The sequence below is a fragment of the Aegilops tauschii genome, chromosome 3, assembly GCF_002575655.3.
Source record: "Aegilops tauschii subsp. strangulata cultivar AL8/78 chromosome 3, Aet v6.0, whole genome shotgun sequence".
NCBI classification, from domain to species: Eukaryota; Viridiplantae; Streptophyta; class Magnoliopsida; order Poales; family Poaceae; genus Aegilops; species Aegilops tauschii.
Genome location: NC_053037.3, coordinates 501,942,999 through 502,015,087, shown reverse-complemented (window position 1 = coordinate 502,015,087; position 72,089 = coordinate 501,942,999).

Sequence of the window (72,089 nt, the reverse complement as noted above, 5' to 3'; positions counted from 1 at the left end):
GAGGAGCATACCGCGGCCCTTGAAGCTGAAGTCCAGGGTGGCCTCACCAAGCAAAATACTATACTGGCAGCCAAACCCCCGGACACTGTTAAACGAGTCCGGTCTACCCTGGAAAATGACAGTCCGGCTCGCCCAAAGCTAGATTAGCAATTCAGCCTCTCAACGCCCCAGCCTAATAATGGCATACGTATCACGCAAACATAATTACACGTTAAAGATACCATGGGCAAGGTTGGAGGCATGCTAAACATAAGGTCCACGGTACGGTTCGACCCTATCCGGACCTTCACAATTTTTCACCTTTTTCTTCTTGTTTGTCTTTTTCCAGGTTCTTCACAACCCACATCACTTTTTGGTGGTAACGAGGGCCCACCTTCTAGGCCCCTTATGCATACTCAATTGTTGACCCTCTCAAAGGATCATTCACCAAGGCGAAAAGCGGCGCAGACGTGCGGCAGAGTGTCCAAAGGATCTTCAAGATCATCTTTTCCATTTTAGGACCTGTATAGAGCTTCCCCTTGCCCTCGGCATGTCAAATAGCCATGATGCTCATCGCATCTTTTGTGAAAATACGTTTTGACGTACAAATCAGACTATAATGGAAACAGTTTGTGCCCAACCCGCTCTGGTATTGGCTTATTTTTTAATCTGTTCTTCCACTTCGCGTCCAAATTGGCATATAGACCTTGGTACGACTTAAATCACAAGGGGCTCCATTCAAGCTATATATATATATCTTCAACAATAGAAAGTCTGAACCCTCTCAGAGTGCACTTCGGCGTCCCAAATATTGCATTATATGCATCAGCTCTGAATCATGTCCTTGGTCAATAGTTGGGTTGCGCGGCTCCTATGCTTGCTACCTTACGTTCCGTTTTCGGCTAAGGTAGTAAAGGGAGAACTACTGCGATTGTGTTTCTGGCGGGCCCGGTCAAGCACCTTAGTAGGGACAGCCGAATACTGACTGTCGTGATGCAGCGAGAGCTATTCAGCAATTCGGTGACTTTATTAAATCTCTAGCGATTTCTTTCGTATCACACGAAGGGCTCGCTTTTTTTCAGTCACGCGTCTAAGAAATCCAAGTTCGATAGATGCATATGCACCAGGGGCTATCTTACAACCCCATTGTGATACTCCTATGGCTGAGTGAGAGTGGTAAAGCCACATAGTCTGATTGCCTCGTTCGCTGCACTGACACCTTTGCGGACCGAGACGTTGGGTTAACGTGTGGTCATGTGCCATTCCGAACATCCCTGTAGTATCTACGTGGGGGCTAAAGCCGACAACTGACAAACTCTCAAGAATACAAATGGCCGCACATGAGGAATAGCACTTTTCAAGACAAACAAACAACATAAACATATTACAAAGCTTTGGTTTATAAAACAACCGGGCAGTTTTGACACATTCACTCGAACAAGATGTCCTTGGAGCACTGGCCCTCTATCAAGCGGGCACCTTCCTGGACGTCTTCAAAATAGCGCTCCGGCGCGGTGGACCTTGTCTCCGGGCGGACCTTCAACGGCCACGCTGGCGGCCTTCATCTTGGACCAGTGCATCTTGACACGGGCAAAGGCCAGTCGCGCACCTTCTATACATGACGACCACTAGACCGCGTCAATACGGGGCAGTGCGTCACCCAGTCGCTGCACTAGGCCCAAATAGCTGCTCGGAACGGGTGTGGTTGGCCACAGTAGGACTATGACGTCCCTCATGGCGGATCCGGACATCCTGTCCAGCTCGGCCCACTGCGCCATCTGGTCATTCAGTAGTGCGGGGCGCTCCCGTCCCACGAACTGGCACCAGAATTGCTTCTCCATCGCAGGCCCCTCCTGGGCCTGGAAGAACTGCGCGGCGTTAGCGGCGCTCTTTGGAAGATCCACAAAGACCTCTGGAGCACCCCACAGTTGCGTGAGTAAAACATACGACTGATTGCCGAGTTTACTTTGTAGAAGAAAGGGCTTACCGGCCGCTATTTGTCCCGCTTGCTTAATCTCCTCGCGCGCCGCTCGGGATTCGGCCCGGGCCTCCTCGGCCTCTTTATGGGCCTCGGCAAGGTCGGTCGCCTGAGCTTTACTCTTCTTCTCTAGGGATTCATACTTGTCGGCGGCGTCCTTGAGTGCCTTCTCTAATTCGGCCACCCGCTCCTCATACCGGCAGCGGACAACCTGTTCGGACTTTAGGTCCTCGGCCGCTTTATCAGCGGCCGCCTTGTTCACCCTTGCCTGCTCCTTGGCCTGGGCAAGTTCACCCCCAAGGGCTTCAACTGCAGCTGCGCTGCCTGCAATCACACACATAGCAGCACACGAGCTTTAACTCCAGAGGTACGGGCATGAACGCAATGTTTTAATAACATACCCAGCGCCTCATCAAAACCCTTGTTGATGTGGACGAGATCCTCATAAGCCAGTCCAAGCTTACACTTAAGTTCGGATACTCCAGTGGCCTGGGCGGTCGCCGCTGACTGTGAAGCCTACATTTCAACACATGAAAGTATATTAGCTCCTACGAAAATTATTGATCCTCTGTCTGCCCCCCTTTTTTAACAAAAGGGACGATCAGAGTCTCAGGGGCTACTGTCTATACACATGCATCTTTCCATATGGAAAGCGGTCAGGAATATTACATTACATACCTCAAAGCCTGTTAACAGGCTAGTGAAAGCCTCGTTCAATCCGTTCTTGGCGGACTGGACCTTTTCAACCACCACACCCGTCAGGGTGCGATGCTCCTCCACGATGGAAGCACATTGTAGTGCCTCCATCAGTGTATTCGGCGCCTTCGGATTAGCGGAGGTCGCCGCGGGAGTTAACACTCGACGTCTACTACACAACCTTCTTCTTGTAGACGTTGTTGGGCGTCCAAGTGCAGAGGTTTGTAGGACAGTAGCAAATTTCCCTCAAGTGGATGACCTAAGGTTTATCAATCTGTGGTAGGCGTAGGATGAAGATGGTCTCTCTCAAGCAACCCCGCAAGCAAATAAAAAAGAGTCTCTTGTGTCCCCAAGACACCCAAGACAATGGTAAATTGTATAGGTGCACTAGTTCGGTGAAGAGATGGTGATACAAGTGCAATATGGATGGTAGATATAGGTTTTTGTAATATGAAAATATAAAAACAGCACGTTAACAAGTAATAAAAGTGAGCACAAACGGTATTGCAATGCGTTGATACAAGGCCTAGGGTTCATACTTTCACTAGTGCAAGTTCTCTCAACAATAATAACATAATTGGATCATATAACTATCCCTCAACATGCAACAAAGAGTCACTAATAGCGGAGAACAAATGAAGAGATTATGGTAGGGTACGAAACCACCTCAAAGTTATCCTTTCTGATCTATCTATTCAAGAGTCCGTAGTAAAATAACACGAAGCTATTCTTTCCGTTCGATCTATCATAGAGTTCGTACTAGAATAACACCTTAAGACACAAATCAACCAAAACCCTAATGTTACCTAGATACTCCAATGTCACCTCAAGTATCCGTGGGTATGATTATACGATATGCATCACACAATCTCAGATTGATCTATTCAAACCAACACAAAGTACTTCAAAGAGTGCCCCAAAGTTTCTACTAGAGAGTCAAGACGAAAACTTGTGCCAACCCCTATGCATAGGTTCATGGACGGAACCCGGAAGTTGATCACCAAAACATACATCGAGTGAATCAATAGAATACCCCATTGTCACCACAGGTATCCCACGCAAGACATACATCAAGTGTTCTCAAATCCTTAAAGACTCGATCCGATAAGATAACTTCAAAGGGAAAACTCAATCCATTACAAGAGAGGAGAGGGGGAGAAACATCATAAGATCCAACTATAATAGCAAAGCTCACGATACATCAAGATCGTATCACCTCAAGAACACGAGAGAGAGAGAGAGATCAAACACATATCTACTGGTACATACCCTCAGGCCCGAGGGTGAACTACTCCCTCCTGGTCATGGAGAGCACCGGGATGATGAACATGGCCACCAGTGAGGGATCCCCCCTCCGGCAGGGTGCCGGAACAGGGTCCCGATTGGTTTTTGGTGGCTACAGAAGCTTGTGGCGGCGGAACTCCCGATCTATTATGTCCCCCAATCGTTTTAGGGTATATGGAGATATATAGGTGAAAGAAGTCGGTAAGGGGAGCCACGAGGGGCCCACAAGGGTGGAGGGCGCGCCCAGGGGGGTGGGCGCGCCCCCCTGCCTCGCGCCTTCCTTGTTGCTTCCCTTACGTAAACTCCAAGTCTTCTGGATTGCTTCCGTTCCAAAAATAACTATCCCGAAGGTTTCATTCCGTTTGGACTCCGTTTGATATTCCTTTTCTGCGAAACACTGAAACAAGGAGAAAACAGAAACTGGCACTGGGCTCTGGGTTAATAGGTTAGTCCCAAAAGTAATATAAAAGTGTTTAATAAAGCCCATAAACATCCAAAACAGATAATATAATAGCATGAAACAACCAAAAATTATAGATACCTTGGAGGACAACAAAAAGAAATCCTTCTTGCTACCTCTTGAGCACTGTGTTGGTTTTCCCTTGAAGAGGAAAGGGTGATGCAGTAAAGCAGCGTAAGTATTTCCCTCAGTTTTTGAGAACCAAGGTATCAATCCAGTAGGAGGCCACGCACGAGTCCCTCGCACCTATACAAACAAATTAAATCCTCGCAACCAATGCAATAAAGGGGTTGTCAATCCCTTCACGGTCACTTACGAAAGTGAGATCTGATAGATATGATAAGATAATATTGATAAAGATACAAAGTAAAGAAAGCAAAATAAAAACGGCGCCAGAAATAGCTTGTTGTCGGGAGATTAAATATGATGGAAAATAGACCCGGGGGCCATAGGTTTCACTAGTGGCTTCTCTCGAGAGCATAAGTATTACAGTGGGTAAACAAATTACTGTTGAGCAATTGACAGAATTGAGCATAGTTATGAGAATATCTAGGTATGATCATGTATATAGGCATCACGTCCGCGAGTAGACCGACTCCTGCCTGCATTTACTACTATTCCTCCACACATCGACCGCTATCCAGCATGCATCTAGAGTATTAAGTTCAAAAGAAAAGAGTAACGCTTTAAGTAAGATGACATGATGTAGAGGGATAAACTCATGCAATATGATATAAACCCCATCTTGTTATCCTCGATGGCAACAATACAATACGTGCCTTGCTGCCCCTACTGTCACTTGGAAAGGACACCGCAAGATTGAACCCAAAGCTAAGCACTTCTCCCATGGCAAAAAACATCAATCTAGTAGGCCAAACCAAACTGATAATTCGAAGAGACTTGCAAAGATAACCAATGATACATAAAAGAATTCAGAGAAGATTCAAATATTGTTCATAGCTAAACTTGATCATAAACCCACAATTCATCGGTCTCACCAAACACACCGCAAAAGAAGATTACATCGAATAGATCTCCACGAGAATCGCGGAGAACTTTGTAATGAGATCCAAAGAGAGCGAAGAAGCCATCTAGCTAATAACTATGGACCCAAAGGTCTGAGGTAAACTAGTCACACATCATCGGTGAGGCTATGGTGTTGATGTAGAAGCCCTCCATGATCAATGCCCCCTCCGGGGGAGCTCCGGAAAAGGCCCCAAGATGGGATCTCACGGGTACAGAGGGTTGCGGCGGTGGAATTAGGATTTTGGCTCCGTTTTTATTTTGCTTTCTTTACTTTGCATCTTTATCATGAAAATACCAAAAATATTAACTTATCATATCTATTAGATCTCACTTTCGTAAGTGACTGTGAAGGGATTGACAACCCCTTTATTGTGTTGGTTGCGAGGATTTTATTTGTTTGTATAGGTGCGAGGGACTCGCCCGTGGCCTCCTACTGGATTGATGCCTTGGTTCTCAAAAACTGAGGGAAATACTTACGCTGCTTTACTGCATCACCCTTTCCACTTCAAGGGAAAACCAACACGGTGCTCAAGAGGTAGCAAGAAGGATTTCTGGCGCCGTTGCCGGGGAGTCTACGCAAAAGTCAACATAACCAAGTACCCATCACAAACGTTTATCTCCCGCATTACATTATTTGCCATTTGCCTCTCGTTTTCCTCTCCCCCACTTCACCCTTGCCATTTTATTCGCCCTCTCTTTTCCGTTCGCTTCCTTTTCGCTTGCTTCTTGTTTGCTCGTGTGTTGGATTGCTTGCTTGTCACGATGGCTCAAGATAATACTAAATTGTGTGACTTTACCAATACCAACAATAATGATTTTCTTAGCACTCCGATTGCTCCTCTTACCGATACTGAATCTTGTGAAATTAATGCCGCTTTGTTGAATCTTGTCATGAAAGATCAATTCGCCGGCCTTCCTATTGAAGATGCCGCTACCCATCTAAACAGCTTCGTTGATTTGTGTGATATGCAAAAGAAGAAAGATCTGGACAATGATATTATTAAATTGAAGCTATTTCCTTTTTTGCTTAGAGATCGTGCTAAAGCTTGGTTTTCGTCTTTGCCTAAAAATAGTATTGATTCTTGAATAAGTGTAAAGATGCATTTATCTCTAAGTATTTTCCTCCCTCTAAGATCATCTCTCTTAGAAATGATATTATGAATTTTAGGCAACTTGATCATGAACATGTTGCACAAGCTTGGGAGAGGATGAAATTAATTATACGTAATTGCCCCACACATGGTTTGAATTTGTGGATGATTATACAAAAAATTTATGCCGGGTTGAATTTTGCTTCAAGAAATCTTTTAGATTCGGTCGCGGGAGGCACTTTTATGGAAATCACTTTAGGAGAAGGTACTAAACTCCTAGATAATATTATGGTTAATTATTTTCAATGGCACACCGAAAGATCTACTAATAAAAAAGTGCATGCGATAGAACAAATTAATGTTTTGAGTGGAAAGATGGATGAACTTATGAAATTATTTGCTACTAAAAGTGTTTCTTCTGATCCTAATGATATGCCTTTGTCTAGTTTGATTGAGAATAATAATGAATCTATGGATGTGAATTTTGTTGGTAGGAATAATTTTGGTAACAACGCGTACAGAGGAAACTTTAATCCTAGGCCGTATTCTATTAATTCCTCTAATAATTATGGTAATTCCTACAACAATTCTTATGGAAATTTTAATAAGATGCCTTCTGAATTTGAGACTAGTGTTAATGAATTTATGAATTCGCAAAAGAATTTCAATGCTTTGCTTGAAGAAAAATTCCTTAAAGTTGATGAATTGGCTAGGAACGTTGATAGAATTTCTCTTGATGTTGATTCCTTGAAACTTAGATCTATTCCACCTAAGCATGATATCAATGAGTCTCTCAAGGCCATGAGAATTTCCATTGATGAGTGCAAAGAAAGAACCGCTAGGATGCGTGCTAAGAAAGATTGTTTTGTGAAAGCGTGTTCTTCTAGTTTCTATGAAAATAAAGATGAAGATCTAAAAGTTATTGATGTGTCCCCTATTAAATCTTTGTTTTGAAATATGAATCTTGACAATGATGGGACTGAATATGATCCACCTTTACCTAGAAGGCGTCCGAAAAATTCGGAGTTTTTAGATCTTGATGCAAAAATTGGTAAAAGTGGGATTGTAGAGATCAAAACTTTAGATATTATTGAACCCACTATTTTGGATTTCAAGGAATTTAATTATGATAATTGCTCTTTGATAGATTGTATTTCCTTGTTGCAATCCGTGCTAAATTCTCCACATGCTTATAGTAAAAATAAAGCCTTTACCAAACATATCGTTGATGCTTTGATGCAATCTTATGAAGAAAAACTTGAGTTGGAAGATTCTATCCCTAGAAAACTTTATGATGAGTGTGAACCTACTATTAAAATTAAAATTAAAGATCATGAATTCTATGCTTTGTGTGATTTGGGTGCTAGTGTTTCCACGATTCCAAAAACTTTATGTGATTTGCTATGTTTCCGTGATTTTGATGATTGTTCTTTAAACTTGCACCTTCTGGATGCCACCATTAAGAAACCTATGGGAAGAATTAATGATGTTCTTATTGTTGCAAATAGTAATTATGTGCCCGTAGATTTTATTGTCCTTGATATAGATTGCAATCCTTCATGTCCTATTATTCTTGGTAGACCTTTCCTTAGAACGATTGGTGCAATTATTGATATGAAGGAAGGGAATATTAGATTCCAATTTCCGTTAAGGAAAGGCATGGAACACTTCCCTAGAAATAAAATAAAATTACCTTATGAATCTATTATTAGAGCCACTTATCGATTGCCTACCAAAGATGGCAATACCTAGATCTATCCTTGCTTTTATGCCGAGCTAGGGCGTTAAACGATAGCGCTTGTTGGGAGGCAACCCAATTTTTTTTTTTTTTGCTTTTTGCTTCTGTTTAAGAATAAATATTTGATCTAGCCTCTGGTTATATGTGTTTTTATGTTTTAATTAGTGATTGTGCCAAGTTTAACCTATAGGATCTTCTTGGATGGTAGTTATTTGATCTTGCTGAAAATTCCAGAAACTTTCTGTTCACGAAAATAATTGTTAAAATTCACCACAAAGTGATAAAATATTGATTCCAATTGCTGCTGATCAATAACAAAATTTTCTAGGTCGTCCTATTTTGGCTGAATTTTTGGCGTTCCACAAGTTTGCGTTAGTTACAGATTACTACAGACTGTTCTGTTTTTGACAGATTCTGTTTTTCGTGTGTTGTTTGCTTACTTTGATGAACCTATGGCCAGTAAAATAGTTTATAAACCATAGAGAAGTTGTAATACAGTAGGTTTAAGACCCATATAAATAAATAAAGAGTTAATTACAGTACCTTGAAGTGGTGTTTTGTTTTCTTTCGCTAACGGAGCTCACGAGACTTTCTGCTGAGTTTTGTGTTGTGAAGTTTTCAAGTTTTGGGTCAAAGATTTGATGGATTATGGAAAAAGGAATGCCAAGAGCCTAAGCTTGGGGATGCCCATGGCACCCCAAGATAATCTAAGGACACCTAAAAGCCAAAGTTTGGGGATGCCTCGGAAGGCATCCCCTCTTTCATCTACTTTCATCGGTAACTTTACTTGGAGCTATATTTTTATTCACCACATGATATGTGTTTTGCTTGGAGCGTCTTGTATTATTTGAGTCTTTATTTGTTAGTTTGCCACAATCATCCTTGCTGTACACACCTTTTGAGAGAGACACACATGATTCGGAAATTGTTAGAATACTCTATGTGCTTCACTTATTTCTTTTGAGTTATATACTTTTTGTTCTAGTGCTTCACTTATATATTTTAGAGCATGGTGGTGGATTTGTTTTATAGAAACTATTTTTCTCTCATGCTTCACTTAGATTATTTTGAGAGTCCTACAAAACAGCGTGGTAATTTGCTTCAATTATGATATGCATTCAAAATTAAAAATTAGATAAAAATAAATTATATTATCCTCTCTAATACGTTTTCCTCCCAGGCAAGATCACGTTTGTTCCAAAAATCACGTTCCCGAAGGTTTCATTCCGTTTGGACTCCGTTTGATATTCTTTTTCTGCGAAACTCTGAAATAGCCAAAAAATAGCAATTCTGGGCTAGGCCTCCGGTTAATAGGTTAGTCCAAAATATAATATAAAGTGGATAATAAAGCCCATTAATGTCCAAAACAGAATATAGTATAGCATGGAACAATCAAAAATTATAGATACGTTGGAGACGTATCAAGCATCCCCAAGCTTAATTCCTGCTCGTCCTTGAGTAGGTAAATGATAAAAATAGAATTTTTGATGTGGAATGCTTCTTAGCATAATTTCAATGTAATTCTCTTAATTGTGATATGAATATTCAGATCCGAAAGATTCAAGACAAAAGTTTAATATTGACATAAAAATAATAATACTTCAAGCATATTAACTAAGCAATTATGTCTTCTCAAAATAACATGGCCAAAGAAAGTTATCCCTACAAAATCATATAGTCTCGCTATGCTCTATCTTCACCACACAAAGTATTTAAATCATGCACAACCCCGATGACAAGCCAAGAAATTGTTTCATACTTTTGATGTTCTCAAACTTTTTTAATCTTCATGCAATACATGAGTGTGAGCCATGGACATAGCACTATATGTGTAATAGAATGATGGTTGTGGAGAAGAAGAAAAAGGAGAAGATAGTCACACATCAACTAGGCGTATCAACGGCTATGGAGATGCCCATTTATAGATATCAATGTGAGTGAGTAGGGATTGCCATGCAACGGATGCACTAGAGCTATAAGTATATGAAAGCTCAACAAAAGAAACTAAGTGGGTGTGCATCCAACTCGCTTGCTCACGAAGACCTGGGGCATTTTGAGGAAGCCCATCATTAGAATATTCAAGCCAAGTTCTATAATGAAAAATTTCCCACTTGTATATGAAAGTGATATCATAGGAGACTCTCTATCATGAAGATCATGGTGCTACTTTGAAGCACAAGTGTGGTAAAAGGATAGTAACATTGTCCCTTCTCTCTTTTTATCTCATCATTTTTTTATTTGGGCCTTTTCTCTTTTTTTATATATGGCCTCTTTTTCTGTCCGGAGTCTCATCCCGACTTGTGGGGGAATCATAGTCTCCATCATCCTTTCCTCACTTGGGACAATGCTCTAAAAATGATGATCATCACACTTTTATTTACCTACAACTCAACAATTACAACTCAATACTTAGAACAAAATATGACTCTATGTGAATGCCTCCGGCGGTATATCGGGATATGCAATGAATCAAGAGTGACATGTATGAAAGAATAATGAACGGTGGCTTTGCCACAAATACAATGTCAACTGCGTGATCATGCAAAGCAATATGACAATGGTGGAGTGCGTCATAATAAATGGAACGGTGGTAAGTTGCATCGCAATATATCTCGGACTGGCTATGGAAATGCCATGGTAGGTAGGTATGGTGGTTGTTTTGAGGAAGGTATATGGTGGGTGTATGATACCGGTGAAAAGTGTGTGGTATTAGAGAGGCTAGCAATGGTGGAAGGAAGAAAGTGCGTATAATCCATGGACTCAACTTTAGTCATAAAGAACTCGTATACTTATTGCAAAAATCTACAAGTTATCGAAGCAAATTATTACGCGCATGCTCCTAGGGGGATAGGTTGGTAGGAAAATACCATCGCTCGTCCCCGACCGCCACTCATAAGGAAGACAATCAATAAATAAATCATGCTCCGACTTCATCACATAACGGTTCACCATACGTGCATGCTACAGGAATCACAAAGTTTAACACAAGCATTTCTCAAATTCAAAACTACTCAACTAGCATGACTCTAATATCACCATCTCCATATCTCAAAACAATTATCAAGTATCAAACTTCTCATAGTATTCAACACACTCATAAGAAATTTTTTCCAATCTTGAATGCCTATCATAGTTAAAGCAAATTACCAAGCTGTTTTGTAGGACTCTCAAAATAATATGAGTGAAGCATGAGAGAACAATAGTTTCTATAAAACAAATCCACCACCATGCTCTAAAAAATATAAGTGAAGCACTAGAGCAAAAACTATATAACTCAAAAGATATAAGTGAAGCACACAGAGTATTCTAACAATTTACGAATCATGTGTGTCTCTCTCAAAAGGTGTGTACAGAAAGGATGATTGTGGCAAACTAACAAATAAAGACTCAAATAATACAAGACGCTCCAAGCAAAACCCATATCATGTGGTGAATAAAAATATAGCTCCAAGTAAAGTTACTGATGGAAATAGACGAAAGAGGGGATGCCTTCCGGGGCATCCCCAAGCTTTGGCTTTTAGGTGTCCTTAGATTATCTTGGATTACCATGGGCATCCCCAAGCTTAGGATCTTGCCACTCCTTGTTCCATAATCCATCAAATCTTTCACCCAAAACTTGAAAACTTCACAACACAAAAAACTCAGCAGAAAATCTCGTGAGCTCCGTTAGCGAAAGAAAACAAAAGACCACTTCAAGGTACTGTAATGAACTCATTCTTTATTTATATTGGTGTTAAACCTAATGTATTCCAACTTCTCTATGGTTTATAAACTCTTTTAGTAGCCATAGATTCATCAAAATAAGCAAACAACACACGAAAAACAGAATCTGTCAAAAACAGAACAGTCTGTAGTAATCTGTAACTAACGCATACTTCTGGAACTCCAAAAATTCAGCCAAAATAGGAAGACCTAGAATTTTTTTTTATTGATCAGCAGCAATTGGAATCAATATTTTATCACGTTCTGGTGAATTTCGAAAATTATTTTCGTGAACAGAAAGTTTCTGCAATTTTCAGCAGGATCAAATAACTATCATCCAAGAAGATCCTATAGGTTAAACTTGGCACAAACACTAATTAAAACATAAAAACACATCTAACCAGAGGCTAGATAAAATATTTATTCCTAAACAGAAGCAAAAATCAAAAAAAACTAAAAATAAAATTGGGTTGCCTCCCAACAAGCGCTATCGTTTAACGCACCTAGCTAGGCATAATAGCAAGGATAGATCTAGGTGTCGCCATAATAATAAGATTGATCATTAAAACTCATTTCATATTCTCTATGTTCGGCAGCAAGTTTTCTTTGAGGCAAGCAAAAGTAATCAAAAGGTCTAAATTTAATGGGACAAAAGTCCCCAGGATCAACTTTAGGAGGTATAGGTTCCTCCTTCGGCCCTTCGTATTGCACAACCAATTCATCATTATAAGCATTCTTTTGACAGAACTTTGTGAGCCTATACTCGAGAGAATATCCTAGCTCACTATTTCGAATAGCCAAATCATTATTAAGTTTACAAATTCTATCAACTAGAACATTGGTAGGAACCCTTTTTCTAAGATTTTCATTGAAAGCAACATAGTCTAGAGATTGAAAACGCATTATTTCTTCTTGATCAAAGAGGATAGCCTCTATGGGAGGACGGCCAGCATCCACCCTATAATGTGCAAAGATTTCTTTGGCCTCTTTTATTATAAATCTAAACTTATGAGCCAAAAAGATAGTAGCGGCACGCTTAACAGAAGAATGCTCAATATTAGAAAATTCTAGGAAAATCCTTTGTATGCAAGGATGCATCTGCATAAATTGTCTTTCAAGTTCAACTACAAGCATGGCGATAGCGTCCGCAAGACTACTAGTTCTATGAAGAATAGAACTACCCATAGAAGCCAAAGCACCGGCACAAGTAAAGAAATCTTGAATAACCCCTTTTCCAATAATGTTACCACTACCAATTCGGAATTTTTTTGTATGTAAGATAGGGGGTTCTTCAGCAGGAGCATCAGAATTTTCCATGTTATTACTATTGTCCATATCGACAATAGTTTCCCCAATTTCAGACATAATGATAGAAAGTGCGAGGAGCAAAAAGAAAGAGGGAGGCAAACGGAAAAGAGAGGGCGAATAAAACGGCAAGGATGAAGTGGGGGAGAGGAAAACGAGAGGCAAATGGCAAATAATGTAATGCGGGAGATAAGGGTTTGTGATGGGTACTTGGTATGTTCACTTTTGCATAGACTCCCAAGCAACGGCGCCAGAAATCCTTCTTGCTACCTCTTGAGCACTGCGTTGGTTTTCCCTTGAAGAGGAAAGGGTGATGCAGTAAAGCAGCGTAAGTATTTCCCTCAGTTTTTGAGAACCAATGTATCAATCCAGTAGGAGGCCACGCATGAGTTCCTTGCACCTACACAAACAAATAAAATCCTCGCAACCAACGCAATAAAGGGGTTGTCAACCCCTTCACGGTCACTTATGAAAGTGAGATCTGATAGATATGATAAGATAATATTTTTGGTATTTTTATGATAAAGATGCAAAGTAAAGAAAGCAAAATAAAAACGGCGCCAGAAATAGCTTGTTGTCGGGAGATTAAATATGATAGAAAATAGTCCCCGGGGCCATAGGTTTCACTAGTGGCTTCTCTCGAGAGCATAAGTATTACGGTGGGTAAACAAATTACTGTTGAGCAATTGACAGAATTGAGCATAGTTATGAGAATATCTAGGTATGATCATGTATATAGGCATCACGTCCGCGACAAGTAGACCAACTCCTGCCTGCATCTACTACTATTACTCCACACATCGACCGCTATCCAGCATGCATCTAGAGTATTAAGTTCAAAAGAATAGAGTAACGCTTTAATTAAGATGACAAGATGTAGAGGGATAAACTCATGCAATATGATATAAACCCCATCTTGTTATCCTCGATGGCAACAATACAATACGTGCCTGGCTGCCCCTACTGTCACTGGGAAAGGACACCGCAAGATTGAACCCAAAGCTAAGCACTTCTCCCATTGCAAGAAAGATCAATCTAGTTGGCCAAACCAAACTGATAATTCGAAGAGACTTGCAAAGATAACCAACAATACATAAAAGAATTCGGAGAAGATTCAAATATTGTTCATAGATAAACTTGATCATAAGCCCACAATTCATCGGTCTCAACAAACACACCGCAAAAGAAGAGTACATCGAATAGATCTCCACGAGAATCATGGAGAACTTTGTATTGAGATCCAAAGAGAGAGAAGAAGCCATCTAGCTAATAACTATGGACCCGAAGGTCTGTGGTAAACTACTCACACATCATCGGAGAGGATATGGTTTTGATGTAGAAGCCCTCCGTGATCAATGCCCCCTCCGGCGGAGCTCCGAAAAAGGCCCCAAGATGGGATCTCACGGGTACAGAAGGTTGCCGCGGTGAAATTAGGTTTTTGGCTCCGTATCTGGTAGTTTGGGGGTACATAGGTATATATAGGAGGAAGAAGTACGTCGGTGGAGCAACGTGGGCCCCAAATGGGTGGAGGGCGCGCCTGGGGGGTGTATGCGTGCCCCCTACCTCGTTCCCTCATGGTTGCTTTCTTGACGTAGGGTCCAAGTCCTCTGGATCACGTTCGTTCCAAACATCACGTTCCCGAAGGTTTCATTCCGTTTGGACTCCGTTTGATACTCTATTTCTGCGAAACTCTGAAATAGGCAAAAAACAGCAATTCTGGGTTGGGCCTCCGGTTAATAGGTTAGTCCCAAAAATAATATAAAAGTGTATAATAAAGCTCACTAATGTCCAAAACAGAATATAATATAGCATGGAACAATCAAAAATTATAGATACGTTGGAGGGTATGTACCAGTAGCTATGTATTTGATCTCTCTCTCTCGTGTTCTTGAGGTGGTACGATCTTGATGTATCGCGAGCTTTGCTATTATAGTTGGATCTTATGATGTTTCTCCCCCTCTACTCTCTTGTAATGGATTGACTTTTCCCTTTGAAGTTATCTTATCGGATTGAGTCTTTAAGGATTTGAGAACACTTGATGTATGTCTTGCGTGGGATACCTGTGGTGACAATGGGGTATTCTATTGATTCACTCGATGTATGTTTTTGTGATCAACTTGCGGGTTCCGCCCATGAACCTATGCATAGGGGTTGGCACACGTTTTCATCTTGACTCTCCGGTAGAAACTTTGGGGCACTCTTTGAAGTTCTATGTGTTGGTTGAATAGATGAATCTGAGATTGTGTGATGCATATCGTATAATCATACCCACAGATACTTGAGGTGACATTGGAGTATCTCGGTGACATTAGGGTTTTGGTTGATTTGTGTCTTAAGGTGTTATTCTAGTACGAACTCTATGATAGATTGAACGGAAAGAATAGCTTCGTGTTATTTTACTACGGACTCTTGAATAGATCGATCAGAAAGGATAACTTTGAGGTGGTTTCGTACCCTACAATAATCTCTTCGTTTGTTCTCCGCTATTAGTGACTTTGGAGTGACTCTTTGTTGCATGTTGAGGGATAGCAATATGATCCAGTTATGTTATTATTGTTGAGAGAACTTGCACTAGTGAAAGTATGAACCCTAGGCCTTGTTTCAACGCATTGCAATATCGTTTGTGCTCACCTAAATTGTTACCTTGCTGTTTTTATATTTTCAGATTACAAAAACCTATATCTACCATCAATATTGCACTTGTATCACCATCTCTTCGCCAAACTAGTGCACCTATACAATTTACCATTGTATTGGGTGTGTTGGGGACACAAGAGACTCTTTGTTATACCGCGCACTTTTCGCCGGTATCATACACCCACCATATACCTTCCTCAAAACATCCACCATACCTACCTACCATGGCATTTCCATAGCCATTCCGAGATATATTGCCATGCAACTTACCACCGTTCCGTTTATTATGACACGCTCCATCATTGTCATATTGCATTGCATGATCATGTAGTTGACATTGTATTTGTGACAAAGCCACCGTTCATAATTCTTTCGGAGATATCACTCTTGATTCATTGCATGTCCCGGTATACCGCCGGAAGCATTCAGATAGAGTCATATTTTGTTCTAAGTATTGAGTTGTAATATTTGAGTTGTAAGTAAAGAAAAGTGTGATGATCATAATTTTTAGATCATTCTCCCAAGTGAGGAAAGGATGATGGAGACTATGATTCCCCCACAAGTCGGGATTAGACTCCGGTCTAAAAAAAGAGGCCATATAAAAAAAGAGAAAAGGCCCAAATAAAAAAATGATGATGAGAGAAAAAGAGAGAAGGAACAATGTTACTATCCTTTTACCACACTTGTGCTTCAAAGTAGCACCATGATCTTCATGATAGAGAGTCTCCTATGATATCACTTTCATATACTAGTGGGAAATTTTTCATTATAGAACTTGGCTTGTATATTCCAATGATGGGCTTCCTCAAAATGCCCTAGGTCTTCGTGAGCAAGCGAGTTAAATGCACACCCACTTAGTTTCTTTTGTTGAGATTTCATATGCTTATAGTTCTAGTGCATCCGTTGCATGGCAATTCCTACTCACTCACATTGATATCTATTAATGGTCATCTCCATAGCCCGTTGATACGCCTAGTTGATGTGAGACTATCTTCTCCTTTTTTGTCTTCTCCACAATCACCACTCTATTCAACATATAGTGCTATGTCCATGGCTCACGCTCATGTATTGCGTGAAGATGGAAAAAGTTTGAGAACATCAAAAGTATGAAACAATTGCTTAGCTTGTCATCGGGGTTGTGCATGATTTAAATACTTTGTGTGGTGAAGATAGAGCATAGCCAGACTATATGATTTTGTAGGGATAACTTTTTTGGCCATGTTATTTTGAGAAGACATAATTGCTTAGTTAGTATGCTTGAAGTATTATTATTTTTATATCAATATTAAACTGTTGTCTTGAATCTTTCGGATCTGAATATCCATACCACAATTAAGAGAATTACATTGAAATTATGCTAAGAAGCATTCCACATAAAATATTCTGTTTTTATCATTTACCTACTCGAGGACGAGCAGGAATTAAGCTTGGCGATGCTTGATACGTCTCCAACGTATCTATAATTTTTGATTGTTCCATGCTATATTATATTTTGTTTTGGACATTAATGGGCTTTATTATACACTTTTATATTATTTTTGGGACTAACCTATTAACCGGAGGCCGAGCCCAGAATTGCTGTTTTTTTGCCTATTTCAGAGTTTCGCAGAAAAAGAATATCAAACGGAGTCCAAACGGAATGAAACCTTCGGGAACGTGATTTTTGGAACGAACGTGATCCAGAGGACTTGGACCCTACGTCAAGAAGGCAACCAGGAGGGCACGAGGTAGGGGGCGCGCCTACCCCCCCCCCCCCCCAGGCGTGCCCTCCACCCTCATGGGGCCCACGTTGCTCCACCGACGTACTTCTTCCTCCTATATATACCTATTTACCCCCAAACTACCAGATACAGAGCCAAAAACCTAATTCCACTGCCGCAACCTTCTGTACCCGTGAGATCCCATCTTGGGGCCTTTTCCGGAGCTCCGCCGGAGGGCGCATTGATCACGGAGGGCTTCTACATCAACACATAAGCCTCTCTGATGATGTGTGAGTAGTTTACCTCAGACCTTTGGGTCCATAGTTATTAGCTAGATGGCTTCTTCTCTCTCTTTGGATCTTAATACAAAGTTCTCCACGATTCTCGTGGAGATCAATTCAATGTAATCTTCTTTTGCGGGGTGTTTGTTGAGACCGATGAATTGTGGGTTTATGATCAAGTTTATCAATGAACAATATTTGAATCTTCTCTGAATTCTGTTAGGTATGATTGGTTATCTTTTGCAAGTCTCTTACAATTATCAGTTTGGTTCGGCCTACTAGATTGATCTTTCATGCAATGGGAGAAGTGCTTAGCTTTGGGTTCAATCTTGCGGTGTCCTTTCCCAGTGACAGTAGGGGCAGCAAGGCACGTATTGTATTGTTGCCATCGAGGATAACAAGATAGCGTTTATATCATATTGCATGAGTTTATCCCTCTACATCATGTCATCTTACGTAAAGCATTACTCTATTCTTTTAACTTAATACTCTAGATGCATGCTGGATAGCGGTCGATGTGTGGAGTAATAGTAGTAGATGCAGGGAGGAGTTGGTCTACTTGTCGCGGACGTGATGCCTATATACATGATCATACCTGTATATTCTCATAACTATGCTCAATTCTGTCAATTGCTCAACAGTAATTTGTTTACCCACCGTAATACTTATGCTCTCGAGAGAAGCCACTAGTGAAACCTATGGCCCCCGGGACTATTTTCTATCATATTTAATCTCCCGACAACAAGCTATTTCTGGCGCCGTTTTTATTTTGCTTTCTTTACTTTGCATCTTTATCATAAAAATACCAAAAATATTATCTTATCATATCTATCAGATCTCACTTTCATAAGTGACCGTGAAGGGATTGACAACCCCTTTATTGCGTTGGTTGCGAGGATTTTATTTGTTTGTGTAGGTGCAAGGAACTCATGTGTGGCCTCCTACTTGATTGATACATTGGTTCTCAAAAACTGAGGGAAATACTTACGCTGCTTTACTGCATCACCCTTTCCTCTTCAAGGGAAAACCAACGCAGTGCTCAAGAGGTAGCAAGAAGGATTTATGGCGCCGTTGCTTGGGAGTCTATGCAAAAGTGAACATACCAAGTACCCATCACAAACCCTTATCTCCCGCATTACATTATTTGCCATTTGCCTCTCGTTTTCCTCTCCCCCACTTCACCCTTGCCGTTTTATTCGCCCTCTCTTTTCCGTTTGCCTCCCTCTTTCTTTTTGCTCCTCGCACTTTCTATCATTATGTCTGAAATTGGGGAAACTATTGTCGATATGAACTATTGTCGATATTCTCATAACTATGCTCAATTCTGTCAATTGCTCAACAGTAATTTGTTTACCCACCGTAACACTTATGCTCTCGAGAGAAGCCACTAGTGAAACCTATGGCCCCCGGGTCTATTTTCCATCATATTTAATCTCCCAACAACAAGCTATTTCTGGTGCCGTTTTTATTTTGCTTTCTTTACTTTGCATCTTTATCATAAAAATACCAAAAATATTATCTTATCATATCTATCAGATCTCACTTTCGTAAGTGACCGTGAAGGGATTGACATGCCCTTTATTACGTTGGTTGCGAGGATTTTATTTGTTTGTGTATGTACGAGAGGCTCGTGCATGGCCTCCTACTCGATTGATACCTTGGTTCTCAAAAACTGAGGGAAATACTTGCGCTGCTTTACTGCATCACCCTTTCATCTTCAAGGGAAAACCAAAGCAAAGTCTGCAACGTATCTATAATTTTTGATTGTTCCATGCTATATTATATTCTGTTTTGGACATTAATGGGCTTTATTATACACTTTTATATTATTTTTGGGACTAACCTATTAACCGGAGGCCGAGCCCAGAATTGCTGTTTTTTGCCTATTTCAGAGTTTCGCAGAAAAAGAATATCAAACGGAGTCCAAACGGAATGAAACCTTCGGGAACGTGATTTTTGGAACGAACGTGATCCAGAGGACTTGGACCGTACGTCAAGAAGGCAACCAGGAGGGCACGAGGTAGGGGGGCGCGCCTACCCCCCCCCCCCAGGCGTGCACTCCACCCTCATGGGGCCCACGTTGCTCCACCGACGTACTTCTTCCTCCTATATATACCTAGGTACCCCCAAACTACCAGATACGGAGCCAAAAACATAATTCCACCGCTGCAACCTTCTGTACCTGTGAGATCCCATCTTGGGGCCTTTTCCAGCGCTCCATCGGAGGGGGCATTGATCACGGAGGGCTTCTACATCAACACCATGGCCTCTCCGATGATGTGTGAGTAGTTTACCTCAGACCTTCGGGTCCATAGTTATTAGCTAGATGGCTTCTTCTCTCTCTTTGGATCTCAATACAAAGTTCTCCACGATTCTCGTGGAGATCTATTCGATGTAATCTTCTTTTGCGGTGTGTTTGCTGAGACCAATGAATTGTGGGTTTATGATCAAGTTTATCTATGAACAATATTTGAATCTTCTCTGAATTCTTTTATGTATGATTGGTTATCTTTTCAAGTCTCTTCGAATTATCATTTTGGTTTGGCCTACTAGATTGATCTTTCTTGCAATGGGAGAAGTGCTTAGCTTTGGGTTCAATCTTGCGGTGTCCTTTACCAGTGACAGTAGGGGCAGCAAGGCACGTATTGTATTGTTGCCATCGAGGATAACAAGATGGGGTTTATATAGTATTGCATGAGTTTATCCCTCTACATCATGCCATCTTACTTAAAGCGTTACTCTGTTCTTTTGAACTTAATACTCTAGATGCATGCTGGATAGTGGTCGATGTGTGGAGTAATAGTAGTAGATGCAGGCAGGAGTCGGTCTACTTGTGGCGGACGTGATGCCTATATACATGATCATACCTAGATATTCTCATAACTATGCTCAATTCTGTCAATTGCTCAACAGTAATTTGTTTACCCACCATAACACTTATGCTCTCGAGAGAAGCCACTAGTGAAACCTATGGCCCCTAGGTCTATTTTCCATCATATTTAATCTCCCAACAACAAGCTATTTCTGGTGCCGTTTTTATTTTGCTTTCTTTACTTTGCATCTTTATCATAAAAATACCAAAAATATTATCTTATCATATCTATCAGATCTCACTTTCGTAAGTGACCGTGAAGCGATTGACAAGCCCTTTATTTGGTTTGTTGCGTGGATTTTATTTGTTTGTGTAGGTGCGAGAGACTCGTGCGTGGCCTCCTACGGGATTGATACCTTGGTTCTCAAAAACTGAGGGAAATACTTACGCTGCTTTACTGCATCACTGTGACACCCAAAATTTTTATTTAGCTTTTTCAAACTTTTATTTGATTTGAGGGAGGTTATTTAAAATATTTCTCCTAAAGAACTCTCCCTCTCAAAAATTTCTTTTATGACAAATATTTTGTTTGGTTTCATCCAAGACTTGGTCTTTGGTCTTGGAGGTTTTTCACCTCATGTTGGCTCAAATGTTTTTCATTTGTAAAGGTTTTTGAAAATCTTTTAAATAGCCTATGGAATTTGGAGTGATCCTTTTCCCTTTCAAAAACTCCTCTTGCCATGACATGAGTGGAAATCCCCTCCCAAAAGCCATCTCCCATCTTTGTGTCAAGATATACTCCAAATCCAGCAAGTTGAACCTCCCCATGATTTTTCTTCCATCTATTTCTTATCAAAAATAATTTCTGCCCTCTACTTTGGCTCTTGGAGATTTACAAAGGAACTACCTTTTCTCCTTTGAGTTTTGCCTCCAACCCTTTTTCCCTGGCTAGTCCTTAGAACCCTCAACCAAGATCCATGATGATCCACTGGTCTCCAATTCAAAATTTTCAAATTGTGCTTGCTGCAAGTTTGGACCATATTTGCCAAATTTGATGAAATTCAATTGTTTTCTCCTCCTAAAAATCTGAGAAAATTCAGGCAGCCTCTGGATACATTGAGAGGTCACCTCACCAAGTCGCAGCTCCAGAATTTTTTTTCCTTCATGCCAAATCATTTCGTCGAACACCTGAAGGGCACTGTCACTGTCAAGTTCAGAGATTCAGAGTTACAGTTTCAGTGAGCACTGTCGTTTTCTTCAGAACCCGTTCTCGATCTCGCCAGTAGCAGCGGTGGCGCCGTGCGCCCTGTTCTTCCTTCTTATCCCCTGCGCCGCACGATCGCCTGGAGGCTTGCGGGCGTCGGCGACGAGCAGGAGCATGTGCGCCACCCCGTGAGCGACGGCAGCAGCGGCCTTTGCGGCTGCCAGAGAGAGGCGCAGCGTTGGACGGCGCCGTCCAGCGCCGCCCAAGCCACCAGAGGCCACCGCATGGCCATCCACTCACCCGTGCTCGCTGCACTCCCTCATCGTGAACTGGTAGGCGCGGAGCGCGCTCTCTGCCGCCGCCGTGCCCGTACGGCCGTCCCGTCGAGGATCGGCGCATTACACCTAGCCCGACCGAGGTTTAGCGGGGGAACGGCACCAGTGATCCTCCCTGATGGTGCCTAGCCGCTTAAAGCCCCTGCCCAACCTCTGCCTCGCCGTAATTGCTCGCCGGAGCTATCCCGTTCACGGCCACCCCCTCGGATCGCCTATAAAAGGAGGTCCCGAGCTTGAACTCGAACCCGCACCACCTCTACACACCACCAATACCACGCTAAGCCACTGGAAGAGCCCCGAGGGAGCCTTCTTCCCCAACTCCGGCCGCCTCGACCCGCCACGGGATCCAGCGCGATTCACTCCCGTGCGTGCACCCCCACCCCTCAACTCTTGCCAGTAGTCTCCTAATGCTTCCACTCTTCTGACCCGCGCATCAATTTGAAGCTTGCAGCACCCACCGGAGTACTCCGCCATCGCCCGAACCACCGTCCGCCGGAGAAAGTGTTGCCGTCGACGTGGTGCTCTCCGACGGCCAAGTCCACCACCCACCGACGCGGAAGATCACCCTGAACCTATTGGTACCCTCTGATATCTCTGCCTCGCCGTGGTTCAACGCCGGCGAACTCCGTTGGGAGTTTCAAACCTGACGGGTGGGACCCCCCCCGTCAGCCTCTGTCCTCCTTTCATCCTCTGTCCTCCTTTCCCAATTGCCGCACCTGAAACGGGGGCACCAGGTTTTCCTCTGGTCATTTGCAAATGCGGCTTGCACAAACCCCTTGGTTTTTGTGAACCACTACATTTGTTCTGACCAGTGTGACCGGTATACATCCACGCACCATCACTCATCTTGACTTTCAGAGCTACTGGACACACAACAAATATATATATAATTCACCATGTATATATTCATCAGTTGATCTACTTTGTCAATTTTATTACGTCCATGCAACCTACACTCTAATAGGTAATGATAGGTCCTAATCCCACCCGAGTATGTGTAGATTGGGTTCATTTTCCCATGCTATGCTCCGGATCTGACACAAAATTTCGGCAGCACCTCCCCACTGTTCTCCTGATACACGTCTCTGCAATAAACAGAGAGGATGTGTACCCGGAGAACAACAGGGGAGGCACTGACAAAATTTATGCGTCGGATCCGGAGCAAAGCATATGGGAAAACGAACCCAATCTAGACATACTCGGGCTGTCCATGGATAGCGTTGGACAATTCGAAAGAATCAAGGTTATAAATATGCAAATGCATGCATATTTATAACTATAATGCTTTCGAACGGGAGACACATATTGGTTACGCATACTGATGATTCAAGACACATATATAGCTAGCTATCAAGTTTCATCGGCACGAACACCGGAACAGAGCAAATAATTAATGGGGGAGGAGGACATGTCATTTGTGCTCACCCACGAACGAAGGGGCAGAGCTCGTCAAACACACGGCGAGGTCGTCGAACACCAAACCTCGCAGCGATGAAACAACTGCACATTTAAATCTACCCGATCAACACAATTATATATGATGTTTTTCATAACAAAATCAAAAATTATATGACGTAACTCATAATTCATAAATATATGACCCCGTCGGCCTCTGGATGGACAAAGAGCACCTTTTCGGGAGGTGTTGGGGGTCGGGGTGTCGTGTCGGTGTCGGGGTGCCGTGTCGGGGTTGGGGTGCTGTTTCGGGGTCGGGGTATCGTGTCGGGGTTGGGGTGTCGGGGTCTCGTGTCGGGGTCGGGGTGTCGGGGTCAGGAGGTCGGGGTGTCGTGTCGGGGTCGGGGTGTCGGGGTGTGGTGTCGGTGTCGGGGTCTGGGGGTCGGGGTGTCGGGGTGTCGTGTCGGGGTCGGGGTGTCGGTGTGTGGTGTCGGGGTCGGGGTGTCGGGGTTAGGGCGTCAGGGGGTCGGGGTGTCGTGGTGTGGTGTCGGGGTCGGGGTGTCGGGGTCAGGGGGTCAGGGGGTCGGGGTGTGGTGTCGGGGTCAGGGGGTCGGGGTGTTTCCTTCTATCCTTCTTCTTCTTTCTTTCTCTTCTTCTTCTTCTTCTTTCCTTTCTTCTTCTTCTTCTTTCATCTTTTTTCTAATTCTTTTACTTCTTTTCGTTTCTTCTTTTCTTCTTCTTCTACTTCTTTTCTTCTTCTTCTTTTTTCATCTTTTCTCTACTTCTTTTCTTTTCTTCATTTCTTCTTCTACTTCTTTTCTTCTTCTTCCTTTTTCATCTTTTTCTACTTCTTTTCTTTTCTTCTTTTTCTACTTCTTTTCTTCTTCTTCTTCTTCTTCTTCTTCTTCTTCTTTTCTTCTACATATTCTTTTTTCTTCTACTTCTTTTCTTTTTTTCTTCTAACACTAACACTATATAACACATATCTAGCACTAAATCTATCACTAACAATTAAACAGCAAAAAAATGAAAAAAAACAAGAAAAAAACTCACCGGAGCAATGGGACGGTCGGGGCAGTGGGGCGGGTGGGCCGGCGACGTGGTGGCGCGCCGGGGCAATGGGACGGTCGGGGCAGTGGGGCGGGTGGGCCGGCGACGTGGTGGCGCACCGGGGCCCCGGGATGGTGGAGCGACGGGGCGACAGCGGGTGGGGTGGGGGCGGCGGGGTGGTGGGGCGACAGGGCTAGCTGGGGTGGGGGCGGCGCCGGGCGGTGGGGGCGGCGCCGGGCGGCGGGATGGTGGGGCGGCGGGGCGTCGGCGGGTGGGGTGGGGACGGCGGGGTTGTGGGGCGACGGGGCAAGCGGGGGCGGGGGCGGTGGCGGGGGCGGCGCCGGGCGGCGGGGGCGGCGGTAGGTGGATCTGGTGGCGTGGCGTCAGGGAGGAGAGAGGGAGAGAAACAGAGAGGAGTAACTAGCGGGCAGGGGGCTCGATCGGCCGTTAGTTAGGTTAGGTTAGTTAGCCTTTGCCGTCGGCCAAGCCTTTGCCATCCGCTTTTTTTATCTTTGCCATCTGCTAGCAGACGACAAAGAGGGGGGGCCGTTAAGTTTTTTCTAATCGGCTCGTTAGTCGGGGCCACCTCTCTCTTTGCCGTCAGCCAGCAGACGGCAAAGAAGTGACGGATGGCAAAGACCTTCTTTGCCGTCTGCCAGTTGTTTGTCCTCTGCTTTTTGGTAGCTGATGGCAAAGACCTTCTTTGCCGTCTGCTAGCGGACGGCAAAGAACTGGCTGACGGCAAAATCCCTGATTCCAGTAGTGGAGCATGGTGGTGGATTTGTTTTATAGAAACTATTGTTCTCTCATGCTTCACTTAGATTATTTTGAGAGTCCTACAAAACAGCGTGGTAATTTGCTTTAACTATGATAGGCATTCAAGATTAGAAAAAAAATTCTTATGAGTGTGTTGAATACTATGAGAAGTTTGATACTTGATAATTCTTTTGAGATATGGAGATGGTGATATTAGAGTCATGCTAGTTGATTAGTTTTGAATTTGAGAAATACTTGTGTTAAAGTTTGTGATTCCCGTACCATGCACGTATGGTGAACCGTTATGTGAAGAAGTCGGAGCATGATTTATTTATTGATTGTCTTCCTTATGAGTGGCGGTCGGGGATGAGCGATGGTCTTTTCCTACCAATCTATCCCCCTAGGAGCATGCGTGTAATACTTTGCTTCGATAACTTGTAGATTTTTGCAATAAGTATATGAGTTCTTTATGACTAATGTTGAGTCCATGGATTATAAGCACTTTCTTCCTTCCACCATTGCTAGCCTCTCTAATACCCCGCACTTTTCGCCGGTATCATACACCCACCATATACCTTCCTCAAAACAGCCACCATACCTACCTACCATGGCATTTCCATAGCCATTCTGAGATATATTGCTACAAAATTGATATTTTTGCCTATTTCAGAGTTTCACAGAAAAAGAATATCAAACGGAGTCCAAACGGAATGAAACATTCAGGAACGTGATTTTTGGAACGAACGTGATCCGGAGGACTTGGACCCTACGTCAAGAAAGCAACCAGGAGGGCACGAGGTAGGGGGGCGCGCCTACCCCCCCCCCAGACGCGCCCTCCACCCTTGTGGGGCCCACGTTGCTCCACTGACGTACTTCTTCCTCCTATATATACCTACATACCCCAAAACTACCAGATACGGAGCCAAAAACCTAATTCCACCGCCGCAACCTTCTGTACCCGTGAGATCCCATCTTGGGGCCTTTTCCGGAGTTCCGCCGGAGGGGGCATTGATCACGGAGGGCTTCTACATCAACACCATAGCCTCTCCGATGATGTGTGAGTAGTTTACCTCAGACCTTCGGGTCCATAGTTATTAGCTAGATGGCTTCTCTCTCTCTTTGGATCTCAATACAAAGTTCTCCACGATTCTCGTGGAGATCTATTCGATGTAATCTTCTTTTGCGGTGTGTTTGTTGAGACCGATGAATTGTGGGTTTATGATCAAGTTTATCTATGAACAATATTTGAATCTTCTCTGAATTCTTTTATGTATGATTGGTTATCTTTGCAAGTCTCTTTCAATTATCAGTTTGGTTTGGCCTACTAGATTGATCTTTCTTGCAATGGGAGAAGTGCTTAGCTTTGGGTTCAATCTTGCGGTGTCCTTTCCCAGTGACAGTAGGGGCAGCAAGGCATGTATTGTATTGTTGCCAACGAGGATAACAAGATAGGGTTTATATCATATTGCATGAGTTTATCCCTCTACATCATGTCATCTTACTTAAAGCGTTACTCTGTTCTTTTGAACTTAATACTCTAGATGCATGCTGGATAGCGGTCGATGTGTGGAGTAATAGTAGTAGATGCAGGCAGGAGTCGGGCTACTTGTCGCGGACGTGATGCCTATATACATAATCATACCTAGATATTCTCATAACTATGCTCAATTCTGTCAATTCCTCAGCAGTAAATTTTTTACCCACCGTAATACTTATGCTCTCGAGAGAAGCCGCTAGTGAAACCTATGGCCACCAGGTCTATTTTCTATCATATTTAATCTCCCGACAACAAGCTATTTCTGCCGCCGTTTTTATTTTGCTTTATTTAGTTTGCATCTTTATTATAAAAATACCAAAAATATTATCTTATCATTTACATTCGTTGCATGGCAAGCTACTTATCTATAATTTTTTATTGTTCCACGCTATTATATATTCTGTTTTGGATGTTTAATGGGCTTTATTAAGCACTTTTATATTATTTTTGGGACTAACTTATTAACCCAAAGCCCAGTGCCAGTTTCTGTTTTTCTCCTTGTTTTAGTGTTTCTCAGAAATGGAATATCAAACGGAGTCCAAACGGAATGAAACCTTCGGGAAAGTTATTTTTGGAACGGAAGCAATCCAGAAGACTTGGAGTATACGTAAGGGAAGCAACGAGGAAGGCACGAGGCAGGGGCGCGCCCACCCCCCTGGGCGCGTCCTCCACCCTTGCGGGCCCCTCATGGCTCCCCTTACCGACTTCTTTTGCCTATATATATATATATCAATATACCCTAAAACCATCGGGGAGCAGAATAGATCGGGAGTTCCGCCGCCGCAAGCCTCTGTAGCCACCAAAAACCAACCGGGACCCTGTTCTGGCACCCTGCCGGAGGGGGGATCCCTCACCGGTGGCCATCTTCATCATCCCGGCGCTCTCCATGATGAGGAGGGAGTAGTTCACCATCGGGGCTGAGGGTATGTAGCAGTAGCTATCTCTCTCTCTTTCTCTCTCGTGTTCTTGATTTTGCACGATCTTGATGTATCGCGAGCTTTGCTATTATAGTTGGATCTTATGATATTTCTCCCCCTCTACCCTCTTGTAATGGATTGAGTTTTCCCATTGAGGTTATCTTAACGGATTGAGTCTTTAAGGATTTGAGAACACTTGATGTATGTCTTGCGTGGGATACCCGTGGTGACTGGGGTATTCTATTGATTCACTTGATGTATGTTTTGGTGATCAACTTGCGGGTTCCGCCCATGAACCTATGCATAGGGGTTGGCGCACACGTTTTCGTCTTGACTCTCCGGTAGAAACTTTGGGGCACTCTTTGAAGTACTTTGTGTTGGTTGAATAGATGAATCTGAGATTGTGTGATGCATGTCGTATAATCATACCCACGGATACTTGAGGTGACAATGGACTATCAAGGTGACATTAGTGTTTTGGTTGATTTGTGTCTTAAGGTGTTATTCTAGTATGAACTCTATGATAGATCGAATAGAAAGAATAGCTACATGTTATTTTACTACGGACTCTTGAAGAGATCGATCAGAAAGAATAACTTTGAGGTGGTTTCGTACCCTACCATAATCTCTACGTTTGTTCTCCGCTATTAGTGACGTTGGAGTGACTCTTTGTTGCATGTTGAGGGGTAGTTACATGATCCAATTATGTTATTATTGTTGAGAGAACTTGCACTAGTGAAAGTATGAACCCTAGGGCTTGTTTCCTAGCATTGCAATACCGTTTGTGCTCACTTTTATTACTTGTTACCTTGCTGTTTTTATATTTTCAGATTACAAAAACCTATATCTATCATCCATATTGCACTTGTATCACCATCTCTTCGCCGAACTAGTGCACCTATGCAATTTACCATTGTATTGGGTGTGTTGGGGACACAAGTGACTCTTTGTTATTTGGTTGCAGGGTTGTTTGAGAGAGACCATCTTCATCCTACGCCTCCCACGGATTGATAAACCTTAGGTCATCCACTTGAGGGAAATTTGCTACTGTCCTACAAACCTCTGCACTTGGAGGCCCAACAACGTCTACAAGAAGAAGGTTGTGTAGTAGACATCACCTCCCTCGAGGAGGGTTGCCTATTCGACTCTGGAGCCATTTGGGTTTCCGGATTAGTGTCCGGCTGGTGGTCGGACTGGTCTAGACCCCCGCCGTCAGCCCTCAGGGGGATTGTCACCCCCGTGTTTTTGGCGGCCGAAGTGTTACCTTCTGGCGCCGTTTTGGTGGCTTCCTGTACCACCTCGTGCCCCGGAGAGGCCCTTCGGGACAACACCTCGGTGTCGTCCCTGGCGATGGGCGGGGAGGCTCGCGAAGGTGACTCGCTCTCCATCATCCTCGGATCCAAAGAGTTCCCCTCCGATGATTGTTGGGGAAGATCGCGGGCCGGCCTACACCATTCAAAATGTTAAATACCATACTCATCAAAACCGGACTTATGTACGGCATCTTCAGATACTTATGATTCAGCAAGGAGCTTCGGCCGGGAGCGCCACTTGGGGATGGGCTCGGTGTCTGAATCCGAGCCATCTAGGAGGGACATTTTTTCCCTTTTGGGCGACTCCGCCTCCGGATCTTCAGAGGCCGCCCTCTTCTTCTTCTTCTTCCCCTTCGGGGAAAGGTGGCTGTCGGCTTCCTCCTCCTCTTCGTCTTCATCCTCTTCGGAGGACTGGGTTTCGGTCTCTCCGGACAGTGCGTCCGAAGTACCTTAGCAACGGAGGCCATCTTTGGGTTCCTTGTTCTTCTTCCGGACCTTTTTCTCTGGCGCTTGATAGGGCGCCGGTACCAGCATCCTCATTAAAAGAGGATCGGTTGGGTTTTCGGGCAATGGAGCAAGACATCTGATCCGCTCCGCCTTCTTCGTCCAGCCCTGTTTCACAGGATGGAAGTCTCAGTCCACCCCCTCTTTTGACTGATGGACCATGTTATGTTTGGAAAAGTAGCACTTACTAGGGAGGCTGGATGATTGTAGTAGAGCCCGATGTCTTCGGACGTCCCTGGCCATGACTTTTGAGTCTTGAAAAGTAGCTTCCAGATTGCTTTATGCATCGTGGCAAAGAATCGCGTCAGGATCCGTGGCCCTTCCGGATTGAACTCCCACATACGGAGAGGCCGGCATTGGCAGGGAAGGGACCGGCGGATGAGCATCACCTGGATCACATCTGTGAGGCTGGTGTTCTTCTCTATGATATTTTTGATGCGCTTCTTCAGCATCAGCACCTCGTCGGATGATCCCCAATCCAGACCCTTGTTGGCCCAGGACGCGAGCCGCAGCGGGGGTCTGGATATAAATGAAGGGGCGACCGCCCACTTGGTGCCGCGGGGCTCAGTGATGTAAAACTACTCCTGCTGCCATATCTTGGCGCTATGCACAAAGGCCCCTTTGGGCCAGATAACTTTGGGAAGCTTGCTTATCATGGCACCGCCGCAATCCACATGTTGCCCGTCGACCACCTTCGATCTTCACGTTGAAAATCTTGAGCCACAGGACGAAGTGTGGGGGATGCGGAGGAATGCCTCACACACGACGATAAACGCCGAGATGTGGAGGAAGGAATTCGGGGCCAGATCGTGAAAATCCAGCCCGTATTAGAACATGAGACCTCGCACAAAGGGGTGTAGGGGAAAGCCTAGTCCACAGAGAAAGTGAGGAAGGAATACCACCCTCTCACCGGGTTCTTGGGAGGGGATAACTTGCTCCTTGGTAGGGAGTCTATGTCTGATCTCCGCTGTCAAATACCTCGCTTCCCGAAGCTCCTTGATGTCCTTCTCTGTCACGGAGGAGCCATCCACTTGCCTTGCGAGCCGGATCCAGACATGGCTGGAGTCGTTGGTGGTGAGCTGAAAGCTTGAAACTTGGGCGCTGGAGCTCGAGGGCAGATGGGCTGAGGAAGAAGATGGCGTGGGGTAAAAGGGGGGTCCTTATCTCTTTATAAAGGCAGTGAATATCAAGCGTCCCCACCCCTAGCCTTAAAACTCTCTTATTCCCAAGGGGTTGTGCAAACGGCACGGTTAGATTACCTAAACCCATATTGATGAGAATCCCGCAATAAGAGGACACGATCTCTGTTTTGACAAGACGTGTCAATGAAGACCGCGCCTCGAAACGCGAAGCGGGAGGCTAAAAACGGTTCAAAACAATAATAAGGCCAGCACACAATACCTCGCCGGAAAAGCTGTTAGAGGACATAACCTATTTCTGTTTAAGTATTTTGCCCTTGTGGTTCAAGGTCGTAGCTATAACACAGAGCCAGATATAATTCTTTTGATCAACTGCTTTGAATTATTCAGAGGAGGAACCCGCCTTGCAATGCTGAAGACAATCTGCACGCCGGACACATCGTCATTGAAGCTTGGCCAGGGGCTATTGAGGGAGTTCTGGATTAGGGGGTCCCCAGGCGTCCGGGCCATGTGGCATGGGACGGACTGATGGGCTATGAAGATATAAGATAGAAGACCTTCTCCCGTGTCCAAATGGGACTCTCCTTTGCATGGATGGCAAGTTTGGTGTTCGGATATGAAGATACCTTTCTCTGTAAACCGACTCTGTACAACCCTAGGCCCCTCCGTGACTATATAAACCGGAGGGTTTAGTCCGTAGAGGCAATCACAATCATACAGGCTAGACATCTAGGGTTTAGCCATTACAATCTCGAGGTAGATCAACTATTGTAACCCCTATATTCATCATAGTCAATTAAGCAGGAAGTAGGTTATTACCTCCGTTAAGAGGGCCCGAACCTGGGTAAACATCGTGTCCCCTGCCTCCTGTAACCATCGATCCTCAAACGCATAGTTCAGGACCGCCCTACCCGAGATCGGCCGGTTTTGACACTGACAAAGGCGTAACTGGCGGCTAGCCAGCCGTTGGATCAGGGGGGCGGCTCAGATGAGGCATGTATGTGGATTGGCTGACAGTAGGGACGCACATGGCCCATGGCCGCCTGCAGCAAGTGCCCCTGTATTATGTGAAAACAAATAATTTCTCCCCCTGACAGGTTTGACCCACCAGCTACATCTTCGCACGCAAGGAATTGCTTCCTTTATTACACGGAAATAAAAAGTTTCCTCTCCATGACAGCTGGAGCCCAGTAGCTTTATTATGATCCTTTTCATGAAAATATAGATTGTACCGAATATCCTAAATTGTTTTCTATTCATTCTAACTCGAAAAAGAAGAAATAAAAAACCCAGAAAACATCTTCGCATGCAAGGAAGTGCCACCTTATTACGCGGAAAAAAATTGATCCCCCCTTCTAGCTCGGACCCACCGGATTTGTAGGCTGACTTGTGGGCCTACTAAGTTAACGCATACCATTCGATGTTAATCCAACGGCCAAGTTGCGTCTTCAACAGCTGGTCTTGTTACACCAGCCACCCAAACCTGTGCCCACGGCCCACCGTATCACCTGCTCCAGCCTCCCGTGGCCGGCTGTGCTGCCGCGCAGGCCTCATCGCCCGACCATAATACTACTGGCCCGGCCTTCCGTCTACTCACCCACACCCCCTATTATTCTCCGGAGACGGTAGCCTGGGACCGCAGCTGAAACAATGAACCCTCATACTCCTCTCCGCATGGGCATCCACTACCGCGTCTTTCCCGGCTCCGCGTCGTCCCCTTCCTAGGCCTCGCCCTCGTCCACCACCCTGGTGCTCTCGGCGCGGCGTGGTCAACGTGTTCAAGGAACGTCTTCCATCGGAAGAGTACTGTACATGGAAAGATTGACAGCTGGGTCCACGGCCGCAGCAAGGAAGTGCCTCCTTATTACGCGGAAAATAATGATTCCTCCACCTGACAGCAGGGACCCACCGGACGGACCATCGTATTTCGTGAAAAAAGATGTTTCCCCCCTGACTGGTGGGACGCACCAGCTACATCTTCGCACGCAAGGAAGTGCGTCCATATTACAGGCAGAAAAATGATTTCCCCCTGACTGCTGGGACCCACCAGCTACATCTTCGCTCGCAAGGAAGTGCCTGATAGTCGGGACCCACCTGTTTGAAGCGTACGTAGCGTTGTCATTCTGGTCGCAAACGTGTACGTACATACTGGTCGATCGGTCTGTCTGCAGGCTGCAGCGATGAACCGTGGCCGTGTAAGGAAGGGCGCGTGTCGTAGTAGAGGCGCGCACATAGCATGTACACATACGTACATCCAGGGTGCAAGAAAGTAAATACGGCCACATACGTACATATGGGCGGGGTCTCGAACGCCTACTCGCGCATACGTACGACCAGGGCTCGTGTACATGGCTGGGTCGGAACGGAGAAACTGCATGGTCGTCGTGTTCATCGGGAGCCAACCGGCTTGGACGGAACAGCCGATCGAAACGAGGCCTGGCGTACCTGATACGTCTCCAACGTATCTATAATTTTTATTGTTCCATGCTATATTATATTCTGTTTTGGATGATTAACGGGCTTTATTATAAACTTTTATATTATTTTTGGGACTAACCTATTAACCGGAGGCCCAGCCCGAATTGCTGTTTTTTGCCTATTTCAGTGTTTCGCAGAAAAAGAATATCAAACGGAGTCCAAACGGAATGAAACCTTCGGGAACGTGATTTTCGGAACGAACGTGATCTAGAGGACTTGGAGCTACGTCAAGAAATCAACCAGGAGAGCACGAGGCAGGGGGTAGGCGCGCCCTCCACCCTCGTGGGGCCCACGATGCTCCACCGACGTACTTCTTCCTCCTATATATACCTACGTACCCCCAAACTATCAGATACGGAGCCAAAAACCTAATTCCACCGCCGCAAGCTTCTGTACCCGTGAGATCCCATCTTGGGGCCTTTTCCGGCGCTCCGCCGCAGGGGTCATTGATCACGGAGGGTTTCTACATCAACACCATAGCCTCTCCGATTATGTGTGAGTAGTTTACCTCAGACCTTCGGGTCCATAGTTATTAGCTAGATGGCTTCTTCTCTCTCTTTGGATCTCAATACAAAGTTCTCCACGATTCTCGTGGAGATCTATTCGAGGTAATCTTTTTTTGCGGTGTGTTTGTTGAGACCGATGAATTGTCGGTTTATGATCAAGTTTATCTATGAACAAAATTTTGAATCTCATCTGAATTCTTTTATGTATGATTGGTTATATTTGCAAGTCTCTTCGAATTATCAGTTTGGTTTGGCCTACTAGATTGATCTTTCTTGCAATGGGAGAAGTGCTTAGCTTTGGGTTCGATCTTGCGGTGTCCTTTCCCAGTGACAGCAGGGGCAGCAAGGCACATATTGTATTGTTGCCATCGAGGATAAAAAGATGGGGTTTATATCATATTGCATGAGTTTATCCCTCTACATCATGTCATCTTACTTAAAGCATTACTCTGTTCTTATGAACTTAATACTCTAGATGCATGCTGGATAGCGGTCGATGTGTGGAGTAATAGTAGTAGATGCAGGCAGGAGTCGGTCTACTTGTCGCGGACGTGATTCCTATATACATGATCATACCTAGATATTCTCATAACTATGCTCAATTCTACCAATTGCTCAACGGTAATTCTATTAATCTTCCAACACTTAGTTATTTTTATTGCCTTTTATTTTACTTTGCATCTTTATCATAAAAATAGCAAAAATATTATCTTATCATATCTATCAGATCAAACTCTCGTAAGCGACCGTTGATGGATTGACAACCCCTTTATCGTGTTGGTTGCGAGGTTCTTATTTGTTTGTGTAGGTGTGAGGGACTCGTGCGTGATCTCCTTCTGGATTGATACCTTGGTTCTCAAAAACTGAGGGAAATACTTACGCTACTTTACTGCATCACCCTTTCCTCTTCAAGGGAAAACCAACGCAGTGCTCAAGAGGTAGGAAGAAGGATTTCTGGCGCCGTTGCCGGGGAGATTCACGCCAAGTCATGTCAACTCAAGACATACCAAGTACCCATCACAAACTCTTATCCCTCGCATTACATTATTTGCCATTTGCCTCTCGTTTTCCTCTCCCCCACTTCACCCTTGCCGTTTTATTCGTCCTCTGTTTTCCGTTCGCCTCTTTTTCGCTTGCTTCGTCGTTATGGCTAGTCCATTTTCTACTCCTTTATCTCCCGAGAATGAAGTTCTTGATTTTAAACAAAGGGAGGGAGAAAATCTAAAAGATGCTTGGTATAGAATCTGCAATGCTCAAAATAGATCTACCCGAAAGCAATCTACTACCATTCTTCTTCGCAATTTTTATGTAGGTGTCAGTCCTTGGTATAGATATATTCTTGATACCATTACCGGAGGGAATTTCTTGGGTAGCCATACTTTTGATTCTTATAATGCTATGATAGATTTGTTTGGCTTACCACCTCTTTTGGTTAATGGAACTATGTTAACTTTGGAACATGTGATGCAAAGACTTGAAATAAAATAAACTTGCCACAACAGAATTGATTGAGAATTTGGATAAAAATATCCATAATCAAATTACTCAATATGTATCAAAGGTAGGAGTTACTTTGAAATTTTTTAAGGAGAAGGATCCCATACTTAATGAAAGAATTGTTCAAGATTCTAATAGAATCTATGAACTTGAGGGTATCATTACCAACTTGGGGACAACCTTTTCTTCCGTAAAAAACACTCCCAATCCTCCTACCAAAATTGCCAAGCTTATGTACGTTCCTAAAAATCACCAGAACGTGATAAAATATTGATTTCAATTGCTGCTGATCAATAAACAAATTTTATAGGTCTTCCTATTTTGGTCGATTTTTTTGAGTTCCAGAAGTTTGCGTTAATTACATATTACTACAGACTGTTCTGTTTTTGACAGATTCTGTTTTTCGTGTGTTGTTTGCTTATTTTGATGAATCTATGGCTAAGAAAATAGTTTATAAATGATAGAGAAGTTGGAATAAAGTAGGTTTAACACCAATATAAATGACGAATGAGTTCATTACAGTACCTTGAAGTGGTGTTTTGTTTTCTTTCGCTAACGGAGCTCACGAGATTTTTTGTTAAGTTTTGTGTTGTGAAGTTTTCAAGTTTTGGGTAAAAGATTTGATGGATTATGGAACAAGGAGTGGCAAGAGACTAAGCTTGGGGATGCCCATGGCACCCAAGATAATCTAAGGACACCAAAAAGCCAAAGCTTGGGGATGCCCCGGAAGGCATCCCCTCTTTCGTCTACTTCCATCGGTAACTTTACTTGGAGCTATATTTTTATTCACCACATGATAAGTGTTTTGCTTGGGCCGTCTTGTATGATCTGAGTCTTTGCTTTTTAGTTTACCACAATCATCCTTTCTGTACACACCTTTTGAGAGAGACACACATGATTCGGAATTTATTAGAATACTCTATGTGCTTCACTTATACGTTTTGAGCTATATAGTTTTTGCTCTAGTGCTTCACTTATATCTTTTAGAGCACGGTGGTGGATTTGTTTTATAGAAACTATTGTTCTCTCATGCTTCACTTACACTATTTTGGGAGTCCTACAAAACAGCATGGCAATTTGCTTAAATTGAAAAATTAGTCCTAAAGTAATAGGCATCCAAGACTAGTATTTGTTTTATGAGTGTGTTGAATACTATGAGAAGTTTGATGCTTGATAATTGTTTTGAGATATGAAGATGGTGATATTAGAGTTATGCTAGTTGAGTAGTTGTGGATTTGAGGAATACTTGTGTTAAAGTTTGTGATTCCCGTAGCATACACGTATGGTGAACCGTTATGTGATGAAGTCGGAGCATGATTTATTTATTGATTCTCTTCCTTATGAGTGGCGGTCGGGGACGAGCGATGGTCTTTTTCCTACCAATCTATCCCCCTAGGAGCATGTGCGTAATACTTTGCTTTGATAAGTTGTAGATTTTTGCAACAAGTATACGAGTTCTTTATGACTAATGTTGAGTCCATGGATTATATGCAGTCTCTTCCTTCCACCATTGCTAGCCTCTCTAATACCACACACTTTTCGCCGGTGTCATACACCCACCATATACCTTCCTCAAAACAACCACCATACCTACCTATCATGGCATTTCAATAGCCATTCCGAGATATATTGCCATGGAACTTACCACTGTTCCGTTTACTATGACACGCTTCATCATTGTCATATTGCTTTGCATGATCATGTAGTTGACATCGTATTTGTGGCAAAGCCACCGTTCATAATTCTTTCATACATGTCACTCTTGATTCATTGCATATCCCGGTACACCGCCGGAGGCATTCACATAGAGTCATATTTTGTTCTAAGTATTGAGTTGTAAAGAAAATAAAAGTGTGATGATCATCATTATTAGAGCATTGTCCCAAGTGCGGAAAGGATGATGGAGACTATGATTCCCCCACAAGTCGGGATGAGACTCCAGACGATAAAAGAGGCCATAAAAAAAAAGAAAAGGCCCAAATAAAAAAATGAGAGAAAAAGAGAGAAGGGACAATGTTACTATCCTTTTACCACACTTGTGCTTCAAAGTAGCACCATGATCTTCATGATAGAGAGTCTCCTATGATATCACTTTCATATACTAGTGGGAATTTTTCATTATAGAACTTTGCTTGTATATTCCAATGATTGGCTCCCTCAAAATGCCCTAGGTCTTCGTGAGCAAGCGAGTTGGATGCACACCCACTTAGTTTATTTTGTTGAGCTTTCATATATTTATAGCTCTAGTGCATCCGTTGCATGGCAATCCCTACGCACTCACATTGATATCTAATGATGGGCATCTCCATAGCCCGTTGATACGCCTAGTTGATGTGAGACTATCTTCTCCTTTTTGTCTTCTCCACAACCACCAATCTATTCCACATATAGTGCTATGTCCATGGCTTACGCTCATGTATTGCGTGAAGATTGAAAAAGTTTGAGAACACCAAAAGTATGAAACAATTGCTTGGATTGTCATCGGGGTTGTGCATGATTTAAATACTTTGTGTGGTGAAGATAGAGCATAGCCAGACTATATGAATTTGTAGGGATAACTTTCTTTGGCCATATTATTTTGAGAAGACATAATTGCTTGGTTAGTATGCTTGAAGTATTATTATTTTTATGTCAATATTAAACTTTTATCTTGAATCTTTCGGATCTGAATATTCATACCACAATTATGAGAATTACATTGAAAATTATGCTAAGTGAGCATTCCACATCAAAAATTCTGTTTTTATCATTTACCTACTCGAGGACGAGCAGGCATTAAGCTTGGGGATGCTTGATACGTCTCCAACGTATCTATAATTTTTTATTGTTCCATGCTATATTATATTCTGTTTTGGATGATTAACGGGCTTTATTATACACTTTTATATTATTTTTCGGACTAACCTATTAACCGGAGGCCCAGCCCGAATTGCCGTTTTTTGCCTATTTCGGAGTTTTGCAGAAAAAGAATATCAAACGGAGTCCAAACGGAATGAAACCTTCGGGAACGTGATTTTCGGAACGAACTTGATCCATAGGACTTGGAGTCTACGTCAAGAAATCAACTAGGAGAGCATGAGGTAGGGGCGCGCCTACCCCCCTGGGCACGCCCTCCACCCTCATGGGGCCCATGTTGCTCCACCGACGTACTTCTTCCTCCTATATATACCTATGTACCCCCAAACTATCAGATACGGAGCCAAAAACCTAATTCCACCGCTGCAACCTTCTGTACCTGTGAGATCCCATCTTGGGGCCTTTTCCAGCGCTCCACCGGAGGGGGCATTGATCACGGAGGGCTTCTACATCAACACCATAGCCTCTCCGATGATGTGTGAGTAGTTTACCTCAGACCTTCGGGTCCATAGTTATTAGCTAGATGGCTTCTTCTCTCTCTTTGGATCTCAATACAAAGTTCTCCATGATTCTCGTGGAGATCTATTCGATGTGATCTTCTTTTGCAGTGTGTTTGTTGAGACCGATGAATTGTGGGTTTATGGTCAAGTTTATCTATGAACAAAATTTTGAATCTCCTCTGAATTCTTTTATGTATGATTGGTTATCTTTGCAAGTCTCTTCGAATTATTAGTTTGGTTTGGCCTACTAGATTGATCTTTCTTGCAATGGGAGAAGTGCCTAGCTTTGGGCTCAATCTTGCGGTGTCCTTTCCTAGTGACAGCATAGGCAGCAAGGCACATATTGTACTGTTGCCATCGAGGATAAAAATATGGGGTTTACATCATATTGCATGAGTTTATCCCTCTACATCATGTCATCTTACTTAAAGCATTACTCTATTCTTATGAACTTAATACTCTAGATGCATGTTGGATAGCGGTCGATGTGTGGAGTAATAGTAGTAGATGCAGGCAGGAGTCGGTCTACTTGTCGCAGACGTGATGCCTATATACATGATCATACCTTGATATTCTCATAACTATGCTCAATTCTATCAATTGCTCAACAGTAATTTGTTCACCCACTGTAATAATTATGCTCTTGAGAGAAGCCACAAGTGAAACCTATGGCCCCCTAGTCTATTTTCCATCATATTAATCTTCCGACACTTAGTTATTTTTATTGCCTTTTATTTTACTTTGCATCTTTATCATAACAATACCAAAAATATTATCTTATCATATCTATCAGATCTCACTCTCATAAGTGACCATTGAGGGATTGACAACCCCTTTATCGCGTTGGTTGCAAGGTTCTTATTTGTTTGTGTAGGTGTGAGGTACTCGTGCGTGATCTCCTACTGGATTGATACCTTGGTTCTCAAAAACTTAGCCAAATACTTAGGCTACTTTATTGCATCACCCTTTCCTCTTCAAGGGAAAACCAACGCAGTGCTCAAGAGGTAGCAGTACCGCAGAACGGAGGAAACAACCTTGTGTTCGACCGGCCACGGTCAAAACGGGATCCTGTTAATCGGGAGGGGTCTGGTGTACCGCAAAACGGAGGAAACAGACTTCTCTTGGACCTCCTACGGTCGAAACGGGGTCCTGTTGATCGAGGGGTGTGGCGTACCGCAAAACGTAGGAAACGGACTTGTCTTGGAGCGCTACGATCGAAACGGGGGTCATGTTCATCGGGAGGGGTGTGGCGTACCGCAAAACGGGACTCCACGGGATACTGTTCATCTCCACCGTCGACCTCCTCAAGCGTCCACGGGCTACTCTTCATCCACCGTGGACCTCCTCCACCCTCCACCTGCGACTGTTCATCCACGGGCTCCTGTTCATCCAGCCTCCACTACACCTCCACCGGCTACTGTTCAACCAGCCCTCTCCACGGGGTCCTGTTTAACCACCCCTCCACAGGCTACTGTTCATCCAGCCCTCCACCAGCTACTGTTCAACCAGCCATCCACGGGGTCGTGTTCATCCAGCCCTCCATGGGGTCTTGTTCATCCACCCCAACCGGCTCGATCAGTGTCCTGTTCATCAGCGGCAACGGCCTCTACAACCACGGGGTCCTGTTCATCCAACCCCCCACCATGAACTGTTCAACCAACCCCCCCCCCCCAACGACGCTCACTGTTCATCAAGGGAAGGAGGCAGCAGGGTTCGATCGGCTTCAGTTAGCAGCAGTAGAGAAGGAATTACTCGGGTTCAGTTAACAGCAAGGGATCGATCGCTCGGGTTCAGTAACGTAGCAAGTGCAATCGCTCGGGTTTAGTTAGAGCCCAACACCTCGCTCGGGTTCAGCTAGGTCGCAACGCCTCGCACACACGCGCGTATGTGTACGAGAGAAACGCGCATTGCTCGGCCCCCGACCACCCACCGTAACTGGGAACTCCCCGATATTTTCCTCGCCCTCGCTTCTACCACAGTTTTTTCCGCCATGGACGGCCCAAAGAATGTCATGCAGCTGCGTCTCTGACCCGCCCAGGACGAAAAACCCATTTTCTGTCATGATTTTTTGTCATATAAGTAGGAGCCCACCACATCTATGATGATACCGGCTTTTGCCACAATTATCGTCATAGAAGTGTCATAAGCATGGCAGAAAAAAATTCGTTCGGCCCAACATGTCACGGATGTGTCTTTTTTTGTAGTGTGCCATGCTTAATTAGCTAGGAGTTTATAATGGTTTACCTTGCGTGCCAACATGCTTTTAAAATGGTTGTGATTTAGTATGATAGGATGGTATCCTCCTTTGAATGATTCGAGTGGATTGATTTGGCACATGTTCACGCATTTAGTTGAAACGAAATCAACATAGCCTCTACGATATTTATGTTCATGGTGATTTATATCCTACTCATGCACGCACTCAATGTTGGTTAATGTCAATACATGTTTATGACTGTTGTCACTCTCTAGTTGGTCGGTCCCTAGTCTTTTTCTAGCCTTCACTTATACTAAGAGGGAATACTACTTGTGCATCCACTTCCATAAACCCAAAGTTGTTCCATATGAGTCCACCATACCTACCTATATGCGGTATTTACCTGCCGTTCCAAGTAAATTTGCATGTGCCAAACACTAAACCTTCAAATCATAATCTGTTTTGTATGCCCGAATCGCTCATGTGGCGACTAGGGGTTGTAAGTATATTCCATGCTAGGTGGGTTATTCTCACGATGAGGGGACTCCGCTCATCATTCTTGAGAAAATGGCTGGTAACCGAGATGCCCAGTCCCATGCTCAAATCAAATCAAAATATAATTTCAAACAAAAATCCCCCATGACTGTTGTTAGTTGGACAATACTCGTTGCTTTGGACCAGCCGTGGAATGTGCTTGTTGGTGGTGGGGGAGTATAAACTTTACCATTTTGTTTGGGAACCGCCTATAATATATCTAGTATGGAAGATACCGAGATCTCTTGGTCGTTATGTTGATAATGAAAGCATACTGCTCAAAATATTATTTATCTATGTTTCAAAAACTCGAGCTCTCACACCTCTGCAAATCCCTGCTTCCCTCTACGAAGGTCCTATCTATTTACTTTTATTTGTGAGTCATCATCCTCTTATAAAAAGCACCAGTTAGAGAGCACCACTGTCCTTTGTATGCATTGCTATTAATTTATATTGACTATGACTGTGACTGGATCTGTTTTGCCATGAATTACAATGTCTAGTCAGTCCTTGATCTTCAGGGGTGCTCTGCATTTATGTTTTGCGGTCTCAGAAAGGGCTAGCGAGATACCATCTTGTTATATCGTATCATGATTGTTTTGAAAAAGTGTTTTCATCCGAGATTTATTATTATTGCTCGCTAGTTGATTATGCCATTGATATGAGTAAATGTGAGACCTAAACGTTATTATGAATATGTTTAGTTCATAATCTTTGCTGAAACCTTGAATACTGGCTTTACATATTTGCAACAACAAGATCAAACAGAGTTTGTAAAAGTTTTTCTTTATCACTTTCAGTTTATCAACTGAATTGCTTGAGGACAAGAAATGGGTTAAGCTTGGGGGAGTTGACATGTCTCCATAGTATCTACTTTTCCAAACTCCTTTTCCCTTGTTTTGGACTCTAATTTGCATGATTTGAATGGAACTAACCCGGACCGACGTTGTTTTCAGCAGAATTGCCATGGTGTTATTTTTGTGCAGAAATAAAAGTTCTCGGAATGACCTGAAACTTCACGGAGAATATTTTTAGAATAAATAAAAAATATTGGCGAAAGAATCAACCAGAGGGGACCCACCACCTGTCCACAAGGGTGGAGGGGCACGCCCCCTAGGGAGCGCCCTCCTGTCTTGTGGGTCCGATGAGGCTCCACGGACCTGAACTCCAACTCCATATATTCAAGTTCGGGAAGAAAAAAACAAAGAGAAGGATTCATCGCGTTTTACGATACGGAGCCGCCACCACCTCCTCTTCTTCCTTGGGAGGGTAGATCTGGAGTCCGTTTTGGGCTCCAGAGTGGGGAAATCGTCGCCATCGTCATCATCAACCATCCTCCATCACCAATTTCAGGATGCTCACCGCCGTGCGTGAGTAATCCCGGCGTAGGCTTGCTAGAAGGTGATGGGTTGGATGATATTTACCATGTAATCGAGTTAGTTTTGTTAGGGTTTGATCCCTAGTATCCACTATGTTCTAATATTGATGTTGCTATGACTTTGCTATGCCTAATGCTTGTCACTAGGGCCCGGGTGCCATAATTTCAGATCTGAACCTATTATGTCTTCATGAATATATTTGTGTTCTTGATCCTATCTTGCAAGTTATAGTCACCTACTACGTGTTATGATCTGGCAACCCCGGGGTGACAATAGTCGGGACACTTCCCGGTGATGACCGTAGTGTGAGGAGTTCACGTATTCACTAAGTGCTAATGCTCTGGTCTGGTACTCTATTAAAAGGAGAGCTTAATATCCCTTAGTTTCCATTAGGACCACACTGCCACGGGAGGGTAGGACAAAAGATGTCATGCAAATTCTTTTCCATAAGCACGTATGACTATATACAGAATACATGCCTACATTATATTGATGAATCGGAGCTAGTTTTGTGTCATCCTATGTTATAACTGTTGCATGATGAATTCCATACCACATAATTATCCATCATTGATCCATTGCCTATGAGTTCGTTTCATATTGATCTTTGCTAAGTTACTTTTCCGTTGCCACAGTTACGATTGCTACAAAACTGCTACTGTTACTTTTATCACATTTACCATTACTTCCATACTACTTTGCTACTAAATACTTTGCTGCAGGTATTAAGTCTTTCAGGTGTGGTTGAATTGACAACTCAGCTGCAAATACTTGAGAATATTCTTTGGCTCCCCTTGTGTCGAATCAATAAATTTGGGTTGAGTACTCTACCCTCAAACACTATTGCGATCTCCTATACTTGTGGGTTATCACGTACCAAAACATATAGATGCATCACACAAAGGTTCATCACGTTCAAAAAAAATCTAAACCTAGGAAATATGAGTTAATCTTTCAATAAGCATGTGAAGATTTTTTTTAACATGAACATGAATTAGGGTTCATCATGTGGTCAAAAAAAAATATCAAGATGCAATCACCAAGGTTCATCATATCAATTAGGCTTCATCATGATTTTTTCTAACATGAACATGATTTTTTAACATGAATATGAATTAGGGTTCATCATATCAAGATGCATCATCACATCTAAATAAATTCCACCAACATGCATCTTATAAAAAAATTGACTCAAACTAAATCATTCCTAGGCTACAACAAAATTAAATATAGTTCAAAAAGAGGAGTAATTTGACTCAATCTAATTGGACGGATCGGAGGAGCTTACTTTTCTCGTTTCGGGGCCATCTCGATCCGCAAAATTGGTTAAGAAATGAAGAAGATCCGAGGGGGAGTGGAGGAGATGAGAGAGGGGGTGAGAGGAAGAAGAACTCTGTTCTTCACGCGGCTGAGTGGGGGTAAGGGGGTGGGGCGGGCGGCCCGTGGCATATAAATCTTTGTCCCTCGTCCTACCGCCAGAGGGAACGGCAGTAGGGTTTGCAGCCCTACCGCCATGGGTCTTGGCGGTTGGGTGTGCAACCCTACCACAATTTCGGTGGCATTTTTTGTCACAGAACGCAGGCGCGTGGGGTGAGGCCCCCTACCGCCGGAGGCTTTGGCGGTAGGGTGTGCAAACCGACCACCACGATCCCCGGTGGTAGGTCCTGATCCTAGTGCATTTTTTGGACATAACTTTTTTTGTCTTCAATTTTTGCACATACCAATTTCAATACTTAAAAACAATAAGCGTATGTATCACATATATGAAGAATAGCTCACGGGAAAATGGTTTACATATCAAGCACACATCCACAAAAGTTTCACGAAGTTTTACATAGCAAGTTCAATACGAAATAGTTTCACGAGCAAATGGTTCACGAAGCAAACATAAAATGTTTAACTAGTTCAACGGCACGGCAGCAACTTCACTCCCTCCTTCCCCTCTTCGAGGTACAGTCCTCGTTGGTCTTTGATCGCTTCTCAGCCGCCTTCTTCTTGCGCTGAGTAGGACGCGCTTTCTGAAACGGGGATGGACTTGCCCAATCCTTCTTCGGCACATTCCTCTTCTCATGCTGGGTTGTCTGAGTTACTGGAGGTCCGTCGTCATCATCGTACTCCTCCTCCCCATCGTCCTCAACTCGTTCTCACTAGCTCGAGTCCCGGGGATAGAACTAAGCGCGTCAGAGGCTTCAAAAATGCTTTTGTTCAGCTCCAAAGACTGCAAAGCAATAAAATGAGTCACTATCACTAAAGTTGATTTCATCCAACCGTCGGTTGAAAACAGATAAAAAAACTTACCACTTTGTTCATGAGGGGTCCGTACTCCCTAAACCCGCCTTTAAGCTCTCTGATGCACTCATTGTAGCCTTCATTCTCGGAGGCGTCATTGAACAGGTCTTCGGCATCTGCTATCATCCACTAGGGCCTCAGACGCAGATGATGCTTGATGCCATCATCGTACCACAGCATGTGATCCTCGTACTCATCCTAGTCCATCACTCTCCTCACCACATCTTTGCGAGTTTTCCACTAGTTCCATTCCTGCACGTATCTCGCATGTTGCTCTTCCCAATCTATGATGGACTGATTCTTCTGCCTGCTCATCATGCAAGGCAAAAGAAAGAATGTAAAACACCCTAAGAACGAATGTAAAACATCAAAACAAAAGTTGTTATCGATGAGATCGTCTGATGGTACTCACAGGTGTAGGTCGTAGCCACCGGTATCGCTGACGATGCCGGCTGGTAGTGTACATTGCACCTTACTGATAACCCATAAGTATAGGGGATCAGTTGTAGCCTCTTTCGATAAGTAAGAGTGTCGAACCAATGAGGAGCTAAAGGTAGAACAAATATTCCCTCAAGTTCTATCGACCACTAATACAACTATATGCACGCTTAACGTTCACTCTACCTAGAACAAGTATGAAAGTATAAGTACTTTGTAGGTGTGATAGGATAGGTTTGCAAGATAATAAAGAGCTCGTAAATAAAAACTAGGTAAAGACACAACTAAGTTAGTTTTAGTAGAGAGCTTTTTGTAACAAGAAAGTTATTTGTCCCTAGGCAATCGATAACTAGACCGGTAATCATTATTGCAATTTTATATGAGGGAGAGGCATAAGCTAACATACTTTCCCTTCTTGGATCACATGCACTTATGATTGGAACTCTAGCAAAGATCTGTAACTACTAAAGATCATTAAGGTAAAACCCAACCATAGCATTATAAGGTATCAAGTCCTCTTTACTCCCATACACAAACAACCTACTTACTCAGGTTTAAGCTTCTGTCACTCTAGCAACCCACCATAAGCAAATCATGAACATATTGCAAGCCCTACAGCAGGGATCCCACACGCTTGCTTGACATGGAGAGCACCATAGGACAACACCAATAATAAAACATACGACTCAAACCAATCACGATCATCAATCAACCCATAGGACAAAACAGATCTACTCAAACATCATAGGATAACCATACATCATTGGGAAATAATATATAGCATTGAGCACCATGTTTGAGTAGAGATTACAACGGGGAGAAGGGGTGTTACACCACTGCATAGAGTGGGAGAGAGTTGGTGATAATGGCGACGAAGTTGTTGGTGTAGATCGTCGTCGTGATGATGGCCCCGACGGCGTTTCGATGCCATCGGGAGAGAGGGAAGAGAGCCCCCCCTCCTTCTCCTTCTTCCTAGAACTTCCCCCTAGATGGGAGAAGGGTTTCCCCTCTGGTCCATGGCCTCCATGGTGGCGGAGGGGTGGGAGCCCCTCCGAGATTGAATCTCTCTCTCGGTTTCCTTCTGTTTCTGCGTTCTCAGATTCTAGCCTTTCACCGTTTCTTAAATTCCCTGAGATCCGTAACTCCAATTGGGCTGAAATTTTAACACGATTTTTATCCCGATATTAGCTTTCTTGTGGTCGAAGAAGGGCACCAACCACCTTACGGGGTGACCACAAGGGTCCAGGGTGCGCCCTACCCCCTAGGGCGCGCCCCCTGTGTAACGCCCACAATGCGGCTATATCTCCCACGTGTCGAGGCACGACTTAGAGGCATAACAACATTGTGGTTTTGTCACAAGAAGGGTCATCTTCACACAATCCCATTTAATGAACAAGAATGGGATAACGAGAGTTGGCTTACAATCGCCACTTCACACAATACATAAATATAATTCATACATCATCCAAAATCCACACATAGACCGACTACGGTCAAAATCCAAATGAAAATAGGATAACCCCAAATGCTAGATCCCCGATCATCCCAACTGGGCTCCACTACTGATCATCAGGAAAAGAAACATAGTAACGACCACGTTGCTCATCGAACTCCCACTTGAGCTTGGTTGCGTCATCTGGACTGGCATCGTCGGCACGTGCAACTGTTTTGGTAGAATCTGTGAGTCACGAGGACTCGGCAATCTCACACCCGCGAGATCAAGTCTATTTAAGCTTATAGGAAAAGGATGGTGTAAAGGTGGAGCTGCAGCAAGCACTAAGCATATATGGTGGCTAACCTACGCAAGTGAGAGCGAGAAGAGAAGCAACGCAACGGTCGCGAAGCTAGAAATGATCAAGAAGTGATCCTGAACTACTTATGTTCATGCATAACTCAAACCGTGTTCACTTCCCGGACTCCGCCGAGAAGAGACCATCACGGCTACACACACGGTTGATGTATTTTTAATTGGGTCAAGTGACAAGTTCTCTACAACCGGACATTAACAAATTTCCATCTGCCTCATAACCGCAGGCACGGCTTTTGAAAGATAATACCCTGCAGGGGTGTCCCAACTTAGCCCATCATAAGCTCTCACGGTCAACGAAGGATAAACCTTCTCCCAGGAAGACCCGATCAGTCTCGGAATCCCGGTTTACAAGACATTTCGACAATGGTAAAACAAGACCAGCAAGACCACACGACTGTGCCGACAAATCCCGATAGGAGCTGCACATATCTCGTTCTCAGGGCACACCGGATGAGACAGGCTACGAGTAAAACCATACTTCGAGTTTCCCCGTGGTGGCCCCGCAGGCGGCTCGGTTCGGACCAACACTCGAGGAGCACTGGCCCGGGGGGTTAAAATAAAGATGACCCTCGGGCTCGCGAAAACCCAAGGGAAAAGGCTTAGGTGGCAAAAGGTAAAACCAAGGTTGGGCCTTGATGGAGGAGTTTTATTCAAGCCGAACTGTCAAGGGGGTCCCATTAATCACCCAACCGCGTAAGGAACACAAACTCAAGGAACATAATACCGGTATGACGGAAATTAGGGCGGCAAGAGTGGAACAAAACATCAGGCATAAGGCCAGGCCTTCCACCCTTTACTAAATATATAGATGCATTAATATAATATGAGATATTGTGATATTCCAAAATATTCATGTTCCAACATGGAACCAACTTCAACTTCACCTGCAACTAGCAACGATATAAGAAGGGCTGAGCAAAAGTGGTAACTTAGCCAAACAACGGTTTGCTAGGAAAGGATGGTTAGAGGCTTCACATGGCAAATATGGGAGGCATGATATAGCAAGTGGTAGGTAGCGCAGCATGGCAATAGAGCGAACAACTAGCAAAGTAAAGATAGAAGTGATTTCGAGGGTATGGTCATCGTGCCTGCAAGGTTCTCAGAGTTGTCGAAAGCTTGATCCTCGTAAGCGAACTCAACAGGTTCCTCGTACACGAACTCGTCTCCCGGATCTACCCAAAACAAGAACACAAGAAACGGAACCACAATCAATCACAGGAATGCACAAGCAACATGATGCAAAACATGCATGATATGCGGGATATGATATGCGATGCGTATGCGTGCTCCGGAGGAAAAAATGATGAACAAGGCAGTAACTTGGCAAACCAAGCATGCCACTGGAAAGATGAGATGATTTCGGACGAAATCGATATAAAGATCACCGGAAACGGATGCACGGTTTGCAAATGGCAAGCAAAACAAGAATGACACGAATCTGTGATTAACAGCATGATAGCACTTAGAATACTTCAAGTAATTATGCTACAGCACTCCAACATAGCAACAAAGCCTATGGCAGTAATCTACAGGAGATGCTTTACAAAATATGAACACTGAGCTATGGTTAGATCACAACATAACAGGTTCAAACAAGCATGGCAAAAGTGCAAAAGATATCAGGCTCACAGACTTGGTGAAATTACTGGACATGGCTGAAACAGCATCAGGTAGCCATGTTCAGAGCAAGAAATCAACATGCTAAAGGAACTTAACATGGCACAACAAGGAATGGCATGAATCTACTAAATGCATATAACAAAAGTCCCTTACTGACCATGAGCCAAAAAGGACGAGAAGATATGATGGCAACCATGTAAACGTAGCAAGTTTCGTTAACAGGTTTCAGACTTGGCAGAAAACAGAGCATGACAGAAACAGTAATATGAAACCATCTTGGTGAGCTTGATTCACTCACCACAAAGCAATGCATGACAAAACAAGCATACCTACAGCAAGATGGCATGTTTATTAAGCTATTCATGGCAAGAGCAAGTACATTGCATGAAAGGATCAACTACAACAAGTTTGGCAAAATTGAACACGTAAACAATCTGCCAGGAACATTTTATAGCAAAAGTAGAGCAAGTTTGAGACATGCAAGGCACTCCATAATTGCAAACGGGGGCATGGATGGATAGAGCACAACTATATCTACAAAACATCATTACTGAACATCACCAAAAGGAGCATGGATCTCTCTGTAGACACATGGATACATGGCAACAAAATAACAGTAGCAACAGACGGTGAAATTACTAAGTCCCTGAGAGCAGAAACATCACCAAGCCTAGTTTGCATGCTTGTACTAGTCACCACATAGATCACAAAAATACATGGCATACACCTCTGTAAAGATGGCATGGCATACATCAATACACATGTAGAGCTCCTACTCATAAGATGCACACAATAAATGCAACAAAAATAACAAAGCACCAAGTTCTGCTAAGTAACAGCAGTTAACAGCATATAGCACTCTTGCACCAGAGATTTGGGCATCAAGATAGACTCAAATGAACATGGCATAATGGAACAAAATTAAGAGCATCTCGAGGCGAACATTTCTATATATTATACACACGAAACGGAGCTATATGCAGACAGTTATGATGCAATGAACAGGAGCATATATTGTAAAAATTATCAGGACTTGGAGGATTTCGGGGGTGAAGAAGTCAACCTTTCGGATTGGATCGGGATCTGGCTAGGGTTCGAGGCTGCCGGAGCTCCTCGCCAGAGTTGAGGCGGCGGCCGGCGGAGGAGAGGAAGGAGAGGGCGGCGGAGCTCAGGGAAGAGGGAGGAGGCCGCCGGAGTCGAGGAGAGGCGGACGCGGGGTCGGGGCGCGTGGGGGCGGCGGCGACCGTAGAGAGGCCGCGGTGGAGGCGGCGGACGGCGGCGAGGTCCGGTAGGCGGCGGGCGCGGGCTCCCGCGGCGGAGGCGACGGGCGCGGCGGCGCTGGGAGCAGCGGGCGACGGGGATGGGCTCGGGCGCGGGGGCCCGATCCGGGCCGATAGGGCCGCGGGCGGCGGCGCCGGCTGCCACGTGTCAGCGCGGGAGAGGCCGGGCGCAGTGGCAGGATTCCGTCCGGTGCGTAGTGGACGCGTCCGGCGGCGCGGAGGACGATTTGATCTAGGGTTTGATCAGAAATTTCGGAGGGGGGGTGTTTTTATAGGTAGAGGGAGCTAGGAGACTCCACATGGAGTGCGGCTTTCGCCCACACGATCGTGATCGAACGACCTAGAGCATGGAAGTGACTTAGATGGGTTTTGGGCTGTTTGGAGGGGGGTTTTACTGCAACACACAAAAGGACTTTGCGGTTACCCGGTTAACCGTTGGAGCATCAAACGACCTCCAAATGGAACGAAACTTGACAGGTGGTCTTCCGGTGGTGTACCAAGCCCACTTGGCAAACCTCGGTCCATTCCGAGAACGTTCAACACCAGCTCACGAAAAGAAACAAGAGGGGTGCGCCGGTGCATGTGGGAGTGCCGGATTGCAAAACGGACAACGGGGAAAATGCTCGGATGCATGAGACGAACACGTATGCAAATGAGATGCACATGATGACATGATATAAGATGCATGACATGAACAAAATGCAAAACGAATAACAAAACCCGACCACGGAGGGAATATCATAACCCATAGCCGAAAATGGCAAGAGTTGGAGTTACAAATATGGAAAGTTACATCCGGGGTGTTACACCCTGCCTTGTGGCCCCCTCAGGCATCGTCTCGCGTTGATTACAATTCCCAAAATTCACATATATTCCAACAAAAATCTCCATAAGTTTTTATCGTGTTTCGACTCTGTTTGATATGGATTTTCTACGAAACAAAAAACATGCAACAAACAGGAACTGGCACTAGGCACTGAATCAATATGTTAGTCCATGAAAATAGTATAAAAAGTTGCCAAAAGTATCTAAAAGTTGTAGAATATTGGCATGGAACAATCAAAATTTATAGATACGACGGACACGTATCAACATCCCCAAGCTTAATTCCTGCTCATCCTACCTAGCATAATCCTTATCATATAATCTAACCATTGCATGAATATTAAGACACGAGTGATTCAAAGAAATAGTCTATCATGTGACATTAAGACAATAATACTTCAAGCATACTAATAAAGCAATCATGTCTTCTGAAAATAACATGGCCAAAGAAAGTTATCCCTACAAAATCATATAGTCTGGCTATTCTCCATATTCATCACACAAAGTATTTCGTTATGCACAACCCCGATGACAAGCCAAGCAATTGTTTCATACTTTTAATGTTCTCAAGCCTTTTCAACTTTCACGCAATACATGAGCGTGAGCCATGGATATAGCACTATAGGTGGAATAGAATATGATGGTGGAGGTTGTGTGGAGAAGACAAAAAGGACGAAAGTCTCACATCGATGCGGCTAATCAATGGCTATGGAGATGCCCATCGATTGATGTCAATGCGAGGAGTAGGGATTGCCATGTAACGGATGCGCTAGAGCTATAAGTGTATGAAAGCTCAAACTGAAACTAAGTGGGTGTGCATCCAACTTGCTTGCTCATTAAGACCTCGGGCATTTGAGGGAGCCCATCATCAGAATATACCTGCCAAGTTCTATAATGATAATTCCCACTAGTATATGAAAGTGATAACTCAAGAGACTCTCTATATGAAGAACATGGTGCTACTCTGAAGCACGAGTGTGGTAAAAGGATAGTAGCATTGCCCCTTCTCTCTTTTTCTCTCATTTTTTTCTTCATTTTTTTTCTTTTTTTGGCCCTCTCCTTTTTTTGCCTCTTTTTTTCATCTGGAGTCTCATCCCAACCTATGGGGGAATCATATTCTCCGTCATCCTTTCCTCACTGGGACAATGCTCTAATAATGATGATCATCACACTTTTATTTACTTAAAGTCGATATTACAACTTGATATCTAGAACAAAGTATGACTCTATATGAATGCCTCTGGCAGTGTACCAGGATGTGCAATGATCTAGCGTAGCAAAAGATATAAAAAAAAAGTGGACAAGCCATGAAAAGCAATACCACAATGAACGCTCAAGTCATGTATATGATGATGATGGAAGTTGCATGACAATATATCTCGGAATGGGTATGAAAATGCCATGATAGGTAGGTATGGTGGTTGTTTTGAGGAAGATATAAGGAGGCTTATGTGTGACAGAGCATATCATATCACGTGGTTTGGATGCACCCGTGAAGTTTGCACCAACTCTCGAGGTGAGAAAGGGAAATGCACGGTACCGAAGAGGCTAGCAATGGTGGAAGGGTGAGAGTGCATATAATCCATGGACTCAACATTAGTCATATAGAACTCACATACTTATTGAGAAATTCTATTAGCTATCGAAACAAAGTACTACATGCATACTCCTAGGGGATAGATTGGTAGGGAAAGACCATCGCTCCTCCCTGACCGCCACTCATAAGGAAGACAATCAATAATACCTCATGCTCCAACTTTATTACATAACAGTTCACCATACATGCATGCTACAGGAATCACAAACTTTAACACAAGTATTCTTACCAATCCACAGTTACTCACTAGCATGACTCTAATATCACCATCTTTATATCGCAAAACTATTGCAAGGAATCAAACATATCATATTCGGTGATCTACAAGTTTTATGTACAATTTTATGACTAACCATGTGAATGACCAATTCCCGATGATTCTCTAAATAGATATAAGTGAAGCAAGAGAGTTCAAATCTTTCTACAAAAGATATGCCCACGCTCGAACAAATATAAGTGAAGCAAAAGAGCATTCTACAAATGGAGGTTTTCTATGTGAAGAGAAATAGGCAATCCAAACTTCAAATGATATAAGTGAAGCACATGAAGCATTCTATAAAGCCACACTCAAAAGATATTAGTGAAGTGTATGAAGCATTCTATAAATCAAACAAGGACTATCTCATACCGGCATCGTGCATTATTAAAGAAAAATAAAAAGCACACGATGCTCCAAGATTTACACATATCATGTGACAAATAAAAATATAGCTCCAAGTAAATTACCAATGATCATTAAAAGAAAGAGGGGATGCCTTCCGTGGCATCCCCAAGCTTAGTTGCTTGGGTGTCCTTGAATATTACCTTGGGGTGCCTCGGGCATCCCCAAGCTTAGGCTCTTTCCTCTCCTTATTCCTTCATCCATCGTGATCTCACCCAAAACTTGAAAACTTCAATCACACAAAACTTAACAAAACCCTCATGAGATCCATTAGTATAGTAAAACAAATCAGCACTTTAAGTATTGTTGCAAACTCATTCATAATTTCTTTTTGCATTGTAGCTACTGTATTATAACTTTTCCATGCTTATACCACCGATACAATCGATAGTTTCATCAAAACGAGCAAAACAAAGCATCAAAAACAGAATCTGTCTTAAACAGGACGGTCTATCGCAATCTGAACATCCACCATACTTCTATAACTCTAAAAATTCTGAAAACTTAGGGAATTAATAAAAATTTGCATTGTAGTACTGTGTAAAAATTTCAGAAACATTCGATGTTCCAGTAAAAAAATGAAAATTAACGCGCTACAGCCAAAGTTTCTGTTTTTGCATTACACAAACCAAACAAGCAATCTAATCATCCTAAAGGGAAATCTTGGCACATTATTTTTATAATACAATGGATTTGTACAAGGGGATAATTATGTTTGTTGAAAAGTTTCTGTAATCAAGGTTTGCAAAGTTTCCATGGGCATGAACAAAGTTAAAGGAGCTTCCCCACTTGAACGGTGCTCATCCTTCTTACTTTCACTTTTATTTTTGAAAAAGTTTTAGGTTCCCCACTTTATTTTTTGTTTTTAAACTTTATAGAAGTACTCAACAGAAATAAATGACTTTCTAAAACTTTAGGGTTGTCTCCCTGGCAGCGCTTTCTTTAAACCCATTAAGCTAGGCATATAGTGCTCAAGTAATGTATCCACCCGGATCCCAAGGTATATCAAAGCCAATTTAAATTAACAATGATTTGTAATTTAGTAGTGAGCACAAACTAATATATATCATGCAGCCACGAAGTGTAATTCTCTTACTATGCATCAGCATATCATAAAAGAACAATTCATGCACATCAAGTAAAGGCCAATGCATAGTATAAACAATTTCTTCTAATTTTATCGTGTTGGAAACATAGAGAGGCGGAGATGTACTTCCTGTCTCATAATAATTGCAAGTAGGAGCAGCAAGCACATGCATATTATATCTACCAAAATCATCATATTTAGTAGTAAAATGCAACCCATCAGTATAATCCTTAATAAGCGCAAACTTCTTCGATATAGTGTAGTTCGGAGAATTCAAAAAGCTAATAGGACTATCATGTGTGGGTGCAATAGCAACAATTTCTTTCATAACATAAGGAACTATAAAAATGTCATCTCCATAAGCATCATTCATATAAGCATCTGATGACCCACAAGTGTAGGGGATCTATCGTAGTCCTTACAATAAGTAAGAGTGTCGAACCCAACAAGGAGCAAAAGGAAATGACAAGCGGTTTTCAGTAAGGTATTCTCTGCAAGCACTGACAAGGGCCAGCGGCGTAAGGGTAAACCGCCCCAGCGCGGTGGAAGGCCAAGTCCTAATCCGGATTGTTTGTCTTATCTGTTGAACCAGCCCTGTCCAAAGCATGGGACGAAGGAGGACCCGTCCACGCACCTCTGGAAAGATTGTTACATTATGCAAGAGTTCAAAAATTCTGATTCTTTCTGGTATGATCATAGACTAGGAGGCGGTTCGGGCCCCGGCTCTCATGGGCCGAGTTATGGCGGAGGAAATTCCGGTTCGGGCTTCCATGGTAATCAGGGTGGACATAACAATCAAAGTAATCAGGGTAACCAAGGTGGCTATAATCATCAGGGCAATCAGCAGCAGCAGCAGCAGTCGGGTTACCAGAGCAACCCGAAGCAGTTGAATAGCGGACAGTATCATGTCTTCACCACTAGCTTGGACAAGCGTGATCAGAAGCTTCATAAAAGGGCGGTGAATGCCGTTGAACCGGCGATGCGCCGTTATTTGCGTTGGTCTGAGCAGCCGATTGTGTGGAGTAGAGAAGATCATCCACCCCAGGTGGACAATCCGGGTCATCTAGCTCTGGTGGTGGCACCTCAGGTGGGAGGTTATAAGTTCACTAAGGTACTCATGGATGGAGGGAGTAGTATCAATATCCTTTATTATGAAACTTTCCGTCGCATGGTGTTAACAGATAAAAATCTTAAACCGTCCAATACGGTGTTCCATGCTGTGGTGCCTGGTAAGTCGGCATATCCTGTTGGTAAGATAGCTCTGGAGGTGGCTTTTGGAGATGAGCATGACTCGAGATCAGAAACGTTGACCTTTGAAGTGGTGAAAATCAGCAGCCCGTATCATGCCCTATTTGGATGGCCAGCTTATCCTAAGTTTATGACACGGCCTTGTTATGTCTATCTGCAGCTCAAGATGCCGGGTCACAAGGGAACTATAACCGTGCATGGGAGCCGCAAGATTGCTCTGGACTGTGAAGAAGGTGATGCGGCTTATGCTAAGTCGGTTTGTGCAACAGAAGAGTTGAAGTTTTACAAGGACAATGTTGATCCGGCAGATATGAATTCGTTGAAGAAACCAACTACAGAGCATGATCCGGCCCTGAAGTTTAAATCGGCTGATGAGACTAAGCTTGTTGACTTCGTGCCTGGTGATTCGTCCAAGCAGTTTAGCATCAGCGGTAACTTGGATCTGAAATAGGAAAGCGCGCTCATCGAGTTCATCCGTGAGAATCGGGACATCTTTGCATGGAAGCCTTCCGACATGCCAGGTGTACCGAGAGAACTCGCTGAGCACACTCTCAATGTTGATCCCAAGTATAAACCGGCCAAGCAGTTTCTCCGCCGGTTCAATGAAGAAAGACGCAATGCTATTGGAGAAGAAGTAGCCAGGCTCTTGGCGGCTGGATTTATCGTTGATGTATTCCATCCTGAGTGGTTGGCTAATCCGGTGCTGGTCCTCGAGAAGAATGGCACTTGGCGTATGTGTATGGACTATACAGATGTCAACAATGCTTGTCCAGCAGATCCTTTTGCCCTTCCCCGTATTGATCAAATTATTGATGCTACGGCGGGTTGCGAGCGTTTAAGCTTTTTGGATGCATACTCTGGTTATCATCAGATCAAAATGGCAGTTAAGGACCAGGAGAAGACAGCCTTCATAACTCCCTTTGGAGCCTTCTGCTATGTGTCCATGCCCTTTGGGCTCAAGAGTGCCCAGGCGACTTATCAACGGTGTGTGCAGAATTGTCTGCATAAACAGATCGGCCGCAATGTTCATGCCTATGTGGATGGTATTGTGGTAAAATCAAGGAAGAAGGAGACATTGATTGATGACTTGAAGGAAACTTTTGATAACCTAAGGTTTTATAAAATGATGCTTAATCCGGGCAAGTGTGTCTTTGGTGTACCTGCAGGCAAGCTCTTGGGTTTTTTGGTGTCTAACAGGGGCATTGAAGCTAATCCGGAAAATATCAAGGCCATCACCTCCTTGGCTAAACCGAAATGTATCAATGATGTTCAACGCCTGGCAGGCCGGATTGCCGCGTTGAGCCTGTTTGTCAGTCGCCTTGGTGAGAAGGCCATCCCTTTATATCAGATGCTGAAGAAACAGATAACTTCGTCTGGAGTGACGCCGCTAATGAAGCATTTGAGGACTTAAAGCGGCAGCTGGCTAATCCGCCGATTCTCGCTGCTCCAGTGGACACAGAACCATTGTTGCTATATGTGGCAGCTAATGCTCGGGCTGTTAGTGTGGCTATTGTGGTGGAGCGCAAGGAGGCAGGAAAGGAATATCCGGTTCAGCGGCCGGTTTACTATATCAGTGAGGTACTTATTGAGTCCAAGCAGAGGTACCCGCATTGGCAAAAATTGGTCTATGGGGTTTTCATGGCAAGCCGGAAGCTTAAGCAGTATTTCCAAGGTCATCCCATCACGGTGGTTAGCTCTGCTCCTTTGGGGGATATAATCCAGAACAGGGAAGCAACTGGTCGGATTGCTAAGTGGGCTATCGAGCTCGGGCCTCACGGGTTGAAATACATACCCCGAACGGCGATCAAATCTCAGGCACTTGTGGATTTCATCAATGATTGGACAGAATTACAAGCGCCAGAGGAGAAGCCGGATCGCACTTATTGGACTATTCATTTTGATGGGTCCAGGCAATTGGAGGGCTCGGGGGCTGGAATCGTATTAACTTCCCCACGAGGTGATAAGTTTTGTTATGTTCTCCGTTTAATGTTCCCTTGCACTAACAATGCAGCTGAATATGAGGCTTTACTCCATGGTCTTCGGATGGCTAAGGAGATGAACCTCAGCCGAGTTAAGTGCTTCGCTGACTCGGATCTGGTGGCTCAACAAGTGTCCGGCACTTGGGATTCCAAGGACCCACTAATGGCAGCATATCGTCGTGAGGTGGATATTGTTGTAGGTCAATTTAAAGGTTATTAGGTGGATCATGTGGACCGGCGGAAGAATGAAGCGGCGGACGCTTTAAGCCGCCTGGCTTCCCAACGTAAACCGGTTCCACCTAATGTCTTCCTGGATGTTTTGCATAATCCATCCGTCAAGCTCCCTGGTGAATAGGATTTGGTTGTTCCTGATCCGGAGGCTCAGTTGTTGGCGGCTCTTCTTGTTATCCCGGATTGGACGGTTCCATATCTGGCGTATATGAACCGGGGCGAGTTACCAGAGGATGAAACCTTGGCCAGGCAGATAACCCGGCGGTCCAAGTCCATGACTATTATCAATGGAGAGTTACATCATTGCAGTGTGACAGGGGCGTTTCAACGTTGTGTGTCTCCTAAGGAAGGCCGTGAAATTTTGCGTGAGATCCACGAAGGAGATTGTGGTCATCACGCCGGTTCAAAATCTTTGGTGGCCAAGGTGTTTCGTCACGGTTTCTATTGGTTGACAGCTCATGCCGAAGCCGAGGACTTGGTCAAAAGATGTGATGGCTGTCAGAAATTCTCAAGGCGCGCTCATGTACCGGCTCAAGAATTGAGGATGATTCCAATCATCTGGCCGTTTGCAACTTGGGGGCTGGATATGGTTGGGCCTTTCAAGAGGTCCAAGGACAAGAAGACCCACCTTTTGGTGGCGGTTGATAAGTTCACGAAGTGGGTGGAGGCAGAGCCAGTTAGTAAGTGTGACGCAGCCACGGCGGTTCAATCCATCAAAAAGGTGACCTTCCGGTTTGGCTTTCCACATAGCATTATAATAGACAATGGTACCAATCTATCAAAAGGTGCCATGAAGGAGTTCTGTCAACGTGAGCACATCCAGCTTTGACGTGTCATCAGTGGCTCACCCCCAGTCCAATGGTCAAGCGGAGAGCGCCAATCAAGAGATCCTGAGAGGCATCAAACCCCGGCTTATGGTTCCTTTGCAACGGACGCCGGGTTGTTGGGTTGAGGAGCTACCTTTAGTGTTATGGAGCATCAATACCACACCCAACAGATCGACAGGATACACACCGTTCTTCATGGTTTATGGAGCGGAAGCGGTTCTTCCTAGTGACATCCGTCATGACTCACCTCGTGTAGCGGCATACGTTGAAGCTGACAACGAGAAAGCACGGCAGGAAGCTCTTGACCTGTTAGATGAGGAGCGTGACATGGCGGCAGCCCGTTCGGCGATTTATCAGCAAGATCTGCGTCGTTATCATAGCCGCCCGGTTAGAACCAGAACCTTTCAGGAAGGAGATTTGGTGCTTCGACTCATCCAGGATCAGACGGATATGCACAAGCTATCCCCCCTTGGGAAGGACCTTTTGTGGTCAGCATGAATCTGCACAACGTGTCATACTAACTAATCGATGTTCGAGAGCGCAAAGACTCACGAAAATCGGAGGAGGAGACCAACCGGCCGTGGAATATTGCTCATCTTCAGCCCTACTATACTTGAGCTACAGGCTCTGCTTATGTACATATTATGACATTGTATATATTATGATCAATATAATAAACCGGAACCTCATCTAAAGCGGGGTATCTGTTGTTTTCTTACATCATGTGTGGTTACATGGGGCTTACAAAGCGGCGTCCGGTTTACCCCTTGATTTAGCTTCTCAAAGCTTGATATTAGATCACTTGGGAGCTTGGTCGTATCCGAACCATAGCTACACCTCTTGATCGGTGCAATGCCACAACATCACTTGGGGGCTTGGTCGTATCCGAACCATAGCTACACCTCTTGATCAATGCAATGCCACAGCATCACTTGGGGGCTTGGTCGAACCCGAACCATAGCTACACCTCTTGATCGGTGCAATGCCACAGCATCACTTGGGGCTTGGTCGTATCCGAACCATAGCTACACCTCTTGACCGGCGCAACGCCACAGCATCACTTGGGGGCTTGGTCGAACCCGAACCATAGCTACACCTCTTGATCGGCGTAATGCCACAGCATCACTTGGGGGCTTGGTCGAACCTGAACCATAGCTACACCTCTTGATCAAATTTGGGGCCTGGCAGCCCGTGAAAAGCCTCGACTACAATGGTTTTTATTTGCCTTTTGCTGAGTTTTCTTTGTTTTAATCAGATTTGTGACGTTTTTAAACCGGTGTTTATCAGCCCGGTTAGGTATCAACTACAAGTTGACAGTATACAATCAAATTATAATGCGGAGACTATCAGCCTGGTCTGGTTTTGACTCAAAGTCACCAGTATGAAATAAACTGGTGTTTATCACAGCCCGGAACGGTTTTCTGATAAACCGGCATCATATAACAGGAGTTACTTCTACTCCGGATTAGGGTTATTACCCTCATTACAAATTTGGTCAGCCAACACTATGCCTAAAGGTCACAGGTACCATATATTTCCATATTTGGTTATCTTTTACCTTGGTTATAAACCTTGTGATTGGGGAACGTAGTAATTTCAAAAAAATTCCTACGCACACGCAAGATCATGGTGATGTATAGCAACGAGAGGGGAGAGTGTTGTCCACGTACCCTCGTAGACCGACAGCGGAAGCGTTATCACAACGCGGTTGATGTAGTCGAACGTCTTCACGATCCGACCGATCAAGTACCGAACGCACGGCACCTCCGAAGTTCTACACACGTTCAGCTCGATGACGTCCCTCGAACTCCGATCCAGCCGAGTGTTGAGCGAGAGTTTCGTCAGCACGACGGCGTGGTGACGATGATGATGTTCCACCGACGCAGGGCTTCGCCTAAGCTTCGCGTCGGTATGATCGAGGGTTAATTTGGTGGAGGGGGCACCGCACACGGCTAAAATATCATATATCAAGTGTGTTCTTAGGTGCCCCCCTGCCCCCGTATATAAAGGAGCAAGGGGGAGGCCGGCTGCCTATGGGGCGAGCCAAGGAGAGGGGGGAGTCCTCCTCCTAGTAGGAGTAGGACTCCCCTTTCCTAGTCCTACTAGGAAAAGAAGGGGGGAAGGAAAGAGAGGGAGAGGGAGAGGGAAAGGGGGCTGCGCCCCCCTCTCCTAGTCCAACTAGGACTCCTCTTGGGAGGGGGCGCACCACCTCCTGGCTGCTGCCCTCTCTCTCCCCTCAAGGCCCACTAAGGCCCAATACTTCCCCGGGGGGTTCCGGTAACCCTCCGGCACTCCGGTTTAATCCAAAACTTCTCCGGAACACTTCCGGTGTCCGAATATAGTCGTCCAATATATCAATCTTTACGTCTCGACCATTTCGAGACTCCTCGTCATGTCCGTGATCACATCCGGGACTCCGAACAACCTTCGGTACATCAAATCATATAAACTCATAATAAAACTGTCATCATAACTTTAAGCGTGCGGACCCTTTGGGTTCGAGAACTATGTAGACATGACCGAGACACCTCTCCGGTCAATAACCAATAGCGGGACCTGGATGCCCATATTGGCTCCTACATATTCTACGAAGATCTTTATCGGTCAGACCGCATAACAACATACGTTGTTCCCTTTGTCATCGGTATGTTACTTGCCCGAGATTCGATCGTCGGTATCTCGATACCTAGTTCAATCTCGTTACCGGCAAGTCTCTTTACTCGTTCCGTAATACATCATCTCGCAACTAACTCATTAGTCACAATGCTTGCAAGGCTTATAGTGATGTGCATTACCGAGTGGGCCCTGAGATACCTCTCCGACAATCGGAGTGACAAATCCTAATCTCGAAATACGCCAACCCAACAAGTACCTTTGGAGACACCTGTAGAGCACCTTTATAATCACCCAGTTACGTTGTGACATTTGGTAGCACACAAAGTGTTCCTCCGGTAAACGGGAGTTGCATAATCTCATAGTCATAGGAACATGTATAAGTCATGAAGAAAGCAATAGCAACATACTAAACGATCGGGTGCTAAGCTAATGTAATGGGTCATGTCAATCACGTCATTCTCCTAATGAGGTGATCCCGTTAATCAAATGACAACTCATGTCTATGGCTAGGAAACATAACCATCTTTGATTAACGAGCTAGTCAAGTAGAGGCATACTAGTGACACTTTGTTCGTCTATGTATTCACACATGTATTATGTTTCTGGTTAATACAATTCTAGCATGAATAATAAACATTTATCATGATATAAGGAAATATATAATACTTTATTATTGCCTCTAGGGCATATTTCCTTCACCTTGGTCATATATATATATTTGGGTATCATGACCCGCCCGGTGGTAAACCGCCAGGGCGCTTTAAGCTTCTTATCTGCAGGAACAACTTGAATAAATTGCGATGGATTATGAACATCATATCTTAAGCATGGTGGATTAACATGCATCAGTTGTAGATAGATATGCACGAAGGCATAACAGACCAAGTGTTTTAACTAGCCTATTACAAGGCGTTTCAGTGCCCAAAGGGATAATTGTTTCTCAATAAGCATTACAGCAAGTGGAAGACTAAACCGGCCCCCGGATTATGATTGCTTATCAGCTTGACCTGACGGCTGCGGATCATCTTGCACTGGCTCATCTTCGTCCCTACCCAGCGGCTGGAAGTCAACAGTTGCCCAGTCGATCCTAGTTAAAGCTTGGAACACAGCTTCGTCGCTTATAAGGGTGGACGGTTCAATGTCAGGGGCATAAGTGTGCTTACGGATTGGAGGGATCAGGTTTTGAGCCTCAGGAGTTGGTGCACCAACCCGCTTGTTATTGGTATCATAACTCGCCTGGTAAAATGAAAGATCAGTCTGTTCAGCAAGTTGACAAGCCAGTGGACGTACTTCCTGGTTTATGGCGCGGAGATCTTGAGTGCAAAATTCTGATCCGTCTTCTTTTAAGCTTGGGTAGCCGTTAGCCACGTCCGTCGGATCAAGATTAGGCACCCATGCTTTTGCCCGGGTTAGTGCGGTCAGAGCGCCAGCCCTTGCAGCAGACCTCTTTAGCTCTTCTACCCGGGCAGGCAGCATAGATAGCCTGTCTAAGGTATCCTTGATTAACGTCGGGGGCGGCTTATTGTGAGAAGCGGTGTAGATAATTTGTTGTGCGCCAGTATACAGTTGTTCTATCAGCGTGTAGGCAGCCTTCAGCTTCTTATGAACATCAGAGCCCAGATGACTAATGCGAGTTCCTGCATCATTGCAAACATCAGCAAACCGGCAACGCATGGGAAGATATGCTGAAAGTATAAAGCAAGGATGCTTAACGAACACAGCAGCAGTCATGGCATGTATGTACCGCTTTACACCAGTGAGCTCTTCTACCACCGGTTTCAGAGCTGCTTCAGCGTCTTCAGCTCTTTTCCGCAACGAGGATTTCTCTGTGTTCCAATCCGCCCGCTCCTTGGCGAAGTTCTCCTTTAGCTTTTCCATAGTGGCTAAGGCGCTCGACAGCTCATCTTTTGCTTTGGAAGTTTCGGCCTGTTGGGACTTGATGTTCTCTTGCAGATCAGCGGTTTGGCTTTCCTTCTTGCTCAGTTCAGCCTATAAAGAGACAGATACATAATGAGTTGACAGTACATATTTGAAGTAACAAGTTATGCCCTTGATACTTGGGGGCTAATTCATATTTGCTCCTTATAAGAAATTTCTACAAGTCCCAAGCACAATACAAGTATTAATCTTGGCACTTGGGGGCTAATGTGTGTTTGCTCAAAAACTGTTGGTATGGGAATTCTTATACAGTCCCGGTTCATCTTTATAAAGTTAAACCGGCCCTTGGGGGCTATACCGGTGAAAGAGCAGTATGGCAAATGTAAGGAACCGGTTCATCATAAAGAAGTAATCTGGTCCCTGGAGGCTAAATATGCAAAGTTAAGTTATGACAAAGTCCCGGTTTAGATTGGTATCATAAACCGTCACTTGGGGGCTACTAGGAGCTGATAAACTGCAATTGGGCAAAAGAGAAAAATAGTAGTTACCTCATATCGCTCCTTCATCAAGTTTACCAAATTAGCTTCATAGTCACGGCTGGTATACAGACGGTTCAAAAGCTAGAGTGAATGTCTTGAGCATTGAGATGGGCGTAGCTTGATAAATCGGCATTCCATTTGCCTTTGCCGATAGCAGAGAGCTCATCCTTGGCAATATGCTTTGACAAAGCGACAGGGTTGCCAGGAGTGGTGTGGCCAATGCCAGTAATCATAATGTCATCATCTTGATCATCAGCAGCATTCGCTGGAGTTGGCGGTTCGTCAGTATCTTTAACCGGATTGGCCGGTTTGTCATCAGTTCGGACAGGGCTGGTTGGCTGGTCTGCATGGCTTGTAGTGTCAAATTGCACTTGTTCGGCAAGGAAGTCATGGTCTTGAGGCGGCGGATCATTAAGCATATCGTCAGCGTCGGTTTCTTCCGGATCTGGAGTTGTTTCCGGTTCAGCAGCTACATTATCATCAGCCAGTTTGCTTAACCAAGCCTTCTTGCTGGGTCTTCGCTTGGCGGTGAGAAAAGATAGATATAAGGATCAGTACAGTATGTAAAGATAACACATCAAGAATAAAGACACGTGCATAGCTCACCCAGGAACTGTTTTGAGGGGTGGAAGCTGCGTGGCCGATGACTCGCCAGAGGATGAGTGAGAAGTACCCTGATAATTTGAATCAGACGGGTTAAGAGGCTGGCGGAAACAACCTGCTTTTGGGCATGACATATCAATGGGATAAGAGACCTCTGATCGGCGTTTCCGAACCGGACTGTTCAGTAAACCGGCGGAGGTAACTACCTGGCCACTGTGCCGGGTTTTATGGCGAGCTTCGTGTTGCTGCGTCTTCAAAAGAAAGTTTGGGTCCAAGTAAGCAAGAGGGTGAGAAAATTTTACTTTCCGGTTTGCTTGACGGATTTTTGATGTTGCCAGAGGATCTGAATCAGAGGAAAGAATGGTTACCTCTATGTCCTCAGCATGACTGCCTTCAGCATCATCCTAATAATAATCATTGTCAATGAGATGTACAAAAAAATAACCAAGAGAGTCAAGTTCTACCTCTGGTTCTATTGAGGATGTAGACCTTATAGTCACCCGCCAGGAGGGGCCGGGTTACTCTTCGGATGATCATTGCCAGAAGCCCGGAGCTAAGTTTCAAGATGATGGGCCAGAGATGGGCCGAGACCCGGATATGGCTTAAAGCCCGTAGTTACAATCATTGCTATAGTAGACTTGTAGTGTAAGGCAAGTATTGTTTAGAGTCCGAGCCGGACGCTCTTATGAGCCGGCCGGGACTCTAAGGGCTGCTGGGCGTCAGCCTCCCTATATAAAGGGAGGACCCGGCAGCGGTTTAAGGACGACAACAATCTGATCGAGAGCCGGGCATAGCTGTTAGCTCCCTAGCGATCGTAACACTAATCAATAACACCTCAAACTGGACGTAGGCTTTTACCTTCACAGTAAGGGGCCGAACCAGTATAATCCTCGTATTCCTTGTCCCGCATAACCCCTTTAAGCTTCCTAGTTGCGATGGCTCCACGACTAAGTCCTAGCTCGAGGACATCTGCCGTGACAATTCCACGACAGTTGGCGCCCACCGTGGGGCTGGCGCACGGTGGATTTGAGTTCTTGAAGGGCAGCTTCGAAGGCCTCAAGGGATACGCTGTGGGCCGGATGACCAAGAGTCGTCGCGGCAAGCTCTACATCGACGGTGCGGGCTGGGGCCCCGACGCCGGCTCAATTGAGTACGGGTACTGGGTCCCCTTCGGCGGAATTCATGTCTTCATCGGCAAGATTGGTGAGCCGGGCCCCGAGCCGGATCTCCGCGCCGATCTCATCGAAACGGCTCAGCGCGCACGACCCGCCCCGGCCCGGCCTGCCGTAAGGCGCGCTTTTGTAGGATGCATCCATGGAGGGCCCTCTGATCCATCCGGGTTCGGCGATGAGGCGGCCGCCGGCTCTGACGGCGAGTCGGCCACTGATGAGTCAAACTCGTTGTACCAACTTCAAGATGGCGGGCTTATGGGTTGTTCCGACGGTGTCAGTATTCCGGACGTTTTTGAGCCACCAAGTCAGGTTGGAGTTTTTATGGCTTGTGCGCAGCTTGTTCAGAACCCTGCTGCTGGAGCGGAAAGCCCGGTGCCTTCTCCGGCTCAGGTGCTAATGGATCTCACGGACAAGATGACGGCCCTGTTAACCGCCACGGTTGACCCGGCAGATCAAGCTCAGCACGATGCGGCGGTGGCACAGCTAAAATTGGATCTGATAAAAGCTAAGGAGGATCTTGCAGCGGAAGGAATCAGGCTGGCTACAGAGCGGGCGGCTCTCGACGCCCGGACTCAGCTGATTCAGGCGCAGTCCTTCCAACTCACGATGGATCAGAACGCGGCCAACGAGGTCATGAGAAGGAGGCATCAGAAGGCCCAGTCTCGACTCCCGCCGGTTTACGATCCACGCAATCTCTTCAGCACGCCGGGTGCAGGGTTTAGTAACCCGCCAGGGGTCATTGCGCCCGGGTCTGGACCCCTTATTCAGCCACGAGTGATGGGGCCTCCCCAGGTGCCCCCTGCCCCGCCTCAGTATGTGCCAATACCCCCGGGTCATTAAGATAACCCGCTAGAGAACATGGTAGCCGCGGCAGCACGGCTGGCGGCTCTCCCCGTTGACGGCGATTCTCCGGCGGCCATCGAAACCCGCCGGGTCAGGGAACTCCTGCAGACAGCACTAGCGCAGCAAGCGGCGTACTCCTATAGCCGTGACAGGATCCACTCGACCCCTCGTCCAGGCCAGAGCCCGAGTTACAGCCGGCACATGGTCTCAGCAACCGGTTCAAGTAATGTGCGACGCCATGACCCGCCCCCTGGCCATGGCCCGGCTCATAATGGAGCCTTCTACGCAACCGACCAAGCGCGGCAAGAGGCAGAGCAGGCGCCTCAATTGACGGCTTATCAGACCCCCTCGGCTTATCCGACGACGTCCGTTGATGTGGGAATTTCTACCAGGACCGGGGGAGTCCCTTGTTTGGTACCAGCCATCCGTAATGAACGTCTACCTAAGGACTTCAAGGGCCCTAGGAAGGTGCCTAACTATACAGCGGACTTACAGCCTGCAGCCTGGATTGAGAGTTATGAGATGGCCATGGAGTTGCTGGAGGTCAGTGAGGCGGCCATGGCCAAATATTTCACCATGATGTTAGATGGAACTGCCCGCACGTGGCTGAAAGGGTTACCGCCGAACTCCATTGGGTCTTGGGCTGAGCTGAAAGCCCGGTTCATTCAAAACTTCAAAGATACCTGCAGGCAATCAATGTCAATTGTGGATTTGACTAACTGTAAGCAGCAGGAGGGTGAGTCCACGACCCACTGGGTTCGCCGGGTCAAGGAGATCATACATTCATCAGATAAGATGGATGCCGGCTCTGCAGTCTTAATGTTGGAACAGAACTGTCGCTTTGTGCCCCTTAAGATGAAGCTCGGGCGGCTCAAGCGCGACTGCACCGATATGGGTACCCTAATGGCGGCTCTTGTCAAGTACGCCGATTCCGATGGTACCAAGGATCCCCCTTCAGACGATGAAAGAGCAGGGAAGGGAAAGAAGAATGGCAACGGCAAGGGTCCTCAGTTTAACCCGGGGAACCAAGGAGGAGGCAAGCGTAAGGCCGATGGCAGCCTAGAGTTTGTAGCCAACACCAACTCTCAAGGTAATAACCAGCGACGCAAGGGGAGGCCCCCTCCCCGAGGCGGCGGGTCAGGACCTTCTCTGGAGCAGCTGTTGAATGAACCTTGTCCGAGACACGGCTCTAGAGAGAAGCCAGCGACTCATCAGTCGAAGGATTGTGCTATCATGAAGGCCTTTAAAAACTACAATGGTCCGGGTGGCGGCTCAGGCACCGGCGGCTTTCATGGCCCGGGCGGCGGCTCAAATTCCGGTCCTCAGAACGGTCAAGGGAGCTTTAATCAACTGTCTGGTCAGGGTCATCAGCAGCAGCAGGGGGGTTATCAGACTAACCCGAAGCAGCTTAGCGGTGGACAGTATCACTTGTTCACCACTAGTTTGTGCAAACGAGACGAGAAGCTTCACAAGAGGGCTGTTAATGCTGTTGAGCCGGCGGTTCCACGTTACTTGCGGTGGTCTGAGCAGCCTATAGTGTGGAGTAGGGAGGATCACCCTCCCCGGGTGGATAACCCGGGCCACTTGGCCTTAGTGGTGGCTCCTCAGGTGGGAGGCTATAAGTTCACAAAGGTACTCATGGATGGAGGCAGCAGCATCAATATCCTCTATTATGAGACTTTCCGTCGTATGGGGCTAGTCGATAAGAACCTCAGCCAGTCAAACACTATCTTCCATTGTGTGGTACCCGGTAAGTCGGCTTATCCAGTCGGCAAGATCGAACTGGAAGTGGCTTTTGGCGATGAGAACAACTACAGGGTGGAGAAGTTGACCTTTGAGGTGGTCAAGATAAGAAGTCCATACCACGCTATATTTGGACGGCCGGCTTACGCCAAGTTCATGGCACGGCCGTGTTATGTGTACTTACAGCTCAAGATGCCGGGTCACAATGGGACCATTACGGTTCACGGCAGCCGGAAAGTGGCTCTGGAGTGTGAGGAAGGTGATGCAGCTTATGCAGAGTCTGTTTGCGCCACAGAGGAGTTGAAATTTTATAAAGACAATGTTGACCCAACAGATATGACCTCTCTGAAAAAGCCAACCACGGAGAATGAACCAGCAATGAAATTTAAATCAGCTGATGAGACTAGACTTGTTGATTTTGTTCCAGGTGACTCGTCTCAGCAGTCTAGCATCAGTGCAAATCTGGACCCGAAATAGGAAAGCACGCTCATCGAGTTCATCCGTGAGAATAGGGACATCTTCGCGTGGAAACCTTCTGACATGCTAGGTGTACCTAGAGAACTCGCTGAGCACACTCTCAATGTTGATCCAAAATTTAAGCCGGTCAGACAGTTCCTTCGACGGTTTAACGAAGAGAGGCGGAAAGCTATTGGTGAAGAAGTGGCCCGGCTCTTGGCGGCCAGGTTCATTGTTGAGGTTTTTCACCCGGAGTGGTTGGCTAACCCGGTGCTCGTGCTCAAGAAGAACGGCACCTGGCGGATGTGTGTGGACTACACGGACTTGAACAAGGCGTGTCCGGTTGATCCTTTTGCTCTCCCCCGTATTGATCAAATCATTGATGCTACGGCAGGTTGTGCACGCTTAAGTTTCTTGGATGCCTATTCCGGGTATCATCAGATTAAGATGGCAGTTAAGGACCACGAGAAGACAGCGTTCATCACTCCCTTTGGAGCCTTCTGCTATGTGTCTATGCCTTTTGGACTCAAGTGTGCACAGGCGACTTACCAGCGTTGTGTACAGAATTGTCTTCATAAACAGATCGGGCGCAATGTTCACGCTTACGTGGATGATATTGTGGTTAAATCCATCACGGAGGAAACCCTGATAGATGACTTAAGGGAAACCTTCGATAATCTCCGGGTCTACAAGATGATGCTTAACCCGGCCAAGTGTGTTTTTGGTGTTCCTGCAGGCAAACTATTGGGCTTCTTGGTTTCTGACAGAGGCATTGAGGCTAACCCGGAGAAGATCAAGGCTATCACCTCCCTAGCTAAGCCGGCATGTATAAATGACGTTCAGCATTTGGCGGGTCGCATCGCTGCTTTAAGCCGGTTTATAAGCCGTTTGGGTGAGAAAGCTATGCCCCTATATCAGTTGATGAAGAAAACTGATAACTTTATCTGGAATGATGCAGCTAATACCGCTTTTGAGGATTTGAAAAAGCAACTGGCAGAGCCCCCCGTCCTTGCTGCTCCGGTTGATAAGGAGCCCTTGCTACTATAGTAGCGGCAAATGCACGAGCCGTCAGCGTGGCTATTGTAGTGGAGCGCAAGGAGGCGAGTAAGGAGCATCCGGTTCAGCGGCCGGTTTATTATGTCAGCGAGGTGCTCATTGAGTCCAAGCAGCGGTACCCGCATTGGCAGAAGCTCGTATACGGTGTGTTCATGGCGAGCCGGAAGCACAAGCATTATTTTCAGGGTCATCCCATCACTGTGGTCAGTTCTGCCCCCCTTGGTGATATTATCCAGAACAGAGAGGCTACAGGGAGAATTGCTAAGTGGGCTATAGAACTTGGACCTCATGGCCTCAAATATGTGCCACGCACTGCTGCTAAATCTCAGGCTTTGGTGGATTTCATCAATGATTGGACGGAGTCTCAAGTGCCTGAGCAAAAGCCGAATAACACTTATTGGACAATCCACTTCGATGGGTCCAAACAGTTGGAGGGCTCGGGGGCTGGTGTTGTATTGGCTTCCCCTAAAGGTGACAAGTTCCATTATGTGCTACGGTTGATGTTTCCTTGCACTAACAATGCGGCTGAATACGAAGCTTTGCTCCACGGTCTTCGGGTGGCTAAGGAGATGAGCTTAAGCCGGGTAAGGTGCTTTGGGGACTCAGATTTGGTGGCTCAACAAGTATCAGGCACCTGGGATTCTAAGGATCCTCTCATGGCGGCTTATCATCGCGAGGTTGATGCCATTGTTGGACACTTCCAGGGATACCAAGTGGAGCACATTGATCGCAGGAAGAACGAGGCGGCTGATGCTTTAAGCCGGCTAGGCTCTCAGCGAAAGCCGGTGCCGCCTAACACTTTCCTGGATGTCCTGTATAACCCCTCGGTTAAGTTGCCTACAGAAGAGGACTTGGCTATCCCTGACCCGGAGGCACGACTGGTGGCGGCTCTTCATGTCATACGAGACTGGACAATGCCATATCTGGCTTATATAACCCGGGGAGAGTTGCCTGAGGATGAAACTCTGGCCAGGCAAGTAACCCGGCGGGCTAAGTCAATGATTGTTATTGATGGCGAGTTGCATCATCGCAGTATTTCAGGGGCGTTTCAGCGTTGTATCTCCCCTGAGGAAGGTCAAGAGATCTTGCGTGAGATCCATGAAGGGGATTGTGGCCATCATGCCGGTTCAAAATCTCTTGTGGCCAAGGCTTTCCGTCATGGTTTTTATTGGCTGACGGCTCACGCTGATGCAGAGGACTTGGTCAGTAAATGTGAGGGTTGCCAAAGGTTCTCACGATGGGCTCATGTGCCGGCTCAGGAGTTGAGGATGATCCCAATCACTTGGCCCTTTGCGGTCTGGGGGCTTGATATGGTTGGGCCTTTTAAACGGTCCAAGGATAAGAAGACCCACCTCTTGGTGGCCGTTGACAAATTCACGAAGTGGGTGGAGGCTGAGCCAGTTAGCAAATGCGATGCAGCCACGGCGGTTCAATTTATGAAAAAGGTGATTTTCCGCTTCGGCTTTCCGCACAGCATCATAACTGACAATGGCACCAATTTATCCAAGGGTGCTATGGAAGAATTTTGTCAACAAGAGCATATCCGACTTGATGTTTCCTCAGTGGCTCATCCCCAATCCAATGGTCAAGCTGAGAGAGCTAACCGGGAGATTCTGAAGGGCATCAAACCCCGGCTTTTGGTCCCTTTGCAACGGACGCCGGGTTGTTGGGTGGAGGAGCTGCCCTCCGTCTTATGGAGCATCAACACTACTCCTAACAGGTCTACTGGCTTCACGCCTTTCTTCATGGTTTATGGAGCACAAGCAGTCCTCCCCAGCGACATCCGTCACGATTCACCTCGTGTGGCGGCTTATGTTGAGACGGATAATGAACAGGCGCGCCAAGATGCTCTAGACTTGTTGGACGCACAGCGTGATGTGGCGGCAGCCCGTTCAGCAATTTACCAACAAGACCTGCGCCGTTATCATAGCCGCCGGGTCAAATCCTGGGTCTTCCAGGAAGGCGACCTTGTGCTCCGGCTCATCCAGGATCAAACAGATGCACACAAGTTATCCCCACCTTGGGAAGGGCCCTTTGTGGTCTGTAAGAACTTGCACAACGGGTCATATTACCTCATTGATATTCGGGAACATAAAGATTCGCGTAAATCTGAGGAGGAGACCCGTCGGCCATGGAATATAGCTCAACTTCGGCCTTACTACACTTGAGCTGCCGGCTCTCGTGGTGTACATATTTATCTCAGACGTGTATATACTATGATAAGCAATAAAGCAGGGCCTCTGTCCTTTTTTCTCCCCCAATTATGCGTGTGTTATTTTTTACATGCTGATTTAAAGGAGGATCCGGCTTATGATTGTATTTGAGTCTAGCTTTAAGCAGTAAGGTCACTTGGGGGCTTCCTGTTCAAACATGGGTCGTATTCGAACCAAAGAGAACATAGCAGTCGATACCCACGTGATTGGCAAAGTCCCGAGCTCGTTGGGAAGTTAACCTTGATCATGTTTGAATCACAGTTTAACCCCTCTGAGAACCGACGTGGATCGT